Genomic DNA, 71,284 nt, shown 5'->3' on the forward strand with positions numbered 1-71,284 from the left:
CTCCCTCTATGTGTCTCCCCCTCTCTCCCCCTCTCCCTCACTCTCTAAACTTTCCCCTGTTCCTGGTTCCTCTCTACCAATCTCCACCTCCGACCCAATGATCACCCCCGTGGGGTCTGGACCTGCCATCAGCTGTCTGGTAACTCCACAGGGCCAATCCCCAGTGCTTCAGGAACAAACTTCTGGAACGCAAGCAGCCCACTTTTCCTTTTCTCTCTCCGTGAACACACGGCACAATATTACTGTACACACACACACACACACACACACACACAGAAACACACAGATAGACAGACTTGGAGACTGAGAGGAGGACTGGGCAGGCTGGTAAACTGTCCCCACAGATGTGGACTGTAATGACAGCCATGTTGATGTTTCCTGCGTGTATTTATGTCGACCGTGAGAAGGAGACCGAGGGGTCAAATGTGAAGCAGCAGAGATGGGTCTACTGGGGAGAAAGAACCATGTTTATCTCTGCTGTTTATCACGGCTTGGCTTGTGCATTATGTGTGTGTATGCGTGTGTGTGAGTACAGGTATGAGTGTGTGCAAGTGTGTGTGTGTGTGTGTGTGTGTGTGTGTGTGTGTGTGTGTGAGAGTATAGGCATGTTAGTGTGTGTGTGTGTGAGTACAGGTATGTGTGTTTCTGTTTGTATGTGTGTGTTCGTATAGGCATGTGTGTGTGTGTATAGGCATGGGTGTGTGTGAGTACAGGTATGGATGGGTGTGTGTATGTATGTGTGTGTGTGTGTGTATAGGCATGGGTGTGTGTGTTGTACAGATCCCCCAGCCCCTGTCCTCTCCCTGTCATCAAGGTGGAGTCTGTAGCAGAAAGTCAGGAGGTGTAATCAGACTAATAACAGGGTCCAGCACAGCAGCTGCCAAGGGCAGGGGGGAGAGGTGGAGGAGGAGAGGAGGAGGGAAGGGAGGAGGAATGGAGGAAGGGGGAGGAGGAGGGAGGAGAGGAGGAGGGGAGGGAGGGAGGGCAGGTTTACTGCAGGTGAGAACAAGGATCACAGCACATTCTGTTAACAGGACCCAACAGGCTTGCCTGGGACACACACACGCTCACTATCTCTGTATATCTCCAAGCTTGAGCGCAATCACACACACACACACACACACACACACACACGCACACACGCACACACACACACACACACACACAGTTCCTCCTCATTTCATTTCCAGTTGGCGTGGCCCTCCCCCCTCCTCCTCCCTGCAGGATTGTGCTGCCTCGTGGCTTCAGGAGATGGCAGGTTCAAATCCCCCTCTGTATGTCTGCTAACTGATACTTCAGAGGAAGTTCACTATGGCCCTGGCCCAGTCCCCACTCCCCCCACCATCCACTTCATGATGGACTTTTAACCACTTGCTGTCAGTAACCTTGAATATATATATATATATATATATATATATATATACATATATATATATGTCCCCCCTCGTAAAACACCAACGTAAAACCACGTTATCACACAATTTGTGATAAATAATATCAATATTATTATTATTATTACACATTATGAAAGACATGAATCCACTTACAGCCCAAATGTAGATAATCTGCCATCAACCGTAATGCTTCAAGTCAGCCAGAGATAGCTCTGTGTCAACACGCAAAGGCTCCAGGGTAATCAGTCAGTGTGTCTCATCCTTCTTGGATCCTGGCTTCACACTTCCTGAGTGTTAACCCCCCCCCCCCACCTTCTTCCTTAAAGCCTTGGATCTACTTCCTGTTTCACACCATTCCTACTGTGAGCCCAGATGTGACCTTGTAACCTCATCCTGACCTCTGACCTGTGGTACACAGGTCCTGTACGATGATTGCCACAGTGTGATCCCCCTCTCTCCCTTTCATCTCTCCCCCTCTATCTCTATCTCTCATTTCTCCCCCTCTCTCTCTCTCTCTCTCTCTCTCTCTCTCTCTCTCTCTCTCTCTCTCTCTCTCTCTCTCTCTCTGTCTCTCTCTCTCTCTCTCTCTCTCTCTCTCTCTGTCTCTCTCTCTCTCTCTCTCTTCTCTCTCTCTCTCTCTCTCTCTCTCTCTCTCTTCTCTCTCTCTTCTCTCTCTCTCTCTCTCTCTCTCTCTCTCTGTCTCTCTCTCTCTCTCTCTCTCCTCTCTCTCTCTCTCTCTCTCAGGAAGCTAGGTCTGCCCTCAGGCAGTCTGCTAAGTCGACCCTGCCTAGTCACTGTTTCCTCAAAGACCAGTTCTCAGAGGGGTGGGGGCTTTTGAACTTCAACTACAGTACGATCACCATCTGCTGATAAGATAGAGGGAGGAAGGGAGGGAGGGAGGGAGGGAGGGGGAGAGAGAGAGAGAGAGAGAGAGAGAGAGAGAGAGAGAGACGAGAGGAGAGAGAGAGAGAGGAGAGAGAGAGAGGGGGAGGGAGGGATGGATGGAGGGAGAAATAGGAGAGGAAGAGAAATAGGGAGAGGAAGAGATAGAGAGAGAGAGGGAGAGAGGGAGAGAGAGAGAGAGGGAGAGAGAGAGAGAGGAGAGAGAGAGAGAGAGAGAGACTTTTTTTTACTTTTAAAGATACCTTTATTGGGCAGTTAGCACTGCCAGCCAACCAAGCAGTTTCACCACACCAAACATTTCTTATTACGTAAGACAAAACCATTTCACTTGCAAATTTCACACAATATTTATTTTCTTATCAAACCAGACCAAAAACAAACCAAAAATAATCAAATAAAACCCCTCCCATTCACAACTTCAGCTCTAAACCCCACTCCCCATCCACTGTGCACAAGGCACCCCCTCACCCTCCACACACATCAACAAACTCCTCCATTTTCCCGACCAGCTTACAGTACGAGAACTCAATTCGCAACCTTGCCGTGACCAGCCCCAGCAACACTGCGCTTGCATCGAGCGACCCCACTCCCAAACGCCTACTCTTTCTCGTCTTCCATACAGCGAGCTTGACCTGCCCAGATAAGAAAGATGCGAGGTATGCTCTCCTCCTCTCTGGAACTGAGTACCTGGGTCCCCCTATAAACAACGGCACTGAAAAACTCCCACCCGAGCCTCCTACACCATTCCTGCAGCACCTGAAACAGTGCCTAAAACCTGGAACACTGACTAAAAAGATGCCTAACATCCTCCTCCTGATCACAAAAACACATTCCCTCCCCACTGTAGGATCCAGGTGGTGCCACGTGTCTGTTCGTAGCGATGGCCCCATGGATAATCCTCCACTGCAGATCAGCTGTACGCTTCTCTGTGGGAGGCTTGTACAGGGTGCGCCAGCATCCTATCAGGAGTGATTCTGTTCCTGAGACTACAGTCCACTTAGAGGGCCTAACCTCCAACAGTGCTCTCTGATGCCGCACTTTGACAGCCATCATGTAGAACGCCTTCCTGTTTACTAGCTCCAGGGCCTCACACCCGGCCACCCCCAAAGACAGGGTCGATTTTCCAGGTTCCTGCTCCTGCTGATCGTCCCTCAACGCCGCCACGGTGATGGACGGAAAACCCCCTCATCCTCCACCCGTCCCTGTTCCAGCTGCGCTGAGTCCTGTAGAGACCTGACACCTGTGGCTGCCGCTATATCCTCCTCTGATCTCCACCCAAAGACAAGGTCGCTCAGCTTCGTAATTCCCGCAGTTACGCAGCGTACCCGTAAACTCCGGGACTGGAACAGTCCTATCTTCAAGATCGGGTTGTGAAACAGTGGCTCCTGCCACACCCCCATGCCCCTGGTGAGGACAGGTCCCTTGTTATTGTCAGAGTCTTTTGCCACGCCAGCATCATAGACCGGTAAAAAGGAGTCAGACAATACTGCCCGCCTACAGCTGCTTGGTAGCATGTGTTCCCCAAAAGCCTCCTGGTAAACCTCCAGTAGGTCAGGACCCAAAAAGCCCCAAAAGTGTGTGTAGAACTCAGCTGGTAGGCCACCCAGCCTGGGAACTTCCCCACCGACAGCTGCTGGACTGCAGCAGTGAGCTCTTGGAGAGGCAGTCCCACCTCCAAGGCTTCCCTCTGGTCTGGTCAGCAGCTCACGGGCACTCTGAGGATCCCTGCCCCCCAGCCCCATACAGGTCTGTATAAAACGCCCTGGTGCGCCTCTTAACTTCAGCTGGATCCGTAGTGACACACACAGTCACCTGAAGGCAGACGAAGATGGAGCATCTGCTTCCGCTCGCCCTTCTTCCTCTCTAGGGTGAAAAAAGAAAACGGAGGGGCCGTCCATGTCCTTGATGTTTGTCACACGTGCTCTAATAAGAGCCCCCTTAACCTGGTCCTGTAAGAAAGAACCTAACTCTACTCTCTTCAGATGTTAAGCCCCTTGGAGGCCCGGGGTCATTATTCATAAGGAGCCAACATTCAATCTCTCCTATTTCTTGTTCTAGCTTCCTAACAGCTGCCTTAACTCTACCTGAGATACTGGCTGTGTATCTTTGGCAGAAAACCCTAATATGTGTTTTCCCCACCTCCCACCATGGCCTACGATTCTCCAACCTTTCTTTACTGCCTCTCAACCTCCCCCAGAAAACACCAAAGCTCTCACTAAACTTTGTATCCTGCAGAACCTTAACATTAAGATGCCAGAAGGACTTGGTGTTTGGTACAAGTGTCCAGGTTAACATCTATGGTCACCAAGTGGTGATCAGAGAACCCAATCGGCCAAATAGATGCATTCGTAATTCGGTTGCTGAGCCCTCTACTAGTATATATTCTATCCAGCGTTGCGGCACTTATCCTGCCCTCAGCTGCCTTTACCCATGTATATTGCCTTATACCCTGGTTGAGAGAGAGAGAGAGAGCTGGAGGGAGAGAGGGAGAGAGAGAGAGAGAGGACAGAGAGAGAGAGGGACAGAGAGAGAGAGAGAGAGAGAGGGACAGGGAGAGAGAGAGAGAGAGAGAGAGAGAGAGAGAGAGAGAGAGAGAGAGAGAGAGAGAGAGAGAGAGAGAGAGAGAGAGAAGAGAAAGAGAACGTTTGTGATCCATACCCCTGAGATAAGACTGTGGTCTGTTTACTAGGAGGATTCTGACTGTCAAACACACTGTAGAAGAAGCTCTCTGAAGAAGGATGAAGTGTATACCTACAGCATCTCTCTGTTATACACGTATGTCTAGGCACCTAGCAGTTATATACGTGTATCTTTAGCAGGTTTTAAATATTTCCCTGTTATATCTACAGTCTATCCAGACTTAACTTTAAATTGGTTATCTATAGTATAAGAAGTACACCATAGCTCTTTGTGATGTCCAGAACAGTACATCTCTATAGTGTAACTACAGTAGCATTGTACATCTATCTTCCTATTATTTCTATCTAGAACAACACATTCATCTGCAGTATATCTAGTACAGCATCTTCTTGTAGTTTCCATGCAGTATATCCATCAACAGTATATCTTTATCTATCTCTCGGTTATAATCCTTGCACTATATCTATCTCTAGTTTAGTGTTGTGTATCTAGTATGTTTATCACTCTGTTCCTGCTGTGGAGTGAAACTGCAATCATTCTGCATAGCCTGACTCTTAGGACACAAAGCTTCCCCAGCCTACAGTAGCCTTGGAGCTGTGCGTGGCAGCCAGACTTCTCAAGTGTGTCTATGTAGGGAGTGATAGTGTGTGTGTAGCGGGGTGAGGATGTGTGTGTGTGTGTGGTGTGTGTGTGTGTGGGGGGTGCTAGGAGGGGGGGTGATGATGTGGGGATGAGGGGGAGGGGAGAGGGGGTGTATTGCTCAGGATTTGTCATCTCTCCCATGACACAGGAATGCAAAAACACAACTCCCTAGAAGTCGAAACCATCTGGCTCACTGCTAATCAGCTTGTGTAGTGTCATGGTGTTTACACTAAAGCAGAGCAGCTCTGATAAAGGGCCCCGACTTATAGACTTCAGACATAAATCTGATCTCTCTCCTCTGCAGCGCTGGCTGGGGAGGAGAGAGCCGCTTCACTCCTGGACAGAAGCCACACAGATCCCGGTGCGTCTGAGATGCCCGGTGTATAGTTTTGTATAGCTTGTATAGTTTCAAATAATCCTCATGAAAGGGTGGTTTCATTTCATGGAATTGCTTGGAAATATCAGAATAAAGGCACAGCGTGGACAGAGAGAGAAAGCCAGAGAGAGGAGAAAAAGAGAGAGCGATCAGATGAATCCAGCTGCCATTTTCCTTTGCTCGGGTGCCAGAACAACACCTGTGTTTTTTTCATGACGATCTTCAACCAGAGTTCCTCAGTAGATGGAGAACACTCCAGATTATCCGCTGAGAACAGAAGGATGTCGGCAGTTTGACTCACTGCAGCCTCGTAGAGCTCACAAACAGAGGCTGCAGCATGATCAAGGCAGCTTCCTGTTTAGCTTGATGGGTCAGTAAAGCATGACCTGTGATCCAGTAAACATGTGTGGTTCACACTAGGGCACGACCAGAACACAGTCTAGAGCAGGAATGCCAACTAATGGAAAACCTGAGGCCTTGTTTTGGTGTGTTAGGCCCAGAATATCGCTGCGCAATAGTAAGCATCCTGACCAACTGTGTGGCAGTGTGGTATGGGAGCTGCTCTGTTGCGGAGCGCAAGGCAGTGCAGCGGGTGGTGAAAACTGCCCAGCGCATTACAGGGACTCCACTACCTGCCATCGAGCACATCCAGAGGAAACGCTGTCTGCATCGAGCTCGCAGCATCCTCAAGGACTCTTCTCACCCAGCCCACAGACTGTTTTCTCTACTGCCCTCCGGCAGGCGTTTCAGGTGCCTCCGGACCAGGACCAGCAGACTAAAGAACAGTTTTTTCCCCAGAGATGTCTCTTTACTGAAGCTCGAACCTCCGTTGATCCACTCCCCTCATTTACTGCTAACTCTCCTCTCCTACCTCACATCTGCCTACCCTTTGTTATTTGCACCACTGGAATGTCAATAACTTAACTGGATTATGCTCATTTGCACTGCCGACTGTTATTTACAGTACCAACTGTTTACATTTGCATTTTGCACCGTACTTCTAACTGTAATATGCAATCACTTTCCACTGCACTTTTACACTTTTTTCGGATAGCTTCTGTCCATACTTTATTGCACTACACTTGAATATCCTGCACTAGCTGCTATTGCACTTCTGGTTAGACCCTAAACTACATTTTCGTTGCCTTGTACCTGTACTTGTGTTACTGACAATAAAGTTGAATCTGATCTGAATGGCTTCAGATCTCTGTCCTGTCTAATGCTGCCCTGCTGTCTGTCTGTCTGTCTGTCTGTCTGTCTGTCTGCTGCCTGTCTGTCTGTCTGTCTGTCTGCCTGTCTGCTGCTGTCTGTCTGCCTGTCTGCCTGTCTGCTGCCTGTCTGCCTGTCTGCCTGCCTGCCTGCCTGCCTGTCTGCCTGTCTGTCTGCCTATCTGCCTGTCTGCTGCCTGTCTGTCTGCCTGTCTGCCTGTCTGCTGCCTGTCTGCCTGTCTGCCTGCCTGCCTGCCTGCCTGCCTGTCTGTCTGTCTGTCTGTCTGCCTGTCTGCTGCCTGTCTGTCTGCCTGTCTGCTGCCTGTCTGCCTGTCTGCCTGTCTGTCTGCCTGTCTGCTGTCTGTCTGCTGCCTGTCTGCCTGTCTGTCTGTCTGCTGCCTGTCTGCCTGTCTGTCTGCCTGTCTGTCTGTCTGTCTGTCTGCCTGTCTGCTGCCTGTCTGCCTGTCTGCCTGTCTGCTGCCGGTCTGCCTGTCTGCTGCCTGTCTGCCTGTCTGCCTGTCTGCCTGTCTGCTGCCGGTCTGCCTGTCTGCTGCCTGTCTGCCTGTCTGATGCCTGTCTGTCTGCCTGTCTGCTGCCTGTCTGCCTGTCTGCTGCCTGTCTGCCTGTCTGCCTGTCTGCTGCCTGTCTGCCTGTCTGATGTCTGCCTGTCTGTCTGTCTCTGCCTGTCTAATGCCTGTCTGTCTGCTGCCTGTCTGCCTGTCTGCTGCCTGTCTGCCTGTCTGTCTGTCTCCATCTCATTGCTGCAGTGAAAGGCTCTACCACCGAGCTCTTTCACCAAACCCCTGCTGCAGATGTAGGAGCCGGCAGTGTGTGCAGAACAAGGCTGACTGGTTGGGGCCTAATAAATAACTCAAGTACCTTTCACTGCCTTAAAAGACCATTTTACTGGGAGTCTCCATTTTCACACTAACCACAGCAAAAACACAATCCTGTAGCTGAATCCTGTAGCTGAATCCTGTAGCTGAATCCTGTAGCTGAATCCTGTAGCTGAATCCTGTAGCTGAATCCTCTAGCTGAATCCTGTAACTGAATCCTGTAGCTGAATCCTGTAGCTGAATCCTGTAGCTGAATCCTGTAGCTGAATCCTGTAGCTGAATCCTGTAGCTGAATCCTGTAACTGAATCCTGTAACTGAATCCTGTAGCTGAATCCTGTAGCGGAATCCTGTAGCTGAATCCTGTAGCTGAATCCTGTAACTGAATCCTGTGACTGAATTCTGTAGCTGAATCCTGTAACTGAATCCTGTAGCTGAATCCTGTAACTGAATCCTGTAGCTGAATCCTGTAGCTGAATCCTGTAACTGAATCCTGTAACTGAATCCTGTAGCTGAATCCTGTAGCTGAATCCTGTAACTGAATCCTGTAACTGAATCCTGTAGCTGAATCCTGTAGCTGAATCCAGGTCTCCAAAAGCATCTCCACACATGGAAGAATTGAGTTCTCCAGTCCTGGCCAACGCTGAGAGCCAGCTTGCTTTTATTACTGTGCAGAGAGAGGTAAAGTGTCTCAAATACACATTCTTTCCTCAGGTACAGGGTACTGTAGCTCTCCGATTTCTCTCGTTGGAACGTGTTGACAAATTGTTTGCCTACATTTCATGGCTGGCTGTGTTCCGTGCCTCGCCTGGCCATACATCTGATTATAGTTCAAATTAAGTTAAGTCGTGTCCAAATCAAACACAGGGAAAAAAGGGTCATTGTGGGGTTTCAAATGTTCCCAAAGCTCAAACAAGTCTTGGGGAGCTGAATTCAATTAACACAGGAAGAGATGGTATCGAGGTAATATTCTGGGCTTCTGAAACGGTTCCTTTGTCCTTGTTATTTCAGTGTTCTTGACTCGGAGAAGTCCGCGTCACTTCCAGAGAAAACAGACCTCCACCACATTTTTCAAATCGTACATTATCTTAGGAAAATGATAGACTTGACGGAAGTTCAACCACCACCTCCTTGAGAAAGCTTCGCAGTAAGCAAAGCTGTGTCTCTCAAAAACATCACAACTACTTAGTCTCTCTGTCTAAATCTGTTTCTGTCAAATCCAAGGTTTTTATTTTCAAAATGTGACCAAGACCAGTGGGACGCTGCCTGGTTTGTGTGATAAACTGCCGGCAAAAGAGTATATATATACATGTGTTTCTTTTCAGTTTGACCATAAGTTTAGGTATGTAAACTTGTTTGTTTCCATGACTCCAGAGCGGACTGCAGGACTCGCCTGTATGGATGTGAATCATGTGACCCATCCTTAAACTTGTATTATGATAAAGACCAGACAGTGCTCTTCCAACACAACCGAGTCATCAGAATGGCTGACAGCAACTGCTGACATTAGCTGAGTGAGCTGAACCACAGGTGAACCCACAAATGGGCTTCCAAATATGGGCGTGACCTAGCCACACACAACAGCTCAGACTGTCTTGTTTTGTGTGGCAGGGAGAGGGAGTGAGAGAGAGAGAGAGAGAGAGAGAGAGAGAGAGAGAGAGAGAGAGAGAGAGAGAGAGAGAGAGAGAGAGAGAAATAGAGGGAGGGAGGGAGAGAGTGAGAGAGAGAGAAATAGAGGGAGGGAGGGAGAGAGTGAGAGAGAGAGAGGGAGAAAGAGTAAGAAAGAGAGAGACAGAGAGAGACTGACAGGATAGTGTTGGGTCAGGCAGGACAGTGTTGGGTATGGCAGGATAGTGTTGGGTCAGGCAGGACAGTGTTGGGTCTGGCTGGAAGTTACAGTTCTCTACCCAGTAGAAAACCACCAGTAGAATTCCAGCACCAAGGAGACCAGCACCAGGGAGACCTACACCAGGGAGATCAGGACCAGGGAGACCAGCACCAGGGAGATCGGGACCAGGGAGACCTACACCAGGGAGACCTGCACTAGGGAGACCAGCACCAGGGAGATCGGGACCAGGGAGACCTACACCAGGGAGACCAGCACCAGGGAGATCGGGACCAGGGAGACCTACACCAGGGAGACCTACACCAGGGAGACCTGCACTAGGGAGACCAGCACCAGGGAGACCTACACCAGGGAGACCAGCACCAGGGAAACTAGCACCAGGGAGACCAGCACCAGGGAGACCTACACCAGGGAGACCAGCACCAGGGAGACCTACATCAGGGAGACCAGCACCAGGGAAACTAGCACCAGGGAGACCAGCACCAGGGAGACCTACACCAGGGAGACCAGCACCAGGGAAACTAGCACCAGGGAGACCAGCACCAGGGAGACCTACACCAGGGAGACCAGCACCAGGGGAGACCTACATCAGGGAGACCTACACCAGGGAGACCAGCACCAGGGAGACCAGCACCAGGCACACTAGCTGGGACTGCTGCTGAATGTGGAGAGAGAGACGGAGAGGCAGACAGAAATAGAGACAGAAAGAGAGAGAGGAGAGAGAGAGAGAGAGAGAGAGAGAGAGAGAGAGAGAGAGGTAGAGATGAAGGGGAGAGGGGGAAAAAAGAGGAAAAGAGAGAGTATGAAAGAGAGAGAATGAGAGAAGTAAGAGAGTGTGTGAGTTTGAGAGAGAGAGAGAGAGAGAGAGAGAGAGAGAGAGAGAGAGAGAGAGAGAGAGAGAGAGAGAGAGAGAGAGAGAGAGAGAGAGAGAGAGAGAGAGAGAGAGAGAATAAAAATAGTATCTCCTGCCACTAAGCGAAGTGGGCGGCTGCTGTTTCCTCCTCTCTAGTCAGTTCTCCTCCTCTCAGTTCCCCAGTCCAGAAATAGTGGACCAGGCCTTAGGAACAGGGCCGTTGGCTAGGAGGGAGTGTCCACACATTCTGTGTTTATTGTATGTCTTATACAATAAAATTAACAGCAGCAGTATGTGAAGTACTCAAAGCACCTTTTGTAGCATAATTTGCGCAGAATCAGGTCCACGCACACTCACACACGCATAACACACACACAGAACGCACACACGCACTTAAAGTTATTCTGCTGCCCACACATACAGACACACACACACAAACACAGCCTGCCATCTCGTCAAGCCCATCCTGATCTTTGATGAAAGCCGTAGAGACTAGCTCTGGAGATCAGTCTGTGAAGTGTGTTTGATTACAGCTTATTAGCTGGCTGAAGAGCAAAGTCAGCTGCTTCTGCCTGGTGCCCTGTCGCCCACACCAGAGACTGCTTCTGAAGGGGGAGATTGAGAGACAGGAAATCCAGGGCCTGTTTCCCATCACTAGATAAAGACGGGGGGAGGAGGGATGGAGGAGGATGAAAAGAGAGGAGGATGAATAATAGGACGAGGATATTCCCGGCAAAGCCCGAGCTCTGCTGGGTGGAGTCTCCTCCGTCCCCATCCGCCAGGGCAGCTACTCCGCCTTTACGTAACCCAGCTTTCATGAGTGTGACTCAGCCTGATAATGATCCAAGCCCTGGGACTGAGAAGCTGCAACCCGGTAAATCGCATCCATTCTCTGTTGTTTCGTACAGCCATGCTGGGTTCCGGAGTTACATTGTGGGTGCGGATCTTTGAAAACTTGAAATCTATTCCGCAGACAATTTTTATTGTACTGTATTTTAGTTTTCTGTAAAGACATGTTAGTAAGTGAGGCTTAGCAGAGGGAGGGGTGGTGGAGGAGGGAGGGGGAGGAGGGGACAGAGGGGAGGAGGGAGGGGTGGTGGAGGAGGGAGGAGGAGGGGACAGAGGGAGGGGTGGTGGAGGAGGGAGGGGGAGGAGGGGAAAGAGGGAGGGGTGGTGGAGGAGGGAGGGGGAGGAGGGGACAGAGGGAGGGGTGGTGGAGGAGGGAGGGGACAGAGGGAGGGGTGGTGGAGGAGGGAGGGGGAGGAGGGGACAGAGGGAGGGGTGGTGGAGGAGGGAGGGGACAGAGGGAGGGGTGGTGGAGGAGGGAGGGGGAGGAGGGGACAGAGGGAGGGGTGGTGGAGGAGGGAGGGGACAGAGGGAGGGGTGGTGGAGGAGGGAGGGGGAGGAGGGGACAGAGGGAGGGGTGGTGGAGGAGGGAGGGGGAGGAGGGGACAAAGGGAGGGGTGGTGGAGGAGGGAGGGGGAGGGGACAGAGGGAGGGGTGGTGGAGGAGGAAGGGGGAGGAGGGGACAGAGGGAGGGGTGGTGGAGGAGGGAGGGGGAGGGGACAGAGGGAGGGGTGGTGGAGGAGGGAGGGGGAGGAGGGGACAGAGGGAGGGGTGGTGGAAGAGGGAGGGGGAGGAGGGGACAGAGGGAGGGGTGGTGGAGGAGGGAGGGGGAGGAGGGGACAGAGGGAGGGGTGTTGGAGGCGGGAGGGGGAGGAGGAGACAGAGTGAGGGGGAGGAGTCAGAGGGGTTCCTGGGTTCCTCACATGTGACCTCATCATTAACCTCTGAGGGACGTGTGACAGAGTTACTGTTTGTGTATGCGTGCGTGCAAGAGTTTGTGTGTCTGTGTATGCTTTAGTGTGTGTGTCTGTGAGACTGTGTGAGTGTGAGTGTGTCCGTGAGAGCATGTGTGTGTGTGTGTGTGTGTGTATTTGTGAGGGAATGTGTGTGTGTGTATCCGTGAGAGCATGTGTGTGGGTGTGTGTGTGTGTGTGTGTGTATCCGTGAGGGCATATGTGTGTGTGTGTATCCGTGAGAGCATGTGTGTGTGTGTGTGTGTGTGTATTTGTGAGGGAATGTGTGTGTGTGTATCCGTGAGAGCATGTGTGTGGGTGTGTGTGTGTGTGTGTGTGTATCCGTGAGGGCATATGTGTGTGTGTGTATCCGTGAGAGCATGTGTGTGTGTGCGTGTGTATCCGTGAGAGCATGTGTGTGTGTGTGTGTGTGTATCCGTGAGAGCATGTGTGTGTGTGTGTGTGTGTGTGTGTGTGTGTGTGTGTATCCGTGAGAGCATGTGTGTGTGTGTGTGTGTGTATCCGTGAGAGCATGTGTGTGTGTGTATCCGTGAGAGCATGTGTGTGTGTGTGTCCGTGAGAGCCAAAAGCACTCGGAGCTGCCATCCTCAGAGCCAGCTAAAGAATGTTGAGTAAGAACGATTTCAGACTAAATGACTAAAAAATGTTTTCCTTTTCACACTGAAGGAAAGCTGAGATCTGATAAATCATATTTGAGCAGCTACAGTGTTTGGATAACTCTAACAACCCACCGGCTCAACATCTCTTCATTCCATGTCTAGTTCTGTGAATTCTGTTTACTTTTAATGCTTGGGTGTCTCGTTTAAATGAAGGGCAAAAGAAAATCCATCAAAGACAAGTCATTTCCCTGGAAGGCTACTTGAAGTCCATCACTTCACTCTCCTCAGTTTGACTTCACCCAGCGGGGGGCTGTGGTTGGCCGTCTGTAGTTCCACCATGAGGAAGTGTTTCGCCCTCACAGAGTGTTCCAGTGCCTCTGGCCACGTCCTTCTCCTTCTGCACGGGGCAGCGCTTGACATTCCTGTGGTCGAACGAGCCAGTAGAGGCTGCAGCAAACATGTCACACACACACACGCACACACACCTCCTTATTCACCTTGTGGTGTGCTGGTGCCCCGGCGTTGACAGTCCAAACAAGGGGTCCTATTGACCCCCCCCCCCTCTTCCTCCACCCCCCTCACACACCCCTCCAGATGTTTGGAATTGAGGATGGAGAATGACAGATCCACTCTAGTGCTGTTCCAGAGATCCTAAACACCCGGGTTCACATGTAGGAGAAGACAGACAGACAGACAGAGGAACTGCACAGTGCTCAACTCTAACTCGTGAGATTTCCTGTCTACTGTACAAGTTTTACTCTGTTATATATAACCACTGCTGTCTACTGTCCTAGCTTCACTGTTATATATAACCACTGCTGTCTACTGTCCTAGCTTCACTGTTATATATATAACCACACCTGTCTACTGTCCTAGCTTCACTGTTATATATAACCACTCCTGTCTACTGTCCTATCTTCACTGTTATATATAACCACTCCTGTCTACTGTCCTAGCTTCACTCTGTTATGGGTACTGTACTAGCTTCACCAGGGCAGTAACCCCCCCCCCCCCCCCTCCAGACCAGAGAGTTACTCAGGACACATCTCTGACTCCCCACGGAAGAGATACCAGGCATGGGAGAGACACATCTCTGACTCCCCACGGAGGAGATACCAGGCATGGGAGAGACACATCTCTGACTCCCCACGGAAGAGATACCAGGCATGGGAGAGACACATCTCTGACTCCCCACGGAGGACATACCAGGCATGGGAGAGACACATCTCTGACTCCCCACGGAGGACATACCAGGCATGGGAGAGACACATCTCTGACTCCCCACGGAAGAGATACCAGGCATGGGAGAGACACATCTCTGACTCCCCACGGAGGAGATACCAGGCATGGGAGAGACACATCTCTGACTCCCCACGGAGGAGATACCAGGCATGGGAGAGACACATCTCTGACTCCCCACGGAGGACATACCAGGCATGGGAGAGACACATCTCTGACTCCCCACGGAAGAGATACCAGGCATGGGAGAGACACATCTCTGACTCCCCACGGAGGACATACCAGGCATGGGAGAGACACATCTCTGACTCCCCACGGAGGAGATACCAGGCATGGGAGAGACACATCTCTGACTCCCCACGGAGGAGATACCAGGCATGGGAGAGACACATCTCTGACTCCCCACGGAGGAGATACCAGGCATGGGAGAGACACATCTCTGACTCCCCACGGAAGAGATACCAGGCATGGGAGAGACACATCTCTGACTCCCCATGGAGGAGATACCAGGCATGGGAGAGACACATCTCTGACTCCCCACGGAAGAGATACCAGGCATGGGAGAGACACATCTCTGACTCCCCATGGAGGAGATACCAGGCATGGGAGAGACACATCTCTGACTCCCCACGGAGGAGATACCAGGCATGGGAGAGACACATCTCTGACTCCCCACGGAGGAGATACCAGGCATGGGAGAGACACATCTCTGACTCCCCACGGAGGAGATACCAGGCATGGGAGAGACACATCTCTGACTCCCCACGGAAGAGATACCAGGCATGGGAGAGACACATCTCTGACTCCCCATGGAGGAGATACCAGGCATGGGAGAGACACATCTCTGACTCCCCACGGAAGAGATACCAGGCATGGGAGAGACACATCTCTGACTCCCCACGGAGGAGATACCAGGCATGGGAGAGACACGCCAAGGCAGTCTTGACACTCCTGGAGTATGTCAGACATGAACAGCATGTTCTGGAATGAGGGAGAGAGAGAAGGAGGGGGAGAGAAAGAGGGAGGGGGAGAAAGGGGAGAGGGAGGGAGGAGAGGGGGAGAGAGGGAGGACAGGGGGGAGGAAGAGAGAGGGAGAGGTATCACAGAGGGGTTGAGAGGGCCACGGATGAGGCCATAGGAGAGGGGGAGGGATGCAGAAGAGAGAGAAAGACTGAGGGATTAAGAGAAAGAGGGTCTGGAGAGGGAGTGAGATGGAGAGATGGAACAGCTGTTAGTAATCTTGGGTCATGGGAACAGTCCTTGACTGATGAGGATGTTGCAGCCTTCTTACAGGACACAGGCCAACAGCCTAACCTCATCACAGGAATGTTGAAGAGATGCTGTCTATACAGTAAGAGATTTTGTAGGGGGTCAGAGCATTTTGACTGCAGATCATGATGTTGCAGGTTCAAATCAGGTTCAAATCTCCCCCCTAATGATATGTTGCTTTGGATACAACAAGAACTTATGTATGTAGCAAATACTCCCAGTAAAAGACCAGTGAACAGTGCTGTTGTACAAACAACTTGCCTCACGAGAATCACTTCTCTGAAGGAGACGGATGACTGAACTCCCAAGCCCTGTCCTCCACTGAGCAGGTAACCCTCCCTGTCCTCCACTGAGCAGGGAACCCTCCCTGTCCTCCACTGAGCAGGTAACCCTCCCTGTCCTCCGCTGAGCAGGTAACCCTCCCTGTCCTCCGCTGAGCAGGTAACCCTCCCTGTCCTCCGCTGAGCAGGTAACCCTCCCTGTCCTCCACTGAGCAGGGAACCCAAGGCTGCTCTTGCTCCAGAACTACAGATGGACTGCCGAAAGCATACTGGTTATATGCAAACTTCTAGCCTTGTAGGAAGTTCAGGATGAATCACACGCGGTCCTCTTTACTCAAGGGGACCAGATCACACTCACAGGCTGAGAATCATACCGATAGTGTGTTCATCTAGCTTTCATTCAAAGTGTCGTACGGGGAGAGGGGGCATTTGTAGGAGTCCCCTCTTGATCTGCAGTCAGATGGTCTGAACTACACCCCCCCCTCCGCATCCACACAGCACCCATCCACACAGCACCCGTCCACACAGCACCCCTCCACACAGCACCCGTCCACACAGCACCCCTCCACACAGCACCCGTCCACACAGCACCCGTCCACACAGCACCCGTCCACACAGCACCCAACCACACAGCACCCAACCACACAGCACCCTCCACACAGCACCCGTCCACACAGCACCCGTCCGCACAGCACCCGTCCACACAGCACCCATCCACACAGCACCCGTCCACACAGCACCCCTCCACACAGCACCCATCCACACAGCACCCGTCCACACAGCACCCGTCCACACAGCACCCCTCCACACAGCACCCGTCCACACAGCACCCGTCCACACAGCACCCGTCCGCACAGCACCCCTCCACACAGCACCCGTCCACACAGCACCCATCCACACACACCCCTCCACACAGCACCCTCCACACAGCACCCCTCCACACAGCACCCGTCCACACAGCACCCGTCCACACAGCACCCATCCACACAGCACCCCTCCACACAGCACCCTCCACACAGCACCCGTCCACACAGCACCCGTCCACACAGCACCCGTCCACACAGCACCCATCCACACAGCACCCGTCCACACAGCACCCATCCACACAGCACCCCTCCACACAGCACCCTTCCACACAGCACCCATCCACACAGCACCCGTCCACACAGAACCCATCCACACAGCACCCCTCCACACAGCACCCATCCACACAGCACCCATCCACACAGCACCCCTCCACACAGCACCCATCCACACAGCACCCCTCCACACAGCACCCGTCCACACAGCACCCCTCCACACAGCACCCGTCCACTGGTGGCTTCAGTCCCCGCCCGTGTGTTACCCAGACTCGGTCCACCCGGACCAGGATGCTCCAGATGTGGTGGTCAGAGGCCAGATCTGGCTCTCCTCAGCGGAGGGAAACAGAGATAGACGGAGACAGATGACTCCGTCGTTCTGAGGAATCTAGTCTGGTGGTAAACAAGGTCTTTATTGGATTAAATCCTTCACTTGGATCTTTCGGTTTATTTGTCCCCTTTTATAAGATGAAGACAGACCAGAGCTCATGCTCACAACACGCTGAGTGCTTACAGGTGGAGGGAAGGAGGGGAGGAGGGAAGAGGCGTCGCCCCTGGGTGGGGAGGGGCGTCCCCCCTGGGTGGGGAGGGGCATCCCCCCTGGGTGGGGAGGGGCGTCTCCCCTGGGTGGGGAGGGGCGTCCCCCCTGGGTGGGGAGGGGCGTCTCCCCTGGGTGGGGAGGGGCGTCCCACCTGGGTGGGGAGGGGCGTCCCCCCTGGGTGGGGAGGGGCGTCCCCCCTGGGTGGGGAGGGGCGTCTCCCCTGGGTGGGGAGGGGCGTCCCACCTGGGTGGGGAGGGGCGTCCCCCCTGGGTGGGGAGGGGCGTCCCCCCTGGGTGGGGAGGGGCGTCCCACCTGGGTGGGGAGGGGTGTCCCCCCTGGGTGGGGAGGGGCGTCCCCCCTGGGTGGGGAGGGGCGTCTCCCCTGGGTGGGGAGGGGCGTCTCCCCTGGGTGGGGAGGGGCGTCCCCCCTGGGTGGGGAGGGGCGTCTCCCCTGGGTGGGGAGGGGCGTCCCACCTGGGTGGGGAGGGGCGTCCCCCCTGGGTGGGGAGGGGCGTCCCCCCTGGGTGGGGAGGGGCGTCCCCCCTGGGTGGGGAGGGGCGTCTCCCCTGGGTGGGGAGGGGCGTCCCCCCTGGGTGGGGAGGGGCGTCTCCCCTGGGTGGGGAGGGGCGTCCCCCCTGGGTGGGGAGGGGCGTCCCCCCTGGGTGGGGAGGGGCGTCTCCCCTGGGTGGGGAGGGGCGTCCCCCCTGGGTGGGGAGGGGCGTCCCACCTGGGTGGGGAGGGGCGTCCCCCCTGGGTGGGGAGGGGCGTCCCCCCTGGGTGGGGAGGGGCGTCCCCCCTGGGTGGGGAGGGGCGTCCCCCCTGGGTGGGGAGGGGCGTCCCACCTGGGTGGGGAGGGGCGTCCCCCCTGGGTGGGGAGGGGCGTCCCACCTGGGTGGGGAGGGGCGTCCCCCCTGGGTGGGGAGGGGCGTCCCACCTGGGTGGGGAGGGGCGTCCCCCCTGGGTGGGGAGGGGAGTCCCACCTGGGTGGGGAGGGGAGTCCCACCTGGGTGGGGAGGGGAGTCCCCCCTGGGTGTTAATCGCAAGCTTGGCGGTTCCATCCTCGTCTCCTCCAGGCCAGGTGTCCAGGTGAATGAGAGGCAAAAAAATTGAAAGCGCTTTGAGTGCCAATAAAGTAAAAAAGGGCTACATAAATGCAGTCCATTAACCATTTACACACAATCCAAGGGATACAATCACACTGTGTAACAAATGCTGACTCACACAGGCTTATCAGAAATCGTACTCTGCTACAACATCCATTCAAGGACATTCCTACACAGTCACACAGTCAGCTTTACAGACACACTGCACCCAAAGTAGTTCACACACTGTACCAAGAGCAGTTTGACAGTAAAACACACATGCACATACACCAGCATATCCCTCCCTCCCTCTCTCTCACACACACACACACACATCTGGGAGGCAGTACTCCATGTCATTTGACTCCAGATGGACACAGATATCCTGGTTCTGCAGCTGAAAAACAACTGCGTAATCCTCTGAGGTGATTAGCTCAGAGAACATATCCAGGGCCAGGATGTCGTCTCTAATGAGACAAGCTGGCCCCTCATCAGGACAGAGACATCAAGCTGGCCCCTCATCAGGACATACAAGAGAACAGCTTTCTGCATCCCCAGCCCCAGCTCTGGGCTTAGTCCTAGTCTTAGCCTATCCCCAGCTCTGCCCTCAGCCCAGGGAGGCATGGGGCCAGGGTCTGGTGGTTCTAACCATGACACGTTCTGGCAGAGGGCGCTGTGAGGGGTGGGAGGGCTCTGGAGCGTGTCACAGCCCTCTCAATGTCAACACAACACATCGCTGTTGCTGGGAGACCGCTCAATCGGCCGTACACATCAAGACAGACAAACAAGTCAGGATCAATTGTGAACTTTGGCCTCCACTAAGAGGTCATTACTGAGGGATGGTGTCTGCACAGTGCCAGATCAGCGGAGCTTCCCTGTCAATAACATAACAGATGGTGTGTCTTCAGTCTTTGTTGTTGCCATGGCTTCAGCATCAGTCACAACTGGAGTATTATTTTTTTGTGCTGCGTGTCAGAGCACAATTACACGTGTGCATGCAACTCTAGAGTAAAAGCAACGTTTGTTATTTCACTTAAAATACTTTGACGTGTTTCTGCTATTTTTTATATTCAGTTTTCAAAATAACTCTCTGTCGCCATCTAGCGGTGGGAAAGTAATTTGTGGTGATTTCTCTCGTCTGTAACCTACATCACTTGGGTAAACCTAGGTTGTTTTTAAACGTGCTCTATAAATACATTCACAGCCTATTGTATTTTTACCATTCACTACCGCGCTTTAATAATGCTACTGTAGCCTACCCCGCTGAACGAGGTAAAGACTCTAACCACAGGGTTCTCAAGTTTTATCAAAAGTTTTGCGTGATATTACCATGATACTTGTCAACGTTTGGTTACTAAAATCCACAAGGTACACGGACCGACAAGTCATCCCCTACTTTTCAGCGTGAGAAGTTGGTGCGTGAGAGCGTGAGAAATGGTTGAAATGCGTGAGTGTGCGCCGAAATGCGTGAGACTTGAGAGCCCCGTTTTAAATACTCAGTAGCCTATTGTAGGCTATTGCAACATGGTTCCACGATATCCTATTTGCAGTCTTTAATTAGTAGGCTAGCCTAGTTAAGCAGGTAACGGATAATCAGACTCCTGGTTTAGTCAACTAGATATTTCTATGTGAATACTTTCCGGAGGCCTTAAAAGCAGAGGTTAAACCTTGAGAAGATTAGTTTTTCATCCACACCTGCTCAAAAATCCTGTGTCGCGTGACACACTCAGGACACAGCAACCAGAGCGCGACACCTCTAACTTATAACGTAGTATTACCTCCGTGATAACAAATTACACATTTAAGAGTATTGTTTATGGAAGTAAAACGCTAGATCACAACAACCCAAATTAAACTGACAGTCTAGCCTAGCTTACTTGACAAACTGGTTGTAAAATTTGACCTTGTTGTTTTTTATTCCTTTAATGCGTCAATGTTGCCGGGGAAACGTAATGATTCTATTGTAGATACTGAAAGCCATAGTTGTGCGGTCCGACGTAGGCTTGTCGTGTGTGTTTTATCAGGATACTATGGGTGAAGCAGGTAGTTTTAAAGCTGTCGGCAGGGCCATGCGCTTGTTTAAAAAGGTGGGATGAAATTGCAGGCTACAAATGATGCGAAGTGTTTATGTTCAACAGTTCTTATTGACGTAAAAAAAAAAGACGCTCTTATTTAATCCGTTTGACCCACTAACTTAACTATAACGTGACCCACTTAATCTATCTTAACGTAATGTAGCCATATGGTGTGCCAAGTCACGGTGAGCCGCAGGTGTGGGCCTCACCTTGCAGCTGCCGCCACCGGCTGTCACCGGGACAGGCATAACCCGTGTCTATTACGCAGGTCCCGTCTTTGCCGGAAGAGGATGAGACGGACGAAAATGCAGAGAGTCACCAGTGCTTCACAGTCATTCCAGTAAGAACTTCTCGCACCTGAACGTTTGAATAGCCTTAAAGTGTATGGGTGTACTTATAGTTTAAAGTCCTAAAGCAGTGGTTGTCAACTCTGGTCCTTACGGACCCCCTGCATGTTCTAGATCAGGGGTGGACAAATCCGGTCCTCAAGGGCCACTGTCCTGCATGTGTTAGATGTTTCCCTGCTCTAACACACCCGATTTAAATTAATGCGTCATTATGAAACAAAGCACAAGCCTGATAACGACCCATTCATTAGAATCAGGTGTGTTGGGGCAGGGTCTCATCTAAAACATGCAGGGCAAGGGGTCCCTGAGGACCAAGGTTGAGAGGCGCTGCTGTAAATGAAGTCCTACATGTAGCCTACAGAGATGACTAGCATAAGGAGCTTTCTACTGAAATGTCCAGATGAAGGAACCAACCATGTCCTCTGTTTACCTCACAGCTCACTTCTGATTGCTCCTCAAGACATGCAACCGGGGTAAAGCGTGCACAACTTGTTCAAACACTACACAATAACATTGTTTTCATAATGAAATAATTTGTTCTGAACCTATTATCTCATCCTTGCTTGTGTGTGTGTGTGAGGCCTGTGTGTGTGTGTGTGTGTGTGTGTGTGTGTGTGTGTGTGTGAGAGGCCAGTGTGTGTGTGTGTGTGTGTGTGAGGCCAGTGTGTGTGTGTGTGTGTGCGTGTGTTGGAGGCCAGTGTGTGTGTGTGTGTTGGAGGCCAGTGTGTGTCTGTGTGTGTGGGGGGAGAGGAAGTGTTTCCAACAGAATGTTATTGTATTTTAATAAATTAATATTTCAATTTTAAAGAGGTGAATTCAAAACCAACACATTCAGTGGTGTTAACATTTCAATATTAAGTATTCAATGCCTTTTAAAATTCATAACATTGTCACTGATTTGCTTCCATAGGCTATTTACTGACGGGTCCGTTGTAGTGAGAGAGAGAGAGAGAGAGAGAGAGAGAGAGAGAGAGAGAGAGAGAGAGAGAGAGAGAACGCGAGCGTGGCAAGAAGGGGCTGAGCGAATGAATGCGCTGCACGCAGCTCTACAATTATTTTTTTTATTGCCATTTTGCTGTGCTGAGTGTGCCTTTGTATATGAGTTAAATGAATACAACCGAATGACTGTGTGGGGTCAGAGCCAGCTGTGTAAGAGATGACACGTGTTACAGGGCATCTTGCAAGCCTGACCTGCCCTGGTCCTGTTCCTCTGGCCTAACAAGATTAGACACCAGGAGAGAACCCCAGCTGCTGTACAGGACACAGGGCACTTCAGGCAGCCTGTGTTCTGTACAGTACTGGTACAGTAGGCTGACAGACAGGAGCCTGTGTTCTGTACAGTACTGGTACAGTAGGCTGACAGACAGGAGCCTGTGTTCTGTACTGTACTGGTACAGTAGGCTGACAGACAGGAGCCTGTGTTCTGTACAGTACTGGTACAGTAGGCTGACAGACAGGAGCCTGTGTTCTGTACTGTACTGGTACAGTAGGCTGACAGACAGGAGCCTGTGTTCTGTACAGTACTGGTACAGTAGGCTGACAGACAGGAGCCTGTGTTCTGTACAGTACTGGTACAGTAGGCTGACAGACAGGAGCCTGTGTTCTGTACTGTACTGGTCCAGTAGGCTGACAGACAGGAGCCTGTGTTCTGTACAGTACTGGTACAGTAGGCTGACAGACAGGAGCCTGTGTTCTGTACTGTACTGGTACAGTAGGCTGACAGACAGGAGCCTGTGTTCTGTACAGTACTGGTACAGTAGGCTGACAGACAGGAGCCTGTGTTCTGTAGAGTACTGGTACAGTAGGCTGACAGACAGGAGCCTGTGTTCTGTAGAGTACTGGTACAGTAGGCTGACAGACAGGAGCCTGTGTTCTGTACTGTACTGGTACAGTAGGCTGACAGACAGGAGCCTGTGTTCTGTACAGTACTGGTACAGTAGGCTGACAGACAGGAGCCTGTGTTCTGTAGAGTACTGGTACAGTAGGCTGACAGACAGGAGCCTGTGTTCTGTACTGTACTGGTCCAGTAGGCTGACAGACAGGAGCCTGTGTTCTGTAGAGTACTGGTACAGTAGGCTGACAGACAGGAGCCTGTGTTCTGTACAGTACTGGTCCAGTAGGCTGACAGACAGGGCTCATGTCACTGTAGGGTGCATGACACTGAGCCTGCTTGTACAGTACTAAAACATTTAAAGTACAAACAGTCAACTACTTTAGGCTGCATGTCAACAAACGTTTATTCCCATCCCCATTTTTGTGTGTGGAAGGGCAGGGTGTCCCCCACTCAGAACTCTGCCTGTTCCTGGTGAGGAGATGTGCTCTGCCTGTTCCTGGTGAGGAGGTGTGTTCTGCCTGTTCCTGGTGAGGAGGTGTGTTCTGCCTGTTCCTGGTGAGGAGATGTGCTCTGCCTGTTCCTGGTGAGGAGGTGTGTTCTGCCTGTTCCTGGTGAGGAGGTGTGTTCTGCCTGTTCCTGGTGAGGAGGTGTGGTCTGCCTGTTCCTGGTGAGGAGATGTGCTCTGCCTGTTCCTGGTGAGGAGGTGTGCTCTGCCTGTTCCTGGTGAGGAGGTGTGCTCTGCCTGTTCCTGGTGAGGAGGTGTGTTCTGCCTGTTCCTGGTGAGGAGGTGTGGTCTGCCTGTTCCTGGTGAGGAGATGTGCTCTGCCTGTTCCTGGTGAGGAGGTGTGTTCTGCCTGTTCCTGGTGAGGAGATGTGCTCTGCCTGTTCATGGTGAGGAGGTGTGGTCTGCCTGTTCCTGGTGAGGAGGTGTGGTCTGCCTGTTCCTGGTGAGGAGGTGTGCTCTGCCTGTTCCTGGTGAGGAGGTGTGGTCTGCCTGTTCCTGGTGAGGAGGTGTGCTCTGCCTGTTCCTGGTGAGGAGGTGTGGTCTGCCTGTTCCTGGTGAGGAGGTGTGTTGGCAGCAGCAAAGGCACATCCTGTGGCTCTGCTCTGCTTTCCCTCCTCCTGGGAACCAGCCTGCCTGGGATGGACCGGCCACATTCGTGTTAATCCAATCATCTGATCAGGCCATCCAGATGGCAGCAAGGGCCTTGGTGCTACATAAGCAGGGGAGGGGGTGGGGGAGGGGGCGGGATAGTCAGGGGACTTAGAAAAGTATAAAACCTTGCTGTCTGGAAGGAGGGGACACAGTAGCTCCAGGATCTAAAACTCCAATCGCAACCACGGCCAACCGACACACAGACAACATGGTCATGCAGGACAACGAGTACGACTCAGTGTTTGACATAGAGGCAACTGTGAGTATCGTCTGGGCTGACTTGTGAGACTAGGGAAAGCAATTCAACTGGATGACCTCGATGCGTGTTTGTAGCTGAGGGTGTGAATCCAGAGGGACAGGGTGATGTTGGGGTTCCTGAGATAATCAACGTGGCTTCTGGAAAGTTCTGCTCCGTTGACCACAGACAGGACTTTCCTCATGCAGGGGTCTACTAGCATGTCTGAAGGTCTCTGACGGACCATAAACAACAGTGTTGTCTTCTCGGTGCTGGCGTCGTACGCCATCTTCCATCCCTTCAGCCGTCTGGTTGAAGCCGTTCTTGCATCAAGCTAGCTGTTTGTCAGTGGCAGTGCTAGTGTCAGGGGATAACGAGGGTCCATGGGGGGGAAGCTTCCCCAGCGAGGCTCAGGGGGACGGGGTGTGCGGGAGTTTGAAACGAGTGGAGCAGCAGGGAGGCGGCGGGGAGGCAGCGTGGAGGCAGCGGGGAGGCAGCGGGGAGGCAGCGTGGAGGCAGCGGGGAGGCAGCGGGGAGGCAGCGTGGAGGCAGTGGGGAGGCAGCGTGGACGCGTTGGCGAGGCAGCGGGGAGGCAGCGGGTGACGTTTGCTGTCGTGTGTTTCCAGGAGGAGGATGTGGAGACGCTGTGTGGGCTGGTCCGCTGCTCCGTGAAGGGGGTGCCAAAGAGCACGCGCCCAGCCATCCTCACCTACCATGACATCGGGCTGACCTGTGAGTACGAGGAGCCCTCACACTGGGAGTCAGCTGGCTGAGCGGTTAGGGAATCGGGCTAGTAATCTAAAGGTTGTTGGGTCGGTTCCCGGCCACGCCAAATGACGTTGTGACCTTGGGCAAGGCACTTCACCCTACTTGCCTCGGGGGAATGTCCCTGTACTTACTGTAAGTCGCTCTGGATAAGAGCGTCTGCTAAATAGGCTGCAAGGTGAACCATGAAAAGTCTTTTAGAAAATGATTCCCGCTCCACAGTCTGGCATCTACACAATCTTTAGGTCATAAAAAAGAACGATTCGTGCTAAGCTACCAAAAAAAAGTTTGTCGCTGAAATTCCAGTCGATTATCGTTGCGTCTATGTTTTATGCAGAACTAGTTTCTTCAGAGCGTAATAGGATTTTGGTGGCACGGTTCGACACATGATCGTTCTACACCAATAAGGTAGCTGCTTTTTGTCAACATGGATGAATGTTTGGCAAATAGTGGATGGGACCTTGCACGTAACAGAAATTCGTCCCCTGACAGTGTTTTGCATGTGATACACTGCGGCTGCAAAAGTGCGTGTGAGACAGGCAGATGTTCATGTTTTTCTGCAGGACTGTGTTGTACAGACTTATGTCGTTGTTGTAATTGTGCCAACACAAAGAAACTGAGGAACTGGGAGATAACTGTCCTGACAGTGAGGACTGAGTGTCCTTAATCTGTTATTCCTTGTTCTGTTTTGTAAAGTTTTATATATCATATTTCATGTTTTATTACGATTGTTTTTATGGTTGATCAGTGTTTTCATTTGTGGAAGAATGAATGTTACAACAACGACATAAGTCTGTCTCCCCCCCCCCCCCCCCCCCCCCCACCAGGTTAAGGTAATAGCCTAGTTTAATAACTAATGTAATATTGCACATATTTTCGTACTATTTCCCCTAAAGCAATAAGGTTAGGCTACTTAGAGACCTTCCACTCATAAAGTGTTCTAAATGGCATAAATGCTGCCAATTATTAATTGACGTATTAATAATTGACGTTGGTCAGTAGCCTATCGATTAAGGTACTCGAAAGCATGTACACTGTCTGCTTCATTAGAGCTTGATAGGCTAAGCATTCTGTATCAAATAATAACAATAAACCCACTATTTATTAATTAAAACTACTTCTGCATAGTAATGCACCGAAAATACAAACGTAAGCAAAGGCAGCAATCGCTATTGAATCAACAGACATGTGCAATTTAGCTAGCAGGGGAATAATACAGATCACCAGTTAACTTAATTTAAATTAGCAAGAATATAGACTAATACAGTAACAGGCTTAAATTAACTGACAAGTTAGCTATACGACTTCTCAAAGACGCACAATCTCAACTGCGGTGTGAAGCGCGTATCCATGCTATTCTCCGACATGCACTCTAACAATCACATAGACGTCCTAAAATGTTGTACAGCCCTATTTCTGATACCATGGCGACAGAAATGTAGTCGTGGCGGGTCGCCACGGCAAAATAAACATAGGAAACACTAACGTGCAAGGTCCCACCCTCTATTTGACAACCATATCCATCCATGTTGACAAAAAGCAGCTACCTTATTGGTGTAGAAGGATCACGTGTCGAACCGCGCCACCAAAATCCTATTACGCTCTGAAGAAACTAGTTCTGCATAAAACATAGACGCATCGACAATCGACTGGAATTTCAGCGACAAACTTTTTTTGGTAGCTTAGCACGAATCGTTCTTTTTTATGAGCTAAAGATTGTGTAGATGCCAGACTGTGGAGCGGGTTGAAACGATAATAGGGTTCACCTTACGGCCTAAAATGACTAAAATGCTTCTACACCGGGGCGTCCGGGAACAGGGCTGTATAAATGAAGTTTGATTTAGTCTGATTTGAATATCCTGTAGATCCAACATGATCCATAGACAATACACACGCATATATACAGACACACATTATACAATATAAATATGTATAGGCTATATAAATACACAGACACACACATAATATATAGTATAAATACATACAGACACACAAATGTACACACACATTCATATACATTTAGTCATTTAGCAGACGCTCTTATCCAGAGCGACTATACAACATATACACCGTATATTACAGACATATACACCGTATATTACAGACACACACACAGCAGAGTCAATAGCGGATGTGATAGTTTGTAGGTGGCTCTGGAGGAGAGCATTGGGTCAGGGTCGGGTCAAGGTTAGGCTAAATGAAGACATGTAAACCAGCTTCCCTGCTCCTTTGCCAGACAAGTCGTGCTTCGACCCTCTGTTCAACCACGAGGACATGCACGAGATCAGCCGCCACTTCGCTGTGGTCCACGTGCACGCCCCCGGACAGCACGAGGGAGCCTCCACCCTGTCCACAGGGTGAGCACACACACACACACACAGGCATACACACACACACAGGCATACACACACACACACACACACAGGCATACACACGCACACACACACACAGGCATACACACACACACACACACACACACACAGGCATACACACACACACACACACACAGGCATACACACACACACACACACACACACACACACACACACACACACACACACAGGCATACACACACACACACACACACACACAGGCATACACACACACACACACACACAGGCATACACACACACACACACACACAGGCATACACACACACACACAGGCATACAAATACACACACACACACACAGGCATACACACACACACACAGGCATACAAATACACACACACACACACACACAGGCATATACACACACACACACAGGCATACAAATACACACACACACACAGGCATATACACACACACACAGGCATACAAATACACACACACACACACACAGGCATATACACACACACACAGGCATACAAATACACACACACACACACACACACAGGCATACACACACACACACACAGGCATACACACACACACACACACACACACATGCATACACACATACACACAGGCATACACACACAGGCATACACACACACACACACACACAGGCATACACACACACACACACACAGGCATACACACACACACACACACAGGCATACACACACACACACACACAGGCATACACACACACGCACACACAGGCATACACACACACACACACACAGGCATACAAATACACACACACACACACACACAGGCATACACACACACACACACACACACACAGGCATACAAATACACACACACACACACACACACAGGCATATACACACACACACACAGGCATACAAATACACACACACACACACACACAGGCATACAAATACACACACACACACAGGCATACAAATACACACACACACAGGCATACAAATACACACACACATACACACACACAGGCATACAAATACACACACACATACACACACACACAGGCATACAAATACACACACACATACACAGGCATACAAATACACACACATACACACACACACAGGCATACAAATACACACACACACACACAGGCATACAAATACACACACACAGACTCACACACAAACAAACACACACACACATTTTTACCTTAATCCGTTGTCAAGGTAATCCACAGGCACAGTTGTCAAGGTAATCCACAGGCACGGATGTCCTCAAAATAGCTGACATACATGTACATGCCATCTGCCGTGGTGACCTTCACACACACACACACACACACGCGTGCACACACAAACACACACACACCAGCTGGTTCCGAGTTGCCAGCTTTCCAACTACAACATTCACAGTGATGTGAGGCTATGACGAATAGTTGGTTGTAGTTGTAAAACAGAAGGGTGGTGATGTTTGATAGAAGATCTTGCCCCCCTCCCTCCCCCAGGTACACCTACCCCAGCGTGGAGCAGCTCTCTGAGACCCTGCCACAGATCCTCAAGCACTTTGGGTGAGAACCGCACAGCCGTACAACAACACTGACGACTCTAGTTAGAGGAACCTCCATCTCACCTTTAACAGTTAACAATCAACCTGGTGCATCCTTCCCAAACATGTCTATCAACTACTGCAATCTCACGACTGCTGTAGTTAACCTATCACAAACATGTCTATCAACTACTGCAATCTCACGCCTGCTGTAGTTAACCTATCACAAACATGTCTATCAACTACTGCAATCTCACGCCTGCTGTAGTTAACCTATCACAAACATGTCTATCAACTACTGCAATCTCACGCCTGCTGTAGTTAACCTATCACAAACGTATCCTAGCTAACAAATCACCAAGCAGTCAACGAATTGCAAACCTGCTCAAGGTAACCATGGTGCTGTTTAACCAATCACAACACTCCTCTTGTCTCTTTCAGATTGAAGAGTGTTATTGGACTGGGGATGGGTGCCGGTGCTTTTATCCTGGCTAACTTCGCTGTGAGTTACCGTAGCTCTCTGTTTACCTCCTAGCTATCTCTGTTTACCTCCCAGCTATCTCTGTTTACCTCCTAGCTCTCTGCTCATTCTGGTCATGTTAACTGCCCCTAACCATCACCCTGTTCCTGCTGTGGTTGTATGAACCTAACCTGAGTGAGTCTGTGCAGCTAAACCATCCTGACATGGTGGAGGGTCTGGCTCTCATCAACATCAACGCTGGAGCAGAGGGCCTTATCGACTCTGTCACACAGAAGGTACCACACACACATTCACACACACACTCTCACACACACACACTCTCACACACATTCACACACAATCTCACACACTCCCTCACACACACACACACTCCCTCACACACACACTCATCTAATCACTCATGCACACACACAGCAGATTGCAGACCAGTCTTACAATATAACTAATATAAAAGTCCAGTTAGGTTAGTGTTTTAAACCCTGTTTTTTTGAGTGACCTGTTTTTCCTGTTTCAGATCAGCGGCTGGACCCACACGCTGCCCGACACCATCATCTCACACCTGTTTGGAAATGTAAGCACCAACAGTGGCCCCCGAACCAGCTCTGCTACATGCGGTGGTTAGGGTTTACTGGAACCAGCTCTGCTACATGCGGTGGTTAGGGTTTACTGGAACCAGCTCTGCTACATGTGGTGGTTAGGGTTTACAGGAACCAGCTCTGCTACATGTGGTGGTTAGGGTTTACAGGAACCAGCTCTGCTACATGTGGTGGTTAGGGTTTACAGGAACCAGCTCTGCTACATGTGGTGGTCACCCTAACCCCCACCCTGTCTCTTCCCTCACACCCTACCTTAACGCCCCCAGGAGGAGATCCAGACCAACCACGACCTGATTGCCACCTACCGCCACCACATCCAGAACCAGGTGAACCAGGCCAACCTGCAGCCCTTCGTGCGGTCCTACCAGAGCCGGCTCGCTCTGGAGGTCCAGAGGCCAGAGACTGGCAGCAGCATCAATGTCAGGACCCTCAAGTACGGACAGCATCACCCCCTAGGGCCGACCCTGACCCTAACAATGACCCCTGACCCTACACCCTGAATCACTAACTATGAGCCCTGACCCTAACTATGACCCCTGACCCTAAACCCTGAATCACTAACTATGACCCCTGAACACTCAACCTAGTACCTTTAACTCCAGCTCCTGACCTCTGACCCTGAATCCCTAGCCCTGACCTCTGACCCTGCTGTCTGCTGCAGGTGCCAGACCTTGCTGGTGGTGGGTGACCAATCCCCTGCCGTGGAGGCTGTGGTGGAGTGCAACTCCAAGCTCAACCCCACCAAGACCACCCTGCTGAAGGTACAGCCCTGCTGCTGCCTCCTGCAGACTACACTACCCAGAAACCCTTACTCTCTCTCTCTCTCTCTCTCTCTTCTTCCTGCAGACTACACTACCCAGAAACCCTTCCTCTCTCTCTCTCTCTCTCTCTCTCTCTCTCTCTCTCTCTCTCTCTCTCTCTCTCTCTCTCTCTCTCTCTCTCTTCTTACTGCTGACTCTACACTACCCAGAAAACCTTCCTCTCTCTCTCTCTCTCTCTCTCTCTCTCTGGCTGACCTCTGACCCTGCTGTGTGCAGATGGCGGACTGTGGAGGACTGCCCCAGGTGGACCAGCCTGCTTCCCTGACCGAGGCCTTCAAGTACTTCATCCAGGGCATGGGCTACAGTAAGTACTTCAGGGAGGGGCTACAGTAAGTAGATTAGACTGGATTAAACAGGGCCAGTATAGGAGCTATAGGGGTTAGACTGGACCAGTATAGGAGCTATAAGTGCTGCTGTAAGACTAGAACATGATCAGTGGGCCAGTCTCTCCCAGTCTCTCCCAGTCTCTCCCAGTAACTCCCAGTCTCTCCCTCCAGTGTCGGCGGCCAGCATGACTCGCCTGGTGCGTTCCCGCACTGCCTCTGGCTCCAGCATCTCCTCCTTCGACGGGACCCGGAGCCGCGCCCACACCAACGAGGGGCGGGGCAAGTCCGCCCTCGCCGACCCCCGGGGCAACTCTAACACCGATGCCTCCATGGAGAGCATCTCCGTGACAACCTCTGACCACTCCGCGATTAAGTCCACAGAGATGGCCTGCTAGGAGAACCTCAGCCTCCCGATCTTCGACCCATTCGACCCCTCTGAACTCCGACCCCTCTCACCCGGCCGGGAAACGATCTGTCCTCTGGTCCAGAGCTTGTTTTCTTTGTCTTCTACCTGCTGTCCTCTCCCCTCCGTCCTCTCTCCTTCCTTCCTACCTGGTCCACCTCTCTGGTCTCCGCCACCACCTGTGTTTCTGCAGATAATAAACTCCTGCTGTGTGTGCCAGACTCCCCTCGTGCTCCCTCCCTCCGCTCGCCTGTGGCGTTGTCCACGCCCCTCCTCCTCCTCGTCGCTCCTCTCTGCCCCGGCCAGCGTGCCGTTACCCAGCAGGGAGTCACGGAGACCGCTGGGGGGGGGGCCGGGAGAGACGGCAACGCCAGACCACAAGGTTTGACACCATAAAATGTAATCATAACATATTCATTTAGCAGACGCTTTTATCTATCCAAAGCCATGTACAGCACAGGGGGATTTGAACCAGAGATCAACTCGAGCTGCAGGCGGATGCTCTAACCACTGAGCTATACCGATATGGGTTGTCCAAAACTGAAAACATAGCGATGGTAGTCTTGAACAACTGACGTGTTACTGACGCTTTACTGACGTGTTACTGGTGTGTTATTGACGTGTTACTGTGGAGTGTAACAGGTTTTACCAGAGAAGGTCTCTGTGAAAACCCCCATTTTTGTAACTTTTATCATTTTTATAACTTGAACTACGTAATCCATATAGTAATCTGTAGCAATATCCTGTGAATTTATATACACACTATATCCCAGACATAGCTACAGATGTGAAAATATGTATCACTACTCAAACATTAATATTATCTAAGGTTGCACTGTACATACAAACTGAATAAAATAAGCTGACAAACAACCCTGAGTGGAGAGGATCCAGACACACACACACGCGCACACACACACACACACACACACACTCTGTCTCTCTCTCTCACACACACACACACACACACACACACACACACACACACACACACACACACACACACACACACTTCCTCAGTCACAAACACCCAGACATCACACTCCCCTCACACACTAAGAAAACACCATAAAACAAATTTAAAATGACGACATGTTTATTGTGAAGTGTTTAAAGGTGGTTTGCTACAGAGTGATTGAGAAATAAGAACAGTGACTGCAGCGTCATGTGACTTGAAGGTACTAGTAGGTGTTGTCCGCGGCAACCGTGGCAAGGAGGGAGCGGTCTAACTGTAGGCGTCCTTCTCGGTCTTGGGCGGGCTGCTGGTCCGGGGGGCCGGCAGGCTGGACTCCTGCTCTGTCAGAGCGGGACGAGGAGGACGAGGAGGAGGAGGAGGAGGAGGAGGAGGAGGAGGAGAAGACGCCAGACCATCTCCAGACAGCTTGGCTGAAACACAAGTCACACTTTATATTTCTATATATACCTATCTATTACATCTATATTAACATCAAGCAAGGGTTAAAGGCAGGGCTTGGTATATATATCTATTTATCTGACACAGTATATGAGGACTGTGTGTGAGGGTTAACACTCGAAGCACCGAGCAGGGTTGGTTTGACCCCTATCCACACTCTAAGTAGAGAAAACCTGCTTGGCTGTTGTAGTTAAAGGCGTGACCTGGTGTCCCACCTGTGGCTGAGCTGAGCGCAGGTATGTAGTCCGTCCAGAAGGAGCAGGCCTCTCTGTGCAGGCCCTGGAGGTCCCGGAGCCCTGCGGCCAGCTCCTTGTAGAGCGCCCCCCCAGGCAGGGGCAGGACGCGGGGCCAGGGAGGCAGCGCTGGGCTGGGGGGGGCCAGGGAGGCTGGGTGGGCCTGGTTAGGGTCCCTGTGGAGGAGAGGAACAGGATACCTGCTGAGCACACTTCCACACACAGCACATCGTCTGGAACACTGTGTGTTGATGACAAAATCACTGGTCAAGGTTTGTGAAAAACATGACCATGAACCATGAAAACCAATAAATACAAATGACCTCCCACAGCCTGTACAGTTGGCTAGTTGACCCAGAGTGGATCCAGTTAACTAGTTGGCTAGTTGACCCAGAGTGGATCCAGTTAACTAGTTGGCTAGTTTACCCAGAGTGGATCCAGTTAACTAGTTGGCTAGTTTACCCAGAGTGGATGAAGTTAGCGATGTAGCTGGTTATCTGGAGGGAGAGCTGTCTCTCTGAGGAGGTGAAGCTGTGGGCTGAGGCTGGGTGGTGAGGGACTCCAAACATGTACTGGACGTCCAGGGGCACGAAGGCAGGGCCGCTGGACACATCAATGACAACGACAAAAGCACACATCAGCACTAAGAAGATGGCAAACTGGAATATGAAACATATTGGAAACTAAATTATGCACTCACACATTTATATATACACACATACACACATCAGGCACATGCACACACACACACACACATACATCAGACAAATGCAAACACACAAACACACACACACATACCAGACACAGACACACACAGATGAAGGGGCTGACCTGGTCTGGGCTGAGCTCTCGGGTATGTGGTACTGGAACACCTTGGACCGGCTGTTGGCTGCCCAGATGGCTGCCATCTTTACTATGGGGCACACTATGAAGAGATCCCTGAAGAAGACAGGAAGAGGAGAGGAGAAGATAGGAAGAGGAGAGGAGAAGAGAGGTAAGAATAGAGAGAGGAGGGAAAAAAGGAAAGAGGAGAGCGAGAGAGGAAGAGAGAATGAGACATAGAAAAGGGGGAGGAGGCAAAAGGAGAGAGACGGGAAAGTTAGAGAGAAGATAGAAACAGAGGAGAGAGAGGATGGTGGAAGAGATGAGATAGAGAGGGATGTCAACAACTCTGTAGGTGTTCAAACACCTTCAGTTCTAGTTCAGCTGTGCTGTCACACACACACACACTGACACACACACACAGACACACACACACACCAGCCCCCAGACCTGCTCACCTGGTGGCATTGTTGAGAGCTTGTGAGAACAGGTTGTAGCCGGCGGGGGTGGGTGAGTGCTGCAGGGAGTAGAACCAGGTGGCTGCCTCCTTCACCAGGGCGCTGGCTTCCCTCCCCCCCAGGGACTCTGACAGGGCCTGGTAGAAGGCCGTCTTGCTGTCCGCTCGGCCCTGCAGCTGCTCAAAGTTCTGCAGAGGCAAGGAAGGGAGGTCAACTAGGGTCAAGGTCAGGATCAGGGTCAGCTAGGAGAGTGGAGGAGAGAGGGAGAGGGGACGGTGGTGAAGGGGAGGTGAGGGGGAGGGAAAGAGAGAAGGCTACTAGAGAGAGCCTGGGCCCTGAGGAGGGCTACTGGAGAGAGCCTGGGTCCTGAGGAGGGCTACTAGAGAGAGCCTGGGCCCTGAGGAGGGCTACTGGAGAGAGCCTGGGTCCTGAGGAGGGCTACTAGAGAGAGCCTGGGTCCTGAGGAGGGCTACTAGAGAGAGCCTGGGTCCTGAGGAGGGCTACTAGAGAGAGCCTGGGTCCTGAGGAGGGCTACTAGAGAGAGCCTGGGTCCTGAGGAGGGCTACTAGAGAGAGCCTGGGTCCTGAGGAGGGCTACTGGAGAGAGCCTGGGTCCTGAGGAGGGCTACTAGAGAGAGTCTGGGCCCTGAGGAGGGCTACTAGAGAGAGCCTGGGTCCTGAGGAGGGCTACTAGAGAGAGCCTGGGTCCTGAGGAGGGCTACTAGAGAGAGTCTGGGTCCTGAGGAGGGCTACTAGAGAGAGCCTGGGTCCTGAGGAGGGCTACTGGAGAGAGTCTGGGTCCTGAGGAGGGCTACTAGAGAGAGTCTGGGTCCTGAGGAGGGCTACTAGAGAGAGTCTGGGTCCTGAGGAGGGCTACTAGAGAGAGCCTGGGTCCTGAGGAGGGCTACTGGAGAGAGCCTGGGTCCTGAGGAGGGCTACTGGAGAGAGCCTGGGTCCTGAGGAGGGCTACTAGAGAGAGCCTGGGTCCTGAGGGTTACTGGAGAGAGCCTGGGCCCTGAGGAGGGCTACTGGAGAGAGCCTGGGTCCTGAGGAGGGCTACTAGAGAGAGCCTGGGTCCTGAGGAGGGCTACTAGAGAGAGCCTGGGTCCTGAGGAGGGCTACTAGAGAGAGCCTGGGTCCTGAGGAGGGCTTCTAGAGAGCCTGGGTCCTGAGGAGGGCTTCTAGAGAGCCTAGGTCCTGAGGAGGGCTACTAGAGAGAGCCTGGGCCCTGAGGAGGGCTACTAGAGAGAGTCTGGGTCCTGAGGAGGGCTACTAGAGAGAATCTGGGTCCTGAGGAGGGCTACTAGAGAGAGCCTGGGTCCTGAGGAGGGCTACTAGAGAGCGTCTGGGTCCTGAGGAGGGCTACTAGAGAGAGCCTGGGTCCTGAGGAGGGCTACTGGAGAGAGCCTGGGTCCTGAGGAGGGCTACTAGAGAGAGCCTGGGCCCTGAGGAGGGCTACTGGAGAGAGTCTGGGTCCTGCTTACCTTGATGTTCCTGGCTCTGCTGATGAGGCCGTCGTGAGCCGAGGATCCCAGCAGGAGGTCGACACTGTGGGGGCCAGAGCTCTGCAGCGCCCCCTGTGGGCCGGCAGCCTCCTGCAGCCCATCTACCACCGGAGACCACGCCTGCAGGGGTCCACTCACCGCCAGGAGCTGGGAAACACACACACACAACACAGACACAGACACACAACACATACACACACACAACACAGACACAACACACACAACACAGACACACAACACAGACACACACACACAACACATACACACAACACAACACAGACACACACACATAATAAGGCCTAAGGCCTACCACATAAGCCTATCTTGGACTAGACTAAACATATTTGGTCTGGACTAGTCTAACCTATCGTGGTGTGGACTGGACTAGCCCAGCTTGGTCCAGATTGGCCTATTTTAGACTAGACCAGCCTGGCCTACCTTGGTCTGGGCAGCGTTGAGCACGCGAGCAGGGACCCCCCTCAGACAGAACATGAGCGGGTTGGGGTCCGAGGTGGGGCAGTCCAGCTGGCGGGCCAGGGCCAGGGCCTGGCGCCGAGCCTCAGCATCACCCAGCAGCAGGGAGGGGGAGAACACCGAGCCACCCTGCGGAGCACACACACACACAACCAGACACACACACACAACCAGACACACCCACACACACACACAACCAGACACACACACACAACCAGACACACACACACAACCAGACACACACACACACAACCAGACACACACACACAACCAGACACACACACACACACAACCAGACACACACACACACACAACCAGACACACACACACAACCAGACACACACACACAACCAGACACACACACAACCAGACACACACACAACCAAACACACACACACACACACAACCAGACACACACAACCAGACACACACACACACACAACCAGACACACACACACATCCAGACACACACAACCAGATACACAGACAGGTAAGAACAAAAGCTCCACAAGGTTGTCTCTCATGTTTCACTTGTGACGTTTGGAACCCCACGAGAGTAGACGACCACACACACTCATAACACCACAACCACACACACCGTGGACCAGAACAAACACACACCATGAACCAGAACACACACACACCGTGGACCAGAACACACACACACCCGAGCCCTAACTTTACGCTGGGAGAGTGAGAGAGTGAGAGAGTGAAATAGTGTGACAGAGTGATAGTGAGATGGTGAGATGGTGAGAGAGGAGGAGGGACCCACCATGAGCAGCATGCGCTGGAAGAGGGGCGGAGTCTGGGAGGACAGCAGGTGGAGGCTGGTGACGTCAGCTCCGCCCCTCTCCGCCCCCACGGTCACCCTCCTGGGGTCTCCCCCCAGCCGGGCCACGTGGTCCTGAACCCAGAGCAGAGCAGCCCGCTGGTCCTGCAGGCCGGAGTTACCTGGCAGGGCGGAGCCTGCACACACACACACACACACACATACGCACACACACATTACAAATGCACTTAGTCATAAACGCAAGTGACGCATGTGTGTCTGTCTCGGTATGTCATGTGTGTGTGATGCATTTATGTGTGTGTGTGTGCCTGCGTGTGTGTGTGTCTGCCTGCGTTTGTGTGTGCCTGTGTGTGTGTGCCTGCGTGCGTGTGTGCCTGTGTGTGTGTGTGTGCCTGTGTGTGTGTGTGTGCCTGCGTGTGTGTGTGCCTGTGTGTGTGTGTGTGTGCCTGCGTGTGTGTATGTACCTATTCTGAGGAATCCCAGAGCTGCCACCCTGGTGTGGGCTGTTACCACGACAACGTTGCCCACGGCAGCCAGGTGAGAGGCATCTAGCAGACCAGGTGAGCTGTGATTGGCTGGACTGGAGGGGTTGTAGAAGAAGACTAACACAGCAGTGCTCCCCTTCTGTCACCATGGCAGCAACACACCCACACACACACACCCACACACACACACACAACTGGGTGAGATGGAGAGACTTTGACAGATTAAATAAATGCTGCTGGGTTACACCTGCAGACACTAGATTAGACTAAGTTTGACTCACGATGCCGCTGGGGACAAAGATGTTGAGGTAGAGACAGTCCTCACTGGAGGCTGAGGTCTCCAGGTCGCCAGGCTGCAGGCAGCTCGCTCTGAACAACAACAACAACAGGTTAGCCTTGAGGTAGATCAACAACAACAGGTTAGCCCTGAAGTAGATCAACAACATGTTAGCCCTGAGGTAGATCAACAACAACAGATTAGCCCTGAGGTAGATCAACAACAACAACAGATTAGCCCTGAGGTAGATCAACAACAACAACAGGTTAGCCCTGAGGTAGATCAACACTAGCAGGTTAGCCCTGAGGTAGATCAACAACAGCAGGGTGATGTGGGGCCCACTCACCGGGGTACCGTGGCGTTCCACGTTCCGCTCCACACTGCCGGCTCCGGGGCGCTGAAACGTCGCGCCCCTATTGGAGGACGGGCATACGGAACTCCCAGGAACTGGATAACTGTCTTCCTGTCTGATCCCAGAGCCGTTGTCCTGGCGACGCCCAGCAGCATTCCGTGCCCCGGGATGAACACTGATGTTGCTGCTGAAGCCCGTGCTGGGTTTGGAACTGAACACTAGAGTTTCAGTTACGCCTTATCACAGCCTTCCATGAACCTAACCATTACCCTAACCTGACCCTAACATTAACATGACCCTAACCTGACCGTGACCCTAACCTCAGCATCGTTCAGACCCACCTCTCAGGTAGACGAGGGGGGCGGTCTCCCTGACGACCAGCCTGCAGTGCCGAGCCTGGGGGGCGGGGCCACAGGTGCGTGTGTCTGGGTACAGGACGCAGCGCACAGCTGACTCCGCCCTCCTCACCGTCACCACCGCACAAGACTCCGCCTCCTCACATGCTGAGTAGGGAGACACGTCAATCACACACACCACAAGGAATACACACACCACACACACACTACACCACACACCCAACACACACACACAGAATGCACACACACCACACATCCACAGGCAGGGGTTGTGTGCTCACCAGAGAGACACCAGGCCGTGGTCCTCTGCAGGTCCTCTGAGATGTCCTGGCTGAGGTGGAGCACGTCGTAGGTGGAGAGAGAGGGGTCCACCAGCACAGATGAAGCCCCTAACAGCCTCCACCCCTCCATACTCACTGAGGAGAGGAGGACAGGAGAGGAGAAGAGAGGAGAGGGGAGAAGAGAGGAGGACAGGAGAGGAGAGGAGAAGAGAGGAGGACAGGAGAGGAGAAGAGAGGAGAGGGGAGAAGAGAGGAGGAGAGGAGAGGAGAGGGGAGAAGAGAGGAGGAGAGGACAGGCGGACAGGAGAGGAGAAGAGAGGAGAGGGGAGAAGAGAGGAGGACAGGAGAGGAGAGGAGGAGAGGAGAGGAGAAGAGAGGAGAGGGGAGAAGAGAGGAGGAGAGGAGAGGAGAGAGGAGGACAGGAGAGGAGAAGAGAGGAGAGGGGAGAAGAGAGGAGGAGAGGAGAGGAGAGGAGAGGGGAGAAGAGAGGAGGAGAGGAGAGGAGGACAGGAGAGGAGAAGAGAGGAGAGGGGAGAAGAGAGGAGGACAGGAGAGGAGAGGAGGAGAGGAGAGGAGAGGAGAAGAGAGGAGAGGGGAGAAGAGAGGAGGAGAGGAGAGGAGAGGAGAAGAGAGGAGGACAGGAGAGGAGAAGAGAGGAGAGGGGAGAAGAGAGGAGGACAGGAGAGGAGAAGAGAGGAGAGGGGAGAAGAGAGGAGGAGAGGAGAGGAGAGGAGAAGAGAGGAGAGGGGAGAAGAGAGGAGGAGAGGAGAGGAGAAGAGAAGAGAAGAGAAGAAAAGAAAAGAAAAGAGAAGAGAAGAGAGGAGAAGAGAAGAGAGGAGAGGGGAGAAGAGAGGAGGAGAGGACAGGAGAGGAGAAGAGAGGAGAGGGGAGAAGAGAGGAGGACAGGAGAGGAGAAGAGAGGAGGAGAGGAGAGGAGAGGAGAAGAGAAGAGAAGAAAAGAAAAGAGAAGAGAAGAGAGGAGAGGAGAAGAGAGGAGGACAGGAGAGAAGAGGAGAAGAGAATAGAGGAGAGGAGAGGAGAAGAGAATAGAGGAGAGGAGAGGAGAAGTGAAGAGAGGAGAGGTGAAGAGAGGAGGACAGGAGAGGAGAAGAGAAGAGAAGAGAAGAGAGGAGGACAGGAGAGGAGAGGACAGGGGAGGAGGGGAGTAAAAGACAGGACATTATAAATCTTGTTTCAACATGATGTGGTGCTTTTAAAGGAATGAATAAATGAGAAGGGAACTACAGTTGGGTTAGACACTCTTATCTCTCACCGTTGATGGAAGGAGCGCGGAGCTCAAACTTGGGGCACAGAGCAGGAGACTTAGTCCACTGGTTCACTGTGGGGGTAAACAACGTCCTCCATCATACAGCATGGAGAAGAACACACTGGTGACCAGTCAGGGCTCAGGGTCAGGGGGCAGAGTGAGGGCTCAGGGTGAGGGCTCAGATGTTAGGGTCAGGTTAAGGGGTCAGGGGTCAGGCTCACCTGGCTTCTCGTACCAGCCGTAGGGCTCCACACTGGTATCCACCCCTGAGGGGCTGCAGTTCTGCACACGCCAGGACGACCCCCCCTCCCCCTCCTCCTCCTCCCTGCACGTCTGGATTCCCAGGCTGACCAGGGTCAGGCACAGCACCTCCACGCCTGGACACACACACACGTGTAGAGACACACACACACGTGTAGAGACACACACACACACACGTGTAGAGACACACAGACAGACGTGTAGAGACACACACACACACACACACAACAATAAATGGCCATTCCACATCATCCTAACTCAGTCTAACCAACCAATTACAACTCACCTGGAGACTTCCTGTCTCTAACATATCCGATGCCACGGCAACAAGGATCCTCATCACACCGTCTCTCACATTCCATGAAGCTGTAAAAGGTTGTCACGGTTACAGTATTGAGGTAGTGCTGAGTACAGTACAGTATGAATCTAGTATGAAGGTGGTATGGTGTTAAGGTACAGTCTGAAGGTAGTGTTGAGGTAGTGTTGAGGCACAGTCCTACCTGTCTGTCAGGGTGTTGGGGTAGTGTTAGGGTACAGTCCTACCTGTCTGTCAAGGTGTTGAGGTAGTGTTGAGGCACAGTCCTACCTGTCTGTCAGGGTGTTGGGGTAGTGTTAGGGTACAGTCCTACCTGTCTGTCAGGGTGTTGAGGTAGTGTTGAGGCACAGTCCTACCTGTCTGTCAGGGTGTTGAGGTAGTGTTGAGGCACAGTCCTACCTGTCTGTCAGGGTGTTGGGGTAGTGTTAGGGTACAGTCCTACCTGTCTGTCAGGGTGTTGAGGTAGTGTTGAGGCACAGTCCTACCTGTCTGTCAGGGTGTTGAGGTAGTGTTAAGGTACAGTCCTACCTGTCTGTCAGGGTGTTGAGGTAGTGTTGAGGTACAGTCCTACCTGTCTGTCAGGGTGTTGAGGTAGTGTTGAGGTACAGTCCTACCTGTCTGTCAGGGTGTTGGGGTAGTGTTGAGGCACAGTCCTACCTGTCTGTCAGGGTGTTGAGGTAGTGTTAAGGTACAGTCCTTCCTGTCTGTCAGGGTGTTGGGGTAGTGTTAAGGTATAGTCTGAAGGTAGTGTTGAGGTACAGTCCTACCTGTCTGTAAGGGTGTTGAGGTAGTGTTGAGGTACAGTCCTACCTATCTGTCAGGGTGTTGAGGTAGTGTTGAGGTACAGTCCTACCTCTCTGTCAGGGTGTTGGGGTAGTGTTGAGGCACAGTCCTACCTCTCTGTCAGGGTGTTGAGGTAGTGTTAAGGTACAGTCCTACCTGTCTGTCAAGGTGTTGAGGTAGTGTTAAGGTACAGTCCTACCTGTCTGTCAGGGTGTTGGGGTAGTGTTAAGGTATAGTCTGAAGGTAGTGTTGAGGTACAGTCCCACCTGTCTGTCAGGGTGTTGGGTTAGTATTGAGGTACAGTCCTACCTGTCTGTCAGGGTGTTGGCTGACAGGCTGACACGACTGCGGACAGAGTAGGACACCATCTTCCTGAAGGACACGCGCCTGTAGAAGCTCTTCACCCCTCCGGACAGGTCCACTGCTCACACACACACACACACAGGCATGCTCATCCTTCTTGATGTGGGGGCTGTGGGGAAGACTGGGGGAGGCGAGGGAGGAGTGGGGGGAGGAGGGTGTACTCACCCTTCTTGATGTGGGGGTTGTGGAGAGGCTGGGGGAGGCGGGGGAGACAGGGCTGCCTCAGAGGTGTGTCGTAGCCTCCACACACCCGGGGGTCGGGGTACAGAGAGCAGCTGTAGAACCTGTCCCCCTCACTCCTCACATCCAGCACAGAACACTGCTCCTCCTCCTGGCAGCCTGGGACACACACACACGCAGTACACACACACACACACACACACCGTACACACACACACACACACACCGTACATACACACACACACGCAGTACACACACACACACACACCGTACATACACACACACACGCAGTACACACACACACACACACCGTACATACACACACACACCGTACACACACACACTCAGTACACACACACCGTACATACACACATACACGTACACACACAGTACATACACACACATTCAAATACACATTCACACATGATACAGTGGTTTTGACAGTGGTGTACGTATGTGTGTGACTTTGTGCATGTGTACATGTGTGCCTGTGTGTGTGTATGTGTGTGTGTGTGTGCATGCGTGTGAGTGTGTTTGTGTGTGGGCCTCAGGTACACACGTGTCTGACACCAGAGCAGGGCGCTGTGAGGAGAGAAGGTGTGTTTGGAGATGAAGTAGAGAAGATGAGGCACGTTCCTGTCTGGTTCCACCAGAATCTCACTGACCTCCAGACGCTCAAACGACTCTGAGACCACAGCTGGGAACACATCAAGCACAGGGTCACCACCCTGACCCCAGACTGACCCGATAGGAGGAGTGTGTGTGTAGGGGCGGGTACTCACCTGGGGGGTCTGGGGTGGGTTGACCTCCCACACAGGTGCTGGAGACGTCGGTACTGTTACTCACACCTGACACAGGAAGGCACACTGCAAGTGAGTATTTGTAGTTTGGCACTAAAAAACTTCTTCTTACTTCTTTCAAGGATATTCAAATCCATGTATCTTACTTTACATTATGATGTTCTTAAACTGTATATTTATATAGCAGAAGTATGTGTGTGCTGTGGTACCTGTGTGGAGGTAGATGGCCTGGAAGATAATGATGCTGGCCTGGTAGTCACTCTTGTTCTTACTGGACGCTGGCAATGCTGCATCCGCTGCAACACACACCAACATGAAACACCAACATTAGGGGGCGGAGGAGTGGGAGGAGCAGGAGGAGGAGGAGGAGGGAGAGGAAGACCAGGGTGAGGAGCAGGAGGATGAGCAGGAGGAGGAGGAGGGAGAGGAGGAGGGAGAGGAGGACCAGGGTGAGGAACAGGATGAGGAGCAGGAGGAGGGACAGGGGGACCAGGGTGAGGAGCAGGATGAGGAGCAGGAGGAGGAGGAGGAGGAGGGAGAGGGAGAGGAGGACCAGGGTGAGGAGCAGGAGGATGAGGAGGGAGAGGAGGACCAGGGTGAGGAGGAGGAGGAGGGAGAGGAGGATCAGGGTGAGGTTTAGCCGTAAAGTGAGCTGTGTTTCTTACTGATAACAAAGTTTTGTCCTCCGAAGTTGAAGATGAAGCTCTTGTGGTCCTGGTCGTAGGTGAGCCCAGCGCCACAGACCCGGGCAGAGCTGGCCAGCCCAGACACATCCCAGTCCCCCTCCGAACACTGGAGGACCGAGGGGGAACGCACCAGACCACACATGATACTGCCTGGTGAGGGGAGGGGAGACATGGGGAGAGGGGAGGTGAAGTTAGGAGGTGTAAGAATGCATACAAAAATAACTAACATCACACCGAACTTGAAGCCGGACATGTAACGTTCCTCCGGAGCGTCTCCATGGCTACCGTAGCCCTACCTCCGTCCAGGATGTTGGCGTTGAGCAGGAAGCCCTCACAGCAGGAGTCTGAGCTGCACGCGTCCTGACAGAAGCGGTGTGCGTCCGTGACACTGGCTCCCTCCGCGGGGAACACCACCGTCCGGTACACCCCCGAGGTCAGCTTGCGGAACGGCATCCTCTCAAAGCCGCTCTGCACGGTGACCTCCTGACCTGGGGGTGGAGGCTGCTGTTACATATGTACTCCAGCAGAGGGGGGTAGACCTGCAGGCTGGTACTGAAGAACTAGGGCTTCGAGTGTGTGTTGGGATGAGATACTGTACTGTATTGCTTGTTTGCCTGTGTGTGTGTGTCAGTGTGTATGTGTGTGTTGGCATGTGTGTGTTGGTGTGTGTGTGTGTGTCAGTGTGTACGCGTGTGTTGGCATGTGTGTGTGTGTGTGTGTGTGTGTGTGTGTGTGTGTGTGTGGAAAGGTGAATACCTTTCTTCCTGAGGACCAGCAGGTCTCCTTTGGCCCCGCCTCTCACCCTCAGGTAGCAGCGAAGCCTCTTAAACATGGCCGCCTCAGGATTACCCAGAAACCCCCTGGTCTGGATGTCAGAAAAGGTCAAGGTTCAGACAGAGTACCTATGAGACCTGATGTCTAGGAGAGAGCACCTGGTCTCCAGGGGAGAGCGTACCTGGTCGGAGGTGTTGCAGTGCAGGTTGGAGGGCTTCTGGCTGTAGAGCTCACAGTGAGCCTGGCCCCCTGCTGAGGACACCGCCAGGTGGAGGCATCCCTGCTCCTGGGCACACGCTGGGACACCACAACATGCAGCAGGATTCAACCACTGACCAACACTCAATCATCATGTATAACACACGCAATATCCATAGGGCTTCATAAGATTATCGATATTCAATCAGCTTCAGTTCATCATTCTTTATAAGATATTTTAATAAAGCAGTACAGTACACCACATGAGGGTGTGGTTATTGAGGATAAAGGAGAGGAGAGAGAAGAGAGAGTAGAGAAGAGGAGAGAGGATGAGAAGGGAGGAGAGGAGGGAAGAGGAGAGAGCAGCCTGTGTTTCACTGGGACCTTGAAGGCAGGTGTGGAGATGTTTCTCCAGGGTGGTGTTAGATGACTGGGACCTGATCAGGTGTGAATCTTCAGCTTCCAGGATGAGTCTGGATGTGGGAACGTCTTCAAATCCTCCCAGCACTGCACACACACACACACACACACACAGGACAAACTGAAACTCTTCTCTGTCTTGTATCTGTTGTCTGTCTTGCTAAACCACTTCCTCCTCCTGGACAGTTGAGGTACCGGTACCTTTACACTCATCCTCGGACAGAGGCTCCTCCCTGTTTGTCCACGCTAGCTCCGCCCCCCCGGCTGTCACACAAACCCATCTCCCTGACAGGAAGTCCTTCTGGGCCAACAGGAAGTCCCCTCTCTCAGAACACTGTAGTCCTTTGCGCTGGCACTCTGTCATGCCTGCCGGGTACACACACACACACACACACACACACACACATATATATGATGAGATAAGCAGTTAAAGCCTCACCATGTGAGATTAGTTATTAACCTCTCACAGTATTAACTAGCGGTTAGCCTAGCACTTCACAGTGTTTACTAGCGGTTAGCCCATCACAGTTTTTACTAGCAGTTAGCCTAGCCTCTCACAGTGTTTACTAGCAGTTAGCCTAGCCTCTCACAGTGTTTAGTAGCAGTTAGCCTAGCCTCTCACAGTGTTTACTAGCAGTTAGCCTAGCCTCTCACAGTGTTTAGTAGCAGTTAGCCTAGCCTCTCACAGTGTTTACTAGCAGTTAGCCTAGCCTCTCACAGTGTTTAATAGCAGTTAGCCTAGCCTCTCACAGTGTTTACTAGGAGTTAGCCTAGCCTCTCACAGTGTTTACTAGCAGTTAGCCTAGCCTCTCACAGTGTTTACTAGCAGTTAGCCTAGCCTCTCACAGTGTTTACTAGCAGTTAGCCTAGCCTCTCACAGTGTTTACTAGCGGTTAGCCTAGCCTCTCACAGTGTTTACTAGCAGTTAGCCTAGCCTCTCACAGTGTTTACTAGCAGTTAGCCTAGCCTCTCACAGTGTTTACTAGCAGTTAGCCTCTCACAGTGTTTACTAGCAGTTAGCCTAGCTTACAGTGTTTCTTAGAGGATGCTCCGGCTGCAGCCGTGGTGCTGTCTCTGGGACAGGGGCTGCAGAAGTCCTGACCCCCCTCTTCCTGGTAGGAGCCCGGGGGGCATGGCCGACACACACCCCCACTGGAGAACGCACCTGCTGGACACAGCACTGGGGGGGGGGGGGGGGGGGGGGATGGGGAGAAAGAGAAATAAAGAGAGAGAGTTAGAGAGAGAGGGGGGAGAGCAAGGCTGAGAGAAACAAGAGAGAATAAGAAATGGAGAGCTTCTGTACAGGTGTGGCAGAGAGTGGTAGAGAGAGGGAGAGATAGAGAGAGCATCCCTACAGAATGGTAGTGAGAGAAAGAGAGAGAGCGTATCTACAGAATGGTAGTGAGAGAAAGAGAGAGAGTCTCCACAGGGTGGTAGAGAGAGGGGGACGTACCACAGCCGGTGCCCGCTGTACCAGGCTGGTACCCAAGGGAGCAGCCGAAGGTGGGGGGAAGGGTGAAGATCACTTGGGGGTCAGAGGTCACGATGGAGCGATACGGCGCCCTACCCAGAAGCCCCATTAGTCCCGCCTGGAGCCTGGCCTCACCCAGAGCTACGTCTGGAGAGAGAGACGGGTTAGACATGACAGAGAGACGGATTAGACATGAGAGAGACGGGTTAGACATGAGAGAGAGAGACGGGTTAGACATGACAGAGAGACGGGTTAGACATGAGAGAGAGAGACGGGTTAGACATGACAGAGAGACGGGTTAGACATGAGAGAGAGAGACGGGTTAGACATGACAGAGAGACGGGTTAGATATGAGAGAGACGGGTTAGACATGAGAGAGAGAGACGGGTTAGACATGAGAGAGAGAGACGGGTTAGACATGAGAGAGAGACGGGTTAGACATGAGAGAGAGACGGGTTATACATGAGAGAGAGAGACGGGTTATACATGAGAGAGAGAGACGGGTTAGACATGAGAGAGAGACGGGTTAGACATGAGAGAGAGACGGGTTAGACATGAGAGAGAGGCAGGTTCTGTTAGTGCTGTCTGATGGGTGCTCTGTTAGTGAGTCTCCTCACCGATGTCGTGGAGGTCAGGCAGCACGGCGACCGGGAGGTCGAGCAGAGACACCCTCCAGACGACCTCCAGCGTGACCCCGCCCTCACTCACACACTCCACACGCACCGAGCCCTCTTCACACACAGACACCGAGGACCCTGAGGGAGACAGCTACACACAGAGGACAGGATCACACACACACACACACCTGGAGACACACAGAGGACAGGATCACACACACACACACACACCTGGAGACACACAGAGGACAGGATCACACACACACCTGGAGACACACAGAGGACAGGATCACACACACACACACACCTGGAGACACACAGAGGACAGGATCACACACACACACACACACACACCTGGAGACACACAGAGGACAGGATCACACACACACACACACACACACACCTGGAGACACACAGAGGACAGGATCACACACACACACACACCTGGAGACACACAGAGGACAGGATCACACACACACACACACACACACCTGGAGACACACAGAGGACAGGATCACACACACACACACACCTGGAGACACACAGAGGACAGGATCACACACACACACCTGGAGACACACAGAGGACAGGATCACACACACACACACACACACACCTGGAGACACACAGAGGACAGGATCACACACACACACACCTGGAGACACACAGAGGACAGGATCACACACACCTGCAGGCTGCAGAGCCCCTGGGCTCTCATGTCTGTGAGCAGGGAGGCCTGCAGGCTGGAGGAGGAGCAGGGCTGTGCAGACTCAGCGAGAGACAGCTGGACTAGCACAGAGGACTGCACTGTCTGGTACACCTGGACCTCTGAAACACACACACCCCACACACATATAGTTATGATGGGTCAGGGTGAGTTAAACTGGCAGGGTCAGGGGTCAGGGGTCAGGGTGAGTTACTCTGGCAGGCTTGAGGCAGTGGGGCGTCCTCCAGCCAGGTCTGGGTGTCGACATCACACAGGAAGCGCTTGACAGGAAGTGCACTGTCGTAGCCATGGTGACAGGTGAGGTCACAGCTCTGCCTCTGCTGTCCGCCCAGGGCCTGGGAGCGACACAGCAGTGCACCCTGGGAGATGGAGGCGTCAGCAGGGAAGGGAGATGGACACTGGGGACCTGAGGAGACATGAGTCATGTTAGAGAGTCTGGGTCAAGCAGAGAGACAGAGACAGAGAGAGACAGAGAGAGACAGAGAGAGACAGAGAGAGAGAGACAGAGACAGAGAGACAGAGAGACAGAGAGACAGAGAGAGAGACAGAGACAGAGAGAGAGAGAGAGAGAGAGAGAGAGAGAGAGAGAGAGAGAGAGAGAGAGAGAGAGAGAGAGAGAGAGAGAGAGAGAGAGAATAAAGAGAGAGAGGTGACAGTGACCCTACTGTCACAGTGGGGTCTGGCTCCTGTGCCGCGTGTGCTCCGGGTCCCGACCAGCTCCCGGCCGTCTGAGGAAACACACCAGCAGTGTGTGACGTCACACTGGGACGGAGAGAAGCTGCCATCTGCCCGGCACTCCGGCTGGTAGCCCAGCCCCACCTGCCTCCGCCCGGCAGCCCCTCGCAGCAGCAGGCACAGGCTGGGGCCTGGAGACAAAACAAGCACACCTCAGCACAGCACTCCCACATAGAACAAACATTACAATAACATTTAGTTGTTGACTTAAATGAATTGTTGCGTTGTATATGCTGGTGAGCAGGTGTTTGTATGTAATTTGAGTGTGTGAAATGAATGTGAGGGTGTGTGTAGAGTGTGTGTGAGTGTGTAGGAGGTCCGTGTAGTGTGTGTGTGTGTGAGAGAGAGAGAGAGAGAGAGAGAGAGAGAGAGAGAGAGAGAGAGAGAGAGAGAGAGAGAGAGAGAGAGAGAGAGAGAGAGTGTGTAGGAGGTGTGTGTAGTGAGTGTGTGTGTAGTGTGTGCGTGTGTAGGAGGTGTGTGTAGTGTGTGAGAGTGTGTAGGAGGTGTGTGTAGTGTGAATGTGTGTGTGAGAGTGTTTTGGAGGTGTGTGTAGGAGGTGTGTGTGTGTGTGTGTGTGAGAGTGTGTAGGAGGTGTGTGTACAGGTGAGCTCTCCAGGGGGGCTGGGGTCTGCAGGCTGTGTGTGTGTGTGTGTGTGTGTGTGTGTGTGTGTGTGTGTGTGTGTGTGTGTGTGTGTGTGTGTGAGTGTGTGTGTGTGAGAGTGTGTAGGAGTTGTGTGTAGGAGGTGTGTGTGTGTGAGTGTGTGTGAGAGTGTGTAGGAGTTGTGTTTACAGGTGAGCTCTCCAGTGGGGATGGGGTCTGCAGGCTGTAGAGTGTCTCCTGTCTCAGGTGTCACACACCAGGCCTGGTCTAGACCCCCCCTCTGCAGCACAGAGAACTGGCCAGCCTGGACACAACAACATCATGACAACAACAACACAACAACGTACCAACAATACATCACAACAACAACAATATGACACAACACCACATTCAGTTCCAGGGTTATTCCAGCCACCACAGCTGAGTAAAGGTGAGCACAAACTAGCAAGTAGACAAATAGTGTACAAACGAATGTTGCTAAAATTAACATAAATCTGAATATGCATACACACCGCATCACATGATGGGCTGTAGGAGGCTGGGGTGGTGATATCAGAGACTGATGGCGTCCAATCAGAAAGCAGAGCCTGAGCAGCAGCTCTCTGACATGGAGTCTGACCTAGAGGAGAAACACACACACATTAACACCCTCTGTGTGAGAGGACGTGTGTGTCTGTGTCTGTGTGTGTGTGCCTGAGAATGTGCCCGTGTCAGTGTGTGTGTGTACATGTGTGTGTGAGAGAGAGAGAGTGTGAGTGTGTGTGTGTGTGTAATGTCAAACATTAATTAGCTATCTACTGTAATCAATATGTTATTGTTTCACTGTCATATAATTTTTGTTCACTGAGCCTGGTAGCTGAGATGGTTACTCTGCGACGGAGCTAGTAAACACAAACGTTGAATAAAAGCATGTGCTAATTGAACTAACGGTAAGGGTAATGTAGCTAACAGTTGTAAGGGTAATGTAGCTAACAGCTGTAAGGGTAATGTAGCTAACAGTTGTAAGGGTAATGTAGCTAACAGCTGTAAGGGTAATGTAGCTAACAGTTGTAAGGGTAATGTAGCTAACAGCTGTAAGGGTAATGTAGCTAACAGTTGTAAGGGTAATGTAGCTAACAGTTGTAAGGGTAATGTAGCTAACAGCTGTAAGGGTAATGTAGCTAACAGCTGTAAGGGTAATGTAGCTAACAGTTGTAAGGGTAATGTAGCTAACAGCTGTAAGGGTAATGTAGCTAACAGCTGTAAAGGTAATGTAGCTAACAGCTGTAAGGGTAGTGTAGCTAACAGCTGTAAGAGTAATGTAAGGGTGATGTAGCTGACTGGTGTAAGGGGAATGTAAGGGTGATGTAGCTAACAGTTGTAAGGGTAATGTAGCTAACAGCTGTAAGAGTAATGTAAGGGTGATGTAGCTGACTGGTGTAAGGGTAATCTAATGGTGATGTAGCTAACAGTCTGGTGGGGTTCCTTGCTGACGGGTACCGTAGACCTCCCTGCCGCTGGGGTCGACACACCAGCACTGGCCCCCCGCCTATGTGAGTGTGTGTGTGTGTGTGAGAGTGAGTGAGTGAGTGAGTGAGTGAGTGAGTGAGTGAGTGAGTGAGTGAGAGAGAGAGAGAGAGAGAGAGATGTGTGATCTTACATTGGAGTGGTTTCAGGGGACGACTGGTCAGGGATCCAGGGATGTACTCTCCTTCTTTATCAACACACCAGCACTGACCTACACACACACACACACTCATCAGTCACCCACAGACATGAACACACACACACATCAGTCACCCACAGACATGAACACACACACACATCAGTCACCCACAGACATGAACACACACACACACATCAGTCACCCACAGACATGAACACACACACACATCAGTCACCCACAGACATGAACACACACACACATCAGTCACCCACAGACATGAACACACACACACACACAGGTGTTGCAGGCCTGACCTGTGCTGGTGTGGCACTGAGTGGGCAGCCAGTCTCCTCTGGCGTCACACTGGGGAGAGTAGGGCTGGTACCCCAGCCTCAGCACTGCTCTGTCCTCAGACACACCCTGCTGGCTCTGCCAGGAGAACTGGAGGGCTGGAGGGCACACACACAGCAGGTTAGGGAGAGTTAGAGCTGGCTTATGAAACATGTTATGGTTTACTATTTTAGTCTTGTGATTATAGTATAACTGGATAGTTCAATTGGAAGACCAAATAATGTCTGAGGATGTAGTTATGTTTATATCCTTTATTATTCTTACTGGAGTGGGCGGCCAATTGTAGCGCAGCTTTGGAGTGACTCATCAGCCTGTCGTAGAGTAGCTCCTCCCCCGGGGACAGAGCATGGAGGGACTCTTCCTGGGTCAGACGAAGCCCCTCAGCCAATAGGAAGCCAGCGCCCAAGGGAAAGTGGGAGGAGTTGGAGATGGAGATGATCTGCTCCGCCCCTTCCAGGAAGTCTTCTACCTCACGCTGCACCACAGCACAAGAACCAGGGCCTGGAGAGACAGAGAGGAAGTGAGAGGGAGGGAGGTGGGGGAGAGAGAGAGAGAGAGAGAGAGAGAGAGAGAGAGAGAGAGAGAGAGAGAGAGAGAGAGAGAGAGAGAGAGAGAGAGAGAGAGAAGGAGGGAGGAAGGGCGTGAGAGAGTGAGTGGGAGAAAGAGAGAGAGAGAGGGAGTAAAGGAGGAAGCGGATTGAGACATGAAGAAAGGAGAACCCATTAAACCTTCTTAGACTCCTCCCACAAACATCTTCCATATTCAGTCCGGTCAACAGGAAGTGACTCACAAGCAGGGACCTGATTGGCCAGGGCCTTGGTTCCTGGGATCTCCTCTCCAGCCTGGGAGACGCACCAGCAGCGACGCAGGTCCAGGTGCTGCAGAGGCAGGCTGAAGTCAGCCAGGGACCCCGGATAGGGGCCTCCCTGCCCCCTCAGCAGCTCCCACACAGCCAGGGGGTCCAGGAGCCCCCCGGGCCCCCTCAGAGCACCCCCACGCCCCTCCAGGACCTCCCTGGGCAGGTCTCCCAGCTGGGGGAAGGCTCGCAGGCCTGGGAAGACTCTCTGGTGTCCCGCTGCATACAGCTCCTCCAGAAAGCCCCCGAACGAGGCCATGGCAGAACTACTGTTCCCATAAGCCCTCAGTATCGCCAGGAGCTCGGACACAGGAAGTTCCCGGCCCGCGCTGTTCTGATTGGTCCATTCCTGGTAGAACTGGAAGGCCTGCTCTGGGGGGCCGTCGCACTGGACAAGAAGCCAGGTGCCGTCGGGGGCGCAGCGGGGGACATAGAAGGCGGAGAGATCAGACACGGCCGCGGGGTCTCTCAGAGCTGAGCTCACCTGCTGCATGAAGAGCTGGGAGGCCCTGGTCTGGCAGGCACTAGGACCTGGGGGCACACACAAGGCCATTTGGATACAGAAGATGTAGGAGGTGTAGGTGTGGTACATGGGAGTGTGTGTGTGGACACACAGGCATACAGACAGACAGACAGACAGATACACAGACAGACAGACAGACAGACACAGACAGACAGATACACAGACAGACAGACAGACAGACAGATACACAGACAGACAGACAGACAGATACACAGACAGATACACAGACAGATACACAGACAGATACACAGACAGACAGACAGACAGACAGACACAGACAGACAGACAGACAGACACAGACAGACAGACAGACAGACAGACAGACAGACAGATACACAGACAGATACACAGACAGACAGACAGACAGACAGACAGACACAGATACACAGACAGACAGACACAGACAGACACAGACAGATACACAGACAGATACACAGACAGATACACAGACAGACAGACACAGACAGACAGACAGACACAGACAGACAGACAGACAGACAGACACACAGACAGATACAGACACAGACAGACAGACAGACAGACAGACAGACACAGACAGACAGACAGACAGACACAGACAGACAGACAGACAGACAGATACACAGACAGACAGACAGACAGACAGATACACAGACAGACAGATACACAGACAGACAGACAGACAGACAGACACAGACAGACAGACAGACACAGACAGACAGACAGACAGACAGACAGACACAGACAGACAGACAGATACACAGATACACAGACAGACACAGACAGACACAGACAGATACACAGACAGATACACAGACAGATACACAGACAGACAGACACAGATACACAGACAGACAGACAGACAGACACAGACAGACAGACAGACAGACAGACAGACACAGACAGACAGACAGACAGACACAGACAGACAGACAGACAGACAGACAGACAGACAGACACAGACAGACACAGACAGACAGACAGACAGATACACAGACAGACAGACAGACAGACAGACAGACAGATACACAGACAGACAGACAGACAGACAGACACAGACAGACAGACAGACAGATACACAGACAGACAGACAGACAGACACAGATACACAGACAGACAGACAGACACAGACAGACAGACAGACAGACAGATACACAGACAGACACAGACAGACACAGACAGACAGACAGACAGACAGACAGACAGACACAGACAGACAGACAGACAGACAGACAGACAGACACAGACAGACAGACAGACAGATACACAGACAGACACAGACAGACAGACAGACAGACAGACACAGACAGACAGACAGACAGACAGACAGATACACAGACAGACACAGACAGACAGACAGATACACAGACAGACACAGACAGACAGACAGACACAGACAGACAGACAGATACACAGACAGACAGACAGACAGACAGACAGATACACAGACAGACAGACAGACACAGACAGACAGACAGACAGACAGACACAGACAGACAGATACACAGACAGACAGACAGACAGACAGACAGACAGACAGACAGATACACAGACAGACAGACAGACAGACAGACAGACAGACAGACAGACACAGACAGACAGACAGACACAGACAGACAGACAGACAGACAGACAGACAGACAGACAGATCCTTACACTGAAGTGTCTCCCCAGCCGTGACAGGGCTCTGTCTCTGTCCAGCAGCATCCACACAGAAGCACGTCTGGCCCACACACTGCAGGGCCACATAGCCCCCGTCCTCCCGACACTTAGGGATGAAGCTGTCCACCCCGGCCGGCTGGCTGGCCCTGGCTCTCAGGGCCGCGGCCCTCTCCCTCTCACACCGAGAGGGGCAGCGGGAGCTCCGGTCCTGGGAGCGGCTGCCCTCCATCTCCCGCCCCTGCTCGTCCACACACCAGCACTCCCGGCCAAGACACTGTCGCTCCTGGTACTGCCCTCCAGGGGTGCAGCTGGGGACGTAGGGGCTGGGGGAGGCTGGGGGGCAGGCTGGGGGCTGGGGGCCGGGGAGCAGGGCTGAGAGCAGCTGGGTCCACTCGCTGGGGGACTCGGCTCGGGTCTGGGTCAGGGCCTGGGTCAGGGCGGACTGGAAGGAGCGGGTCTCCAGGATCTGGCTGAGCAGCAGCAGGAGCTGCTGGTTCTGTCTGAGGTTGACGGTTCGTCCGAAGGGGTCAGAGATGTTCTGGTCCAGGTTGATCTGGTGGGCGGAGGAAGAGGAGGAAGAGGAGAGCGTCTGGGCCAGCAGGAACAGATCTTCCTGGTTTTGGGTCAAACCGACCTGGCTGAAGACTGAGCTCAACCCCAGGGTTCCTCTGGGTCCCACAGTCCCACTGAAGTTGAATGCCGCCGTGCTCTTCAGGAACTTTCCTCCGAAGAGGTTCTCCTGGAGCCTGCGGGGGCTGGCGGACAGCGAGGCGGAGAGAGCCCGGAGCGCCAGGGCCCCAGAGGGGAACAGGCCCTGGAGGAGCTGGGGGAGGCTGGAGGCCAGGCTGGCTGGATGCTCCTCAGGCAGGGAAGCCCACAGTGCCTGCTGGAGCTGCTGGAGGCGGGGGCTGCAGGGGGCCAGATGGGCCGGCTCGCCTCCAGGGGAGGCCTCCGTCTGCTGGGATGAGGCGGCGGGAGCCTGGGGCCCAGAGAGGAGTCTGGAGAGGGCGACGCGACGCGCTGACGGACAGTCGCTCTCCGCTGCACCTGTAACACCGAGCAGACAGACATTACATTCGCTCTCCGCTGCACCTGTAACACCGAGCAGACAGACATTACAGTCGCTCTCCGCTGCACCTATGTTGCATTTTTTTCAAACTGAATTCCCTTTTTACACGTTCTACCCAGTAACAGATAACACGCAGTATCAAACTGGAACAAAAGACTCAAAACTAAAGACAGAAATTCTGATGACCACCACAAGCCTAACTCTGGATACTCAGCAACAAGGTGAGTTCCACAAAGGCGTACCGATGCATCTCAATTCCTGAACAACAGGTTTTGTAAGACTGCAGTAGAGGAATTTAGAGGTTATTGCAGTTGTAAGGGTAATGTAGATAACAGCTATAAGAGTAATGTAAGAGTGATGTAGCTGACTGGTGTAAGGGTAATGTAAGGGTGATGTACCTAACAGTTCTAAGGGTAATGTAGCTAACAGCTGTAAGAGTAATGTAGCAGACAGCTGTAAGGGTAATGTAGCAGACAGCTGTAAGGGTAATGTAGCTAACAGCTGTAAGGGTAATGTAGCTAACAGCTGTAAGGGTAATGTAGCTAACAGCTGTAAGAGTAATGTAAGAGTGATGTAGCTAACTGGTGTAAGGGTAATGTAAGGGTGATGTAGCTAACAGTTGTAAGGGTAATGTAGCTAACAGCTGTAAGGGTAATGTAGCTAACAGCTGTAAGAGTAATGTAAGAGTGATGTAGCTAACTGGTGTAAGGGTAATGTAAGGGTGATGTAGCTAACAGTTGTAAGGGTAATGTAGCTAACAGCTTTAAGAGTAATGTAAGAGTGATGTAGCTGACTGGTGTAAGGGTAATGTAAGGGTGATGTAGCTAACAGTCTGGTGGGGTTCCTTGCTGACGGGTCCCGTAGACCTCCCTGCCGCTGGGGTCGACACACCAGCACTGGCCCCCCGCCTGGCACTGCCCTGGCAGGTACGCTCCAGCAGCGTCGCAGGACGGCACGAACACGCTGGACGACTGCAGAGCTGCAGACCGCTCCCTGTCGCATGGGGTGGGGCCTTCAGGGTGGAGGGAGGGAGAGAGGGGGGGAGGAGGGAAGGAGAGGAGGGAGGGAGAGGAAGGAAGGTAGAGTAAGAGTGAATGAGAGAGGGGGCTTAGCAGTTGGCAGCACTTAAATATATAGGATCCTGGTTGAGTTAGGGGTTAGCAGTTAACGTTTAACATTTAGCAGTACTTAAACAGATGAGATACCGGTTAGCAATTAGCGGTTAGCAGTTAGCATCACTTAAACACATAGGATCCTACTTCAATTAGCGGTTAGCAGCACTGTATGATAATGTGTGTAGTGTACATCTGAAGCTGCCGGTCAGAGCGGTGAGCAGGGCCAGGAACCTCCGGCTCAGGATGCGGTACATGTTGGTCTGGGAGAACGAGCGTCCCAGGACTGGCCCAGAGAACACCGTATCGTATACCTCGTCAAGCAGCAGCTCCACCCCTGCACACAGACACACATGGGCAGGCACGTACACACACAGATGACAACAAATTAATGTGTAACAGAAAACGAAATAAAGAGAATGTGATGAGAATTTTTTTTTTTTCAGAATGTGCTGGTTGAGCAAGAGTTTAATTTAATAAGACTTTTTATGTGTGTGTGTGTTGTGTCTGTCACCTGTGCTGTGTAGCTGTGTGTGTGTGTCACCTGTGCTGTGTAGCTGTGTGTGTGTGTGTGTGTCACCTGTGCTGTGTAGCTGTGTGTGTGTGTGTGTCACCTGTGCTGTGTAGCTGTGTGTGTGTCACCTGTGCTGGGTAGCTGTGTGTGTGTGTGTGTGTCACCTGTGCTGGGTAGCTGTGTGTGTGTGTGTGTGTCACCTGTGCTGTGTGGCTGTGTGTGTGTGTGTGTATGTCACCTGTGCTGTGTAGCTGTGTGTGTGTGTGTGTGTGTCACCTGTGCTGGGTAGCTGTGTGTGTGTGTGTCACCTGTGCTGGGTAGCTGTGTGTGTGTGTGTGTGTGTGTCACCTGTGCTGTGTAGCTGTCTGTGTGTGTGTGTGTCACCTGTGCTGTGTAGCTGTGTGTGTGTGTGTGTCACCTGTGCTGGGTAGCTGTGTGTGTGTGTGTCACCTGTGCTGTGTAGCTGTGTGTGTGTGTGTGTCACCTGTGCTGTGTAGCTGTGTGTGTGTGTGTGTGTCACCTGTGCTGGGTAGCTGTGCGTGTGTGTGTGTCACCTGTGCTGGGTAGCTGTGTGTGTGTGTGTGTCACCTGTGCTGGGTAGCTGTGTGTGTGTGTGTGTGTGTGTCACCTGTGCTGGGTAGCTGTGTGTGTGTGTGTGTGTGTGTGTGTGTGTGTCACCTGTGCTGGGTAGCTGTGTGTGTGTGTGTCACCTGTGCTGTGTAGCTGTGTGTGTGTGTGTCACCTGTGCTGGGTAGCTGTGTGTGTGTGTCACCTGTGCTGTGTAGCTGTGTGTGTGTGTCACCTGTGCTGGGTAGCTGTGTGTGTGTGTCACCTGTGCTGGGTAGCTGTGTGTGTGTGTGTGTGTGTGTGTGTGTGTGTGTGTGTGTGTGTGTGTGTGTGTGTGTGTCACCTGTGCTGGGGATCTCCCTGCCACGGCTGTCAGAGCAGGAACAGAAGGAGGAGACCTCAGGGAAGGATCTTCTGAACCTGCTGAAGGTCTGGAAGTCCTCTGGAAACCTGACAACAACCACAGAGACGGTCAGAGAGAAGCATCCCGGCTAGGGTGGGTCTAGGGTTAAGGTTAAGGTTAATGTCTAGCTTTAGGGTTAAAGTATTCAAATCCACATTTCCTCTTTGACACCAAACATCATTCAACAGATAAACTAACAACAGACTGACCACAGTGTGTTTCCCCACCTGTTGAAGTTAGCCAGCAGATCAAACACCTGCATGTCCGTCATGTTGACGAACTGGCACTGCACAGGCAGGAAGCTGCCCTGCTCTGAACACTGAGGAGGAGAGCGCCCCCTGCTGCCGTGGAGGACGCGCCGCGCCCGCACCTCACAGCTGCCAGGACCTGAGGGGCAGAGGTTAAAGGTCAAGGTTACTATCCTGATCAACACAGTCATGACGGACACTCTACTCATATGTACCACTTACATATGTTCATATTGACCAAATGTTTTCCATTAAACTGATTTAAAGTAGTGTAGTCTAGTCCAATCTAATCTAATAGTCTGGTCTGTTCTGGGTCTGTCTGGGTCTGTCTGGGTCTGTCTGGGTCTGTCTGGTCTGGGTCTGTCTGGCTCTGGGTCTGGGTTTCTCTGGGTCTGTCTGGTCTGGGTCTGTCTGGTCTGGGTCTGTCTGGGTCTGTCTGGCTCTGGGTCTGGGTCTGTCTGGTCTGGGTCTGTCTGGTCTGGGTCTGTCTGGGTCTGTCTGGCTCTGGGTCTGGGTTTCTCTGGGTCTGTCTGGTCTGGGTCTGGGTCTGTCTGGGTCTGTCTAGAGTGAGTAACTCCACTCTAGCGCTCCAGTCAGGATGTCCATGGTGAGGATGTGAACTGACAGAGGGCGGGGGATCCATCCTGCCTGGTCCCATAGAGCTCCATGCCGTCCAGGTCCACACACCAGCACTGTCCCCGGGCCGGGGCACACTGGACGGGCTGGAACTCCCCGGACGCCTGGCACTGGGGCCCAGCAGCACCTGCGCCCTCCAGCTGGGCCCTCTGTCTCTGCAGCTGACAGGAGGTCAGGCCTGCAGGCACACAGGGCAGAGGAAGGACAGGACACAGAGGGAAGGAGGATGTTAACACTGGTGGTTCAGGTGCACAGGGGTTATAGGGATGTTTACGATTAGGTTTAGGGTTAGGATGGTGATGAGGATGATGAGGAGGATGACGAGGATGATGAGGATGATAATGATGAGGATGATCAGTCAGTAGTAAAGGCCTCACAGGTCACAGGTGAGCCTGTGGTTCTGCTTCCAGGGATCTCTTCTCCATCTGGGGAGACACACCAGCACTCCTCTCCCCCCGCACGGCACTGCACCTGCCTGAGACACAGCTGTTAGTGTCAGCACACACACACACGCACCCACGTACATACACACACACACGCACCCACGTACATACACACACACACACACACATACACACCCACACTACACACACACTGCTTTTACTGTCAGCACACACACACACTCGCAGAAACACACAACAGACACACACAACCAGACATATACACACAAATAATCTATCACTCAGACACACTCTCTCTTACATACACATAATTCTCTCACACACACATTCCCACACACAGACACACACACAGTGCTAGTTACCTGAACCTGCCATCCTCAAAGCAGTGTGGGATGTGGTTGTGTTGTCCAGCTACAGCCACGCCTCGAAGAGACTCACATCGACTCAGGCTCTCAGACTCTATCTGATACTCTGAAAGAAGACCGGCATGAAGGACTACAGTACCCATAATGCTTTGTACATCACCATTAGTACAGAGAGAGGGAGAAAGGGAGAGAAGAGAGATAGCGAGAGGAGTAGAGAGAGAATGAGTGATACAAAGAAAGACAGAATAAAGGAAGAGAGAGAGAGATGCAGAGAGACATAGAGAAGAGAGGTAGAGAGATAGAAAGAGAGAGAATGAGAGAGGATCAGAAGAGCGGTACCTGAGATCTTCCCCTGAGCCTGATGGGGACCACAGAGTAGCAGACAGCTGAAGCACATCAAGCCTATCTTCTCCATGTTCTCCCTGTGAGCCTGTCTACTGTGAGAGAGACCTGACCCCTCCACCGGTATTTATACCTGCTGGCAAATCTGCCTTGTCATCCCCAGGTGAGTGCAGTCACACCTGGCCGCACAGCGGGAGGGCTGTGACGGACTCGTGGACCACTCCATGTCCTGAGAGACTCTTGAGCATCCTCGAGACAGCATCCTAACCAGGCCAGCCAGGCGTGTCTGGAGCTGAGGGTCGTTCAGGAGAACAGGTGGGTTTTGTAAAACCTCTCTGATTGCAGAATGAAAGGGTTTCCTCCTGGTGTGGGTATATAAGTGTCCTCCATGTGAGTTGGTGATGGATGCAGTCAACGTGAATGTGCGGCAGTCAGTGGTGTGCAGGGAGATTATTGTGGCTCCCTCAACTGTGGGTTTTAAATCTCACCGAAACTTTTGTAAATGTGTGTATCTTGATAATTAAGCCATAAGGTACTCGAGCCCGGAGGGCCGGCAAACCCTGGAACACGTACTTTATTGACGATAATGTACTGCCTCGAGTACTTTATCGCTCAATAATGCACACCCTGGAACTCCCTCTCAACCAATCAGAATGCTTGATTTCATCCACCCGTATTATAAATACAAATAAGTGCCAATCCACAAATGTAAATCACTTTCCTCTAATGTAAAACACGATCCACAAATGTGATTAACCATCCACAAACATGTCTAAGTGTAGTTCATGTGACCTTTGACAGGGATCTGACGCAGAGGAAGACAACTCTCGCGTCCACACTCCGGAACAGTGGAGCGTAATTTTTATTAAGGTTTTGTTCAAATTCTGAGTTAAAAACTGGTCAGGAATCTCAGCAGAGTTTGATGCAAAAAGTTGATTGAGTCTTCACAAACGTCCAAATCTCAACAAAGGTTGCCGAAACTATTGTATGGCAATCGTATATTATTAACCAAATGCGTGACTTTAGTAAGTATCTAGTCTCTACATGGTTCTGGCTAATGTTAACTCCCAGTTTGTCTTACCTGGGGAAGGGCAGTGGCCTACCTTGCCTAGATGCACCTTTTGTATCGCCACAAATACACTTTTATTCCTATTTGTCGCATCCAAACAACTTCACATGCTTCACTGGGTCCTGATCTATACACCATATTTCAACATGTTGCAATGCCCCGTTTGCGAGATAATCGAGCCACAGACAGACGCACAGAGATTACTGGCATTCTAGTATGCTGTCAAATTACAAGATGGAACTACACACTAGACAGGGAGAACCAACAATTTTTGTGGAAATTGTGAAGCGTGTTTGCGGCCTTCCAGCTGTCTGTAGTCTCCAACTGTGTACTGTGCAGATCAACTGGCAAAACGAAGTGGGCATTGCAAATGCAGAAGGGCTGGTTAGCTAACTCCTGCTACCAGCACATGTGGGTAGGGAGTAGCACCTTCAGGTTCCATAACTGGAACAACTGGTACAACTGGAAGTCCTACTGCTGTAACCAGAGCGTTATGAGACAACTATGCTTCTGCAGTTATCCCCCCCTCCCCCCGACACAAAACCAACCAAACAACTGTTGTCACTTCGGTCTACTTTCTCTTTGACTTACAGACACCTCACCTTCATCGTCTGCTAGGCTTCGACTGGTCGGGCTGTTTGGTGTGGGCATATGTGAGTTAAAAGTTGATTGAAAATGTCAGTTTATTCAGATCAATGGCAAGAATAGGGCCTACAATATACACATGGTACAGAATGTCTGATGTTGGCAGAAAATGTAAGATGTGACATATATTCCAAGTACACGAGCAGGTTGGCGTAGAAGCAAGGTAACGTGGCTTATTTTGGCAAGTTTAATGTTTTTGATATTTTTTTGTTCTCTCCAGGTGTAAAGGAAACAAAGCTGCTGACTATCAACAATGGCTTCAGGTAAACAGTCTTCATTCCAGTGTTTTAGTCCTAAAACACGTTACCTCACCATGAACAGGAAGGGTATCATGTTAGCATTTTTTTTGATTACGTTTGAAGGTTTTCATTGCGCCATTTTAAGAGTAAAAATAATCTTTCAGTACATTTATAATCAACAATAATAATCTGCAATAAATAACGTGAATCAATGTTTTCTCTCTCCACTATCTCTATTTCACTCTGTTTCTCTTTTCTCTGTTTTTCTGTCCTTTCTCTATTTCTCCCTCTCTCTCTTTCTCCTCACCTCTCTCTCTCTCTCTCTGACAGGTGACTCCCTCCATCTCTCAGAGCTGAGGATTGTGCTGCTGGGGGGGAGACATGCAGGGAAGAGTTCATCAGGAAACACCATCCTGGGCAGAGAGGAGTTCGACCTGAGGACAGCTGCTCATTGTGTGAAGAGACAGGGAGAAGTAGCTGGGAGGCAGGTCACTGTGGTCAACACTCCAGGATGGTGGAGGGATCTCCCTGTAGAGAGCACTACTGAGCTGGTTAAACAGGATATAGTACGCAGTGTGTCTCTGTGTCCTCCAGGACCCCACACTATCCTCCTGGTCATACGGCTGGATGTCTCATTCACAGAGGAAGAAGCCAATTCTGTAGAGGGACACCTGCAGCTTCTCAGTGAGAGAGTCTGGAGTCACACTATAGTGCTGTTCACTCGTGGGGACTGTCTGGGAGACACAACCATTGAGCAGCACATTGAGACAGAAGGGAAGGTCCTCCAGTGGCTTGTTGAGAAATGTGGGAACAGGTATAATGTCCTCAACAATAATAACAGGGCTGATGGCACTCAGGTCACTGAGCTGTTGAACAAGGTGGAGGAGATGGTGGCAGTAAACAGAGGCCACTATGAGATGGAAAGAAAGATCCTGGAGAAGATAGAGGAGAGAAGGAGGGCAGAGGAAGAGAGAGCACAACAGAGGCTGATGAAGGTGCAGAAACAGAGAAAGACTGTCAGATCACTAATGGGTGAGTTTATTTCAGGGGTATGTGATATTGTCATATGGTGTACTATCGGTAGGCAGTTGCAAAAAAAAAAAGGAGATCGCTATGGGCCATTGGGAGTTCAGAGATTGTGCAAAATTCTTGTCCCACAATGATGACTGGTTGATAACTCGTTATAGATTAGAGCCCGACCAATAAAGGATTTTTAAGTCTGATACCCATACAAATATTTGATGATAAAAAAATCTGATATTCCGATATATCGGCCGATATATATAAAATAAATAATCCAGAAATTCCTGACAAAACATAAACAGATTTCGCTAAAACTCGCTAAAGCATAGCAACACTCATAACATGGTTGAAGGGTGTTTTGTCAGTTTAGATTTTTTTTAATATTTATTTATCTGCCATTATAAATGCCAATACTGATAGTTTGGAAAATGCCTAATATCGTCCGATAATATTGGCCCACCGATAATATCGGCCCGCCGATAATATCGGCCCGCCGATAAATCGGTCGGCCTCTATTATAGATATCCGAAGGCCATTCTTTTGGACCTCTGTAAAGAGTGAGCTGGACCTGTGTTGGAATCATAGACTTATATACAAGTTGGAATGCCCAACAAAAGTAAAACTAATCGATTGTCAAAGTTCTCTGCAACTGTGCGCTGGCAGACAGGTCGGAGATAAACCAATCGACCCTTAGTTGTGTGGTTCCCGAGGTGTGGAATCCGCCTGTCCCCGATGTACATCATTCCCTTACGCTGCGGTTGACCAGGCCAAAATGAAAGCGCAATTTGCAGTGAAAACAAGTTTCCCAAATGTGGTTAGTCAGTGATATGAAAACAAATGTGTGATATTGGTCGCGTACGGAGTGTTCATAAATCTGAGAGAAACGTTGCATACAGAGTTTTCCAGTTTTATCCGTATGCATACTTTTAAGGATTAATTAACAGAGTTTGATACATTTGACCCCTGGTGTTATTGGGTGTGCTTTGCCTTCGGCAAGGGCACAACCTTTGTTCTCTCACATATATATAATTGGGTGTGCTTTGCCTTCGGCAAGGGCACAACCTTTGTTCTCTCACATATATATTATTGGGTGTGCTCAAGCCTTTGGCGAGAGCACAACCGTTGTTCTCTCACATATATATTTATTTATTATTTATTTTCGCCCCCCTAAGGATCAGTCAATATTTGGACTACATACACAACGGCGGTGTCAAAAGGTTCGTCATGGTAGCGATTGCGTTGGTTGTATTTTTATTTACGTTCCGTTGCATGGTTTAAGTAGAAATTGCGTTTTTGTGGTGAAAAGTGAAGCTAACGGTGGCTAATTTGCTAGCCACAGTCACTGACGTTACTAACGTCACTACGTCACTAACGTCACGAAAACACGCGTGACTACCTGTAGCAGAACATTCGTTTCACATCTGTTAACTTGGGGGATAGCTAGGCTAACTATAGCTTTACTGCAAGGCAGCTGCAGGAACGCCACAAGCAAAGAGGCCAGGGTGATAACTATTTACTCATTTTACTTTGTGATGTGAAACACAATTATGAAATGTAATGTACAATATTAGCTGATATTATTAAGGAAGTAGGCCCACATCTACTTTTGGAAACGGTAGTCTACTATTTCACTGAAGCATTAGCATCATGACATTAGCCTCTGTTGCCCGGGCAACACATACTACAGTGGTCTATGATGCATCTGTTTTCAATCTTTAAAATAAACATTCCTCACAAATACATTTTCGTTGTAGGATTTATTATGACAATGCATTACAAGTAAACGATTTGTGGGTGAAATTATCATTACCTGTGGTTTCAAACCAGTGTTGCTCACTGCAATGCTGTAGCCTACGCGAGACACTACAAAAACATCTACACAGCTGTAGGAAGTCAAACGGCGACAGAACATGTTCGGCACTCCCCTTACTTAATCAAAAGTCTATCTAACTACTAACCTGAACTTCATTGCCACAGCCTAAACGTTGCCAATCTGTTCATGAAAATAATTAATTTCAGCCTAAACCGTACAACGGAACGTTAAATCCAATTCAACCAACGCAATCGCTACCAAGACGAACACAGCAGTAGTCTACTAGTACTGTACCGTAGTAGTACAATTTACCGGGGCAGCTTCTCCACACAGGGCTATATCGCATTTTGCGTTGTTACTGACAATGATCGCTACCAGTGAGCTTTTTATGAATGAGCGATTTTCCTCTAAATAAATGTCAAGCTTATTTACGTTTTGGGGGGCATATTTTCAGTTAGCAGATGGGACTGTCTGAATCGCGATTCCATCTTCTACTGCCGGGTAACGTCGTAGAATAATCTTCAAAGGGGGTTCTTTATTAATGAATGAATGCAATGAGTAGGCTACATGCCTGAAAATATCACGAGAAGGGAAAAACTTAAAATGACGTTTAAGTCATAGAGATTAGGTCCATTTTTACACCGGTCTGCCAAATGTATTCGTTTTGATTCAACGATGAGGCTGCCTCTTGCAGGGGAAATGAGAAGACATCTATTTCATTCTACACTTCACTCGTATTTTCAGTTGTAAATGAGCAGCAAAAAAAAATGCCGTTAAATCTATTTAATCTTTATAAATAATAAGTATGCATTTTCATATAAAATATACATAAATCAGTTGTAAAAATTTCATTCAAAAACGGACCCCTGTGCAACCGACGCAAGCAAGCACACCCTACAATTTCCCCAGAAATTGTACCCTCTCTAGTTATTTTTATTATTCTTTTTGCCCCCCTAAAACTCAGTCAATATTTGGCCTACATAGACAACCTAGGTGTCAAAAGTTTCGTCTTGGTAGCGATTGAGTTGCTTCTATTGGGATTTACGTTCCGTTGCATGGTTTAGGCTAAAGTTAAGTTTTTGTGGCGAAAAGTGAAGCTAACGGTGGCTAATTTGCTAGCCACAGTCACTGACGTTACTAACGTCACTAGCGTCACGACAACTCGCGCGACTACCTCTAGCAGAACATTAGTTTAGCAACTCGTTAACTTCTGGGAGATAGCTAAGCTAACTGCTTTACTGCAAGGCAGCTGCAGAAACGCCACAAGCAAAGAGGCCAGGGTGATAACTATTTACTAATTTTACTTTGTGATATGACACACAATTGTGATGTGTAATGTACAATATAAGCTGATATTATTAAGGAAGTACATCTACTTTCGAAAACAGTAGTCTACTATTTCACTGAAGTATTAGCATCATGACATTAGCCTGTGTTGCCCGGGCAACACATACTACAGTGGTCTATGACGTATCTGTTTTCAATCATTAAAATAAACATTCCTCACAAATACATTTTCGTTGTAGGATTTATTATGACATTAGTAAACGATTTGTTGGTGAAATTACCATTACCTGTGGTTTCAAACCAGTGTAGCTCACTGCAACGCTGTAGCCTACCCGAGACACTAGTGAGTAGCTAACAGAAACATCTCCACAGCTGTTTAGGAAGTCAAACGGCGACAGAACATGTTCGGCACTCCCCTTACTTAAATCAAAAGTGTATCTGACTACTAACCTGAACTTCATTGCCACAGCCTAAACTTTGTCAATCTGTTCATGAAAATAATTAATTTCAGCCTAAACCGTACAACGGAACGTTCAATCAAATTCGACCAACGCAATCGCTACCAAGACGAACACAGCAGTAGTCTAGTACTGTACTGTAGTAGTAGAATTTACCGGGGCAGCTTCTCCACACAGGGCTATATCGCATTTTGCGTTGTTACTGACAATGATCGCTACCAGTGAGCTTTTTATGAATGAGCGATTTTCCACTAAATAAATGTCAAGCTTATTTACGTTTTTGGGGGCCTATTTTCAGTTAGCAGATGGTACTGTTTGAATCGCAATTCCATCTTCTACTGCCGGTAACGTCGTTGAATAGTCTTCAAAGGGGGTTCTTTATTAATGAATGAATGCAATATGAGTAGGCTAAATGCCTGAAAATATCACGAGAAGGGAAAAACTTGAAACGTTTAAGTCATAGAGATTAGGTAAATTTTTACACCGGTCTGCCAAATTTATTCGTTTTGATTCAACGATGAGGCTGACTCTTGCAGGGGAAATGAGAAGACATCTATTTCATTCTACACTTCACTCGTATTTTCAGTTGTAAATGAGCAGCAAAAACATTCTTTTAAATCTTTGTAATCTTTATAAATAACAAGTATGCATTTTTATATAAAATATACAGAAATATCAGTTGTAAAAATGTCATCCAAAAACGGACCCCTGTGCAACCGACGCAAGCAAGCACACCCTACAATTTCCCCAGAAATTGTACCCTCTCTAGTTAAGCTATGTAACGTGCAGTTTACTGATTATGCAGAGACACGTGAAAAAAGTATATTTCAACTTTTGTTGTTCTTTCTCATGCATCTATCTTTTTCTCTCTCTCTCTCGCGCTCTCTCTCTCTCTCTCTCTCTCTCTCTGACAGGTGACTCCCTCCATCTCTCAGAGCTGAGGATTGTGCTGCTGGGGGGGAGACATGCAGGGAAGAGTTCATCAGGAAACACCATCCTGGGCAGAGAGGAGTTTGACCCGAGGGCAGATGCTCAGTGTGTGAAGAAACAGGGAGAAGTAGCAGGGAGGCAGGTCACTGTGGTCGACAGTCCAGGATGGGGGAGGAATCTCCCTGTAGAGTGGACTACTGAGCAGGTTAAACAGGAGATAGTATGCAGTGTGTCTCTGTGTCCTCCAGGACCCCACACTCTCCTCCTCGTCAAATGGCTGGGTGTCTCATTCACAGAGGAACACAAAAGATCAGTAGAGGAACACCTGCACCTTCTTGGTGAGAGAGTCTGGAGTCACACTATAGTGCTGTTCACTGGTGGGGACTGTGTGGGAGACACAACCATTGAGCAGCACATTGAGAGAGAAGGGAAGGCCCTCCAGTGGCTTGTTGAGAAATGTGGGAACAGGTATCATGTCCTCAACAATAAGAATAGGGGTGATGACACTCAGGTCACTGAGCTGCTGGACAAGATGGAGGAGATGGTGGCAACAAACAGAGGAGGCCACTATGAGATGGACAGAGAGATCCTGGACAAGATAGAAGTATGGAGGACTGCAAAAGAAATGCGTGTGAAAAAGAGGAAGGCTAAGGTGAAGAAGCAGAGAGAGACCCTCAGGTCATTCAGTAAGTTATCTCTGCTACCTATGCAATGTGTTCCTTGGTACATGATGAGACAGTGTGCAGTGTTGTCCAGACCTGAATTCAGGGAGGGTGTGAAAGTATTTCACTATGTCTGCAACAGTTATTCCTACAACCTAGTACATAAAGCAGTGGTATTCAGCCCTGGTCCTCAGGGCCCACTGTCCTGAATGTTTTACATGTTTCTCTCTACTAACACACCTGATTCAAATGAATGGTTCATTATCTGGCCTCTACAGAATCATTTGAATCAGGTGTGCTGGAAAGGGGAAACATGTAAACATGCAGGGCAGAGGGTCCTGAGGACCTGGGGGGTGTTCCATCAACGTCGCTAACGCAAGTCGCGCTAACACGAATAAGTCTCACTTGGGTAAACGTCAACTTAGACTTAAGCCTCAAGCCGTTCCACTGTTCCGTTCCACTAACAGGCAACGCTAATTAAAGCTAGACCTCAATAAGCTTAGACTGTGCAGCCCAGATCAGGCGATCGTCGAAAAGAGGAGTTATGTCGCAAAAAGTATAGCGTAAAGCAGCAGAGGTGTGTTGTTTCAGCAGCGTAAATTGATTTTTTGATTTTTTTTGTCCCCAAAAAGGGCAATGTTGCCGCAATTAACATGACAAGGGAGACAACTTGTCAAACCATTACGACCGTTAAAATGTGTAAATTGTAGAAGTACCAAATCTACTTAACATATATATATATATATATATGCATTTAGGCCTACTGATAATTAGCGTAATTTGATGAGCTGTCTGAAACCGTTCTGACAGGCTAGCCTATGGTCGATATTCTCAACAGGAGATTGAGAATAATAGCCCAAAAAAGAACGTGGCAGCAATTGAAAATTGTAGGATAAAATTCAAAACACTGAAGAAGGCCATGGTTAATTGCACTTGATGTGGGCTAGTAATGTTTTTGTCTTCACATCTTGAACAAAATCAAAAATTACCTCAAAATAACTTTGCCACACACATTTATTAACTGATAGGCTAAATGCTGAGCTTTAAGATAAAAGGGAAAGATAACCATGACTTAAATGGGGATTCACTGAAATGACTAGTATTGCACAGATCCAGCACTGACTTTTTAGATCAGAAGGTGACCCAAACTGCACACTTTGTTTGGCAGAACAGTCATTTAAAATTGCTCAGCATGACTATCATTATTATATTACGAGTATTTCCAATGAACATAGTCTGCCTCCACAGATCCAGAGGGGGCTTGGACAGTGACAGACTGTGGCTGTACCAAGTGTTGTCACAGCCTCACTTTGGGAAAGCATGCCCTACTGGGAACATTAGGGGAGACTGTTGGGCACAGAATCTAATTGTCTTCTTTGGAAAGGGCAACATTTGGGACACTGTCATGTAGGGGCAGCATAAAGGGCACTTCATAACAGCACCTTTTTCCATTGGAAGTAAGGGCATGGGAACAGTCCAATTTAGGCCATTGTAAGGGCACCTTATAGGGTACTGCATCACATTTTCTATACTATAAAGGAACTCTTTTTACATTTATAGAGGGCACACTGTCATTTATTGCATGGGGCATCCTGTGCACTCAAGCATATTTCACAATGTGAATGGCAGACAGTAGGGCACTTGGTCTAATTTTTGCCACTCTGGGCATTTTAGAAACGCTTTCAACCATGGGGGCACCAGGCAGTCACCCCCTGAGTCTTCCAATGGGCCTGGATACACCCATGGGGACAGTATATTGCACCTATAATATTTGGGAAGCCAGAGGAGAGGTAATATACAGGCTTGTCAACATATAGGCTACTTTAAACAATGAAAATACTTTATACAATTGAATAAAAAGTCCTCCTTGATTCTTTGTGTTTCAAGATTACCTGAAAAACTGATGATAATATTCAGGTACTGCTTTGGAGCAAGGTATACCCTTCATATTTCCTGGCATAGTTGCCCGTTCAAGAATGTCCCACATGCAAAGACACAGACAGATGCAGACAGACTGAACAGTGTCAAGGCTTGGCTACAGTGGGTTTGCTTCCTTGTGTGTGATTCCAGCAGACTACATAGTCTAGGCCTACCTACATAGACTGCAGTCTACTACCCTCCTTTCTACTATTATAGTCTACTCTCCTTTCTATTACTTTTTACAAAGGATGGTAGGCTGCTCTTATGTGTTCATTGCCATCCTTAAGAGTTGCTAAAGTGTTATTTCATATATATAAATATATATATATATTTATGTTTTTTTATTTTTAAGAATGACAATTATATGTATCTAGATAAACTTTGCTGGGCCTGCTGAACCTAACTTTGCTGGGCCTGCTGAACCTGCTGAACCTGAATTTACGTTTCCGAACACGGGACTAAAGTGGTTTGCGCGCAGGAATTTACCCGACGGAACAGTCTTTTGAGATTCTGTTTCCGCCTGTTTGAAATTATTTGCAACACATTTTAGTTTAGCTTGACTTTTAGCCTGACACGGATCAGGCTAGTTCCGAAGTATAAGTTACCTTGGTTACGTAGCTAGAACTAAAATAAGTCACCTTAATGGAACGGAACTCTCGCTAAGGTAAGTGAGACTTGGCGAGATAAGTCTAGCTTTTCCTTAATCGACGTTGATGGAACACCGCCCAGGGTTGAAGACCACTGAGATAAAACATACAGTAGCCCTCATAGTCCCCAAATAACAAGTGGTTTGTGACTCGACACTGGTGAACTGTCAATCTAGGCATTGTATCCAGTGTTTCCCACAGAATGTGATATTTGTGGCGGTAGGCAGGGGCGGAGCCAGACGTTGTAAACATGAGGTGCTCAGCCCAAAGCTGTGTCCTAGTAGCAGTTAGATGAAAGTGTAGATAGGGAATTCAACAAGTAATATGAGCGAGCAAATTCTTTTTATATTAATTTGAGCGCAAAACCATTTTGAGCTTTACTTAATATAAACATTACGTTGGACTCATATTGTTATATTTGCCAAATGTATTTAACTGAGCGTGCATGGAGAGAGAGGGCTATTCACAGATGGGTCCGTTCTAATGAGAGAGAGAGAACGCGACCGGGGCAAGAACGGGCTGAGTGCATCAATGCGCTGCATGCAGCTCTACAATAAAAAACTTTTTTGTCATGTTAAACAGTAAAAAAAAAACGAGTAAATACATTTGTTATTGTGGTGGGCCGCCACACATAAATCAATGTATGGGAAACACATCACATCAAGTGTTTATGTAATAACACTGTGAAATGTGGAATTTGGCTATATAGCGATTGATTATAGACTGATTATATTATATAAAGCTAT

General features: G+C 50.7%; 3 protein-coding genes across 3 annotated transcripts in view; 2 read left to right on the plus strand and 1 right to left on the minus strand.

Annotated features, from left to right (window-relative positions):
• Positions 1-24,225: 24,225 nt before the first annotated feature.
• On the plus strand, positions 24,226-31,519 carry LOC136943991 (protein NDRG1-like). The gene is made up of 11 exons (XM_067237513.1): positions 24,226-24,276; positions 24,879-24,984; positions 27,254-27,374; positions 28,860-28,922; positions 29,342-29,402; positions 29,570-29,656; positions 29,896-29,952; positions 30,244-30,410; positions 30,639-30,738; positions 31,015-31,102; positions 31,296-31,519. The coding sequence occupies exons 1-11, from the start codon at positions 24,226-24,228 to the stop codon at positions 31,517-31,519; spliced, it is 1,125 nt and encodes a 374-aa protein (XP_067093614.1).
• A 1,086-nt stretch (positions 31,520-32,605) lies between these two features.
• Positions 32,606-59,930, minus strand: tg (thyroglobulin). The gene is made up of 48 exons (XM_067237508.1): positions 59,843-59,930; positions 59,501-59,609; positions 59,115-59,212; positions 58,727-58,915; positions 58,081-58,240; positions 57,794-57,900; positions 56,563-56,706; positions 56,087-56,269; positions 54,183-55,235; positions 51,959-52,555; positions 51,433-51,669; positions 51,132-51,266; positions 50,812-50,889; positions 49,685-49,791; positions 49,362-49,476; positions 48,502-48,702; positions 48,030-48,242; positions 47,798-47,937; positions 47,110-47,260; positions 46,475-46,639; positions 46,052-46,201; positions 45,223-45,387; positions 44,986-45,108; positions 44,585-44,700; positions 44,386-44,494; positions 43,926-44,117; positions 43,609-43,779; positions 43,153-43,239; positions 42,926-42,991; positions 42,703-42,840; positions 42,129-42,302; positions 41,910-42,021; positions 40,788-40,867; positions 40,462-40,617; positions 40,247-40,312; positions 38,974-39,108; positions 38,678-38,839; positions 38,331-38,547; positions 37,989-38,076; positions 37,687-37,846; positions 37,205-37,398; positions 36,397-36,561; positions 35,938-36,105; positions 34,455-34,642; positions 34,006-34,113; positions 33,637-33,777; positions 33,157-33,350; positions 32,606-32,913 (listed from the first exon to the last, which is right to left on the minus strand). Exons 1-48 carry the CDS (start codon positions 59,916-59,918, stop codon positions 32,753-32,755), a joined length of 8,244 nt encoding a protein of 2,747 aa, XP_067093609.1. The 5' UTR covers positions 59,919-59,930; the 3' UTR covers positions 32,606-32,752.
• A 2,188-nt stretch (positions 59,931-62,118) lies between these two features.
• Positions 62,119-71,284, plus strand: part of LOC136943989 (GTPase IMAP family member 8-like) — a gene marked incomplete at its 5' end in the record, with an annotated part of 14,579 nt that continues 5,413 nt past the window's right edge. The window contains 2 exons of the mRNA XM_067237511.1: positions 62,119-62,830; positions 67,294-67,995. Of these exons, the coding sequence (XP_067093612.1) occupies positions 62,119-62,830; positions 67,294-67,995 (1,414 nt within the window). The remainder of the gene's footprint in view (positions 62,831-67,293; positions 67,996-71,284) is intronic.

Source organism: Osmerus mordax, chromosome 6 (assembly GCF_038355195.1).
Source record: "Osmerus mordax isolate fOsmMor3 chromosome 6, fOsmMor3.pri, whole genome shotgun sequence".
NCBI lineage: Eukaryota > Metazoa > Chordata > Actinopteri > Osmeriformes > Osmeridae > Osmerus > Osmerus mordax.

Bases quoted from the DNA above. Each gene is read 5' to 3' on its own strand.
- tg (XM_067237508.1), bottom strand. From the start codon at position 59,918: ATGGAGAAGATAGGCTTGATGTGCTTCAGCTGTCTGCTACTCTGTGGT. The intron at 58,916-59,114 runs GTGAGGCCTTTA...GTGTGCCTGCAG, and splicing joins CACAGGCTCACCTGTGACCT to GCCTGACCTCCTGTCAGCTG. The intron at 46,202-46,474 runs GTACGTCCCCCT...CCCCCCCCCCAG, and splicing joins TACAGCGGGCACCGGCTGTG to TGCTGTGTCCAGCAGGTGCG.
- LOC136943991 (XM_067237513.1), top strand. From the start codon at position 24,226: ATGGTCATGCAGGACAACGAGTACGACTCAGTGTTTGACATAGAGGCA. The intron at 29,657-29,895 runs GTACCACACACA...TTCCTGTTTCAG, and splicing joins TCGACTCTGTCACACAGAAG to ATCAGCGGCTGGACCCACAC. The intron at 30,739-31,014 runs GTACAGCCCTGC...TGCTGTGTGCAG, and splicing joins CCAAGACCACCCTGCTGAAG to ATGGCGGACTGTGGAGGACT.